The 68,624-nt window shown below is 38.2% G+C and overlaps 3 protein-coding genes and 1 pseudogene across 6 annotated transcripts; all 4 read left to right on the top strand.

Moving 5' to 3' along the window:
* Positions 1–8,856: 8,856 nt before the first annotated feature.
* On the top strand, positions 8,857–14,313 carry LOC107816265 (geranylgeranyl transferase type-2 subunit beta 1). 4 transcript variants are annotated; one of them, XM_016641965.2, is made up of 10 exons: positions 8,857–9,003; positions 9,835–9,889; positions 10,779–10,929; positions 11,130–11,246; positions 11,518–11,584; positions 11,729–11,877; positions 12,644–12,777; positions 12,858–12,956; positions 13,069–13,144; positions 13,800–14,313. In XM_016641965.2, exons 2-10 carry the CDS (start codon positions 9,836–9,838, stop codon positions 13,892–13,894), a joined length of 942 nt encoding a protein of 313 aa, XP_016497451.1. In that variant the 5' UTR covers positions 8,857–9,003; position 9,835; the 3' UTR covers positions 13,895–14,313. The 4 variants fall into 4 exon arrangements, with proteins under 4 accessions (XP_016497451.1, XP_016497453.1, XP_075112630.1 ...); XM_016641967.2 differs by having other exon boundaries at positions 11,514–11,584; XM_075256529.1 differs by lacking the exons at positions 8,857–9,003; positions 9,835–9,889 and adding an exon at positions 10,079–10,213.
* Positions 14,314–19,598: 5,285 nt separating this feature from the next.
* LOC107816264 (uncharacterized) lies at positions 19,599–21,146 on the top strand. Its single transcript, XM_075256506.1, has 3 exons — positions 19,599–20,063; positions 20,742–20,768; positions 20,899–21,146. The coding sequence occupies exons 1-3, from the start codon at positions 19,691–19,693 to the stop codon at positions 21,018–21,020; spliced, it is 522 nt and encodes a 173-aa protein (XP_075112607.1). The 5' UTR covers positions 19,599–19,690; the 3' UTR covers positions 21,021–21,146.
* Positions 21,147–21,522: 376 nt separating this feature from the next.
* LOC107816263 (premnaspirodiene oxygenase-like) lies at positions 21,523–23,672 on the top strand. The gene is made up of 2 exons (XM_016641962.2): positions 21,523–22,929; positions 23,058–23,672. Exons 1-2 carry the CDS (start codon positions 21,973–21,975, stop codon positions 23,670–23,672), a joined length of 1,572 nt encoding a protein of 523 aa, XP_016497448.2. The 5' UTR covers positions 21,523–21,972.
* Positions 23,673–31,500: 7,828 nt separating this feature from the next.
* On the top strand, positions 31,501–65,955 carry LOC142182292 (premnaspirodiene oxygenase-like; annotated as a pseudogene).
* The last annotated feature ends 2,669 nt before the right edge of the window (positions 65,956–68,624 follow it).

Genomic DNA, 68,624 nt, shown 5'->3' with positions numbered 1-68,624 from the left:
ATCCTGGAAAGGAACATTGGGAAGCAGTCAAGTGGATACTCAGGTACCTGAGAGGTACCACGGGAGATTGTTTGTGCTTTGGAGGATCTGATCCAATCTTGAAGGGCTATACAGATGCTGATATGGCAGGTGACATTGACAACAGAAAATCCAGTACTGGATATTTGTTTACATTTTCAGGGGAGCTATATCATGGCAGTCTAAGTTGCAAAAGTGCGTTGCACTTTCAACAACTGAAGCAGAGTACATTGCTGCTACAGAAACTGGCAAGGAGATGATATGGCTCAAGCGATTCCTTCAAGAGCTTGGATTGCATCAGAAGGAGTATGTCGTCTATTGTGACAGTCAAAGTGCAATAGACCTTAGCAAGAACTCTATGTACCATGCAAGGACCAAACACATTGATGTGAGATATCATTGGATTCGAGAAATGGTAGATGATGAATCTCTAAAAGTCTTGAAGATTTCTACAAATGAGAATCCCGCAGATATGCTGACCAAGGTGGTACCAAGGAACAAGTTCGAGCTATGCAAAGAACTTGTCGGCATGCATTCAAACTAGAAGACAGTGCTACCTCCTCTGGATGAATGAGACTGGAGGGGAGATTGATGATGTCCATCTCATTGAAGAAGTATTAGGCATGTGCCTAATAAGAGTTTTCTTTGGTTTGGTAGCCAACCTTGTTGACTTGGTTTGGTTGGTAGCCAACCTTGTTGAATTTCTTTGGTTTGGTAGCCAACTTTGTTGAATTGTGAAAAATGTGTGTAAATTGTCAAATATTGTAGGCTTTAGAGGGTGAAGCTTTGGCTATAAAAGGAGAGCTTCAACTCTCATTTCTTCACACCAACAAAGAGAGAAAGAAAGAGTGAGGTTTCACAGACAAGGTATAAGAAAATAGTCTGTGAGGAAAATAGAGAGTGAGCGATATTGTAGTGAGGTGGGAATATCAAAAGAGGGTTATTTCTTTTGAGTGTTGTAGTGGTCTTTGGAGTATTTACCTCCGACCTACAAAGTGTAAAATTCCTTACTATAGTGATATCAGTTGCTCCTCTCGGGGTCGTGGTTTTTTTTCCCTTATTCAGAAGGGTTTTCCACGTAAAAATCTTGGTGTCATTGTTACTCTTTTATTCTTGTTAATTACCGTATCTCGGTGCTACATTATTATTCCGCTTTATTACCGTGAATATTATTTTGGTAAGGGGTTTATTCCCAACAGCTCATACTATGTAACCTTTCACGAATCCAGCTGCATCTTTTATTGATGGGATCCAGCGTGCCCGTCCTAGAAGTGTGTGAACAAGTCCGAACTCGCGTATTTTAAATTTGATACTATAGAAGTGTTTCGTTAGCTTCCTGTAGGTTAACGTGAGTATGAAATAGTATTCATTTAGGTCATACAAACCCACCAAATTCTATAGAAATTAAGGGAATTAACTAGATATTTTGTCCCAAAATGCTAAAGTACCTTCTATTTGGCGTCAAGTCTAACAGTAGTTCTGATAGTTCTGTCGTACGCAGCAAAAAAATTGAGCATTTTTGCCTTTTTTCTTTCAGGGGCTAAAGCATCCTAAAAAGGAATTTGTATTATACTGTATCAAAATCCCAATAAATCTAACTTCCTGCACTAAAATTCTTGTGCTTTTGAAGAAGCGGAATTTTTCCTCTTGGAAGTAGCTGAGAAAGGTGTAAAATACAAGGGTAATTAAATCAAACAGCTATCCTATCTTCTAGGTATTAATCTGAAAAGTTTTACTATCCACAATAAGTATTTTGCAGTTAGCTTTAGCAAAGGAACTGGTGGCTTTTCTTTAGCTGGTTGAGGATGCCATTCAAGAAGTACTTGACCTTTTTCAACAACTTCATGGATGTAAGGATACATGTTTATAACAGTCCTTAAATCGAAATCTTCATCAGTTTTGGAAGCATTTAACATGTTCTTACAGTTGGCAAGAAGTATAAGAATCGTAAGTTCCAACTAATTATAAGAAAAACGTTAACATTTTCTTACCAATTCAGTAAATGCAAAACTATTATAACTGGTAAGCGGCTCGATACCTGCCCATAGTCAGACACAATCAAGGAATTCCCTTGTGCAGCTATAAAAGCTAGATGAATATTGTACCTATTTTTCTCCTGAACAAGCTGGTTCTGTATTGCAAGAAGATAACTTTTGAAATAACATTCCCGTCGAGCAATGACTGATGAGTAATTTGGTGCTCACCAAAAAAAAGCATGTCTAAGGTCTAACTTAGGTGACGACAGATGAACATAGAAGTTTTTACTTGATATCACTTGAGCCATGAAATATAAAGAGAAAAGTTGTACTCAAAAACTTTTAAACTCATATCACAAAATTTAAATCTGGCAACGGTGAAGCATATGAATATTATTAATAATAGGAATATTTTACTCAAATTATACAGTTATAATCCATTAGAACGTAGGATAAAATAAAGAATTTGAAAGTAAGAGAAGGTGAGAAAATAAAAATAAAGAAGATATTGTTATGAAATAAAGACTATAAAGTAAAGACAAGTATAGAGAGAAACTGATATATTATTCGAATTCAAACTGATGTACATAATGAACTGAAATATCTTCTATTTATAGAAGAAAGGAAGCTGCTCTGTAAGCTGCTACTACAAACTGCTGTGTAAGCTGCTACTACAAGCTGCAGTGTAAGCTACTATAAGCTGCTGTGTAAGCTGCTACTACAAGCTGCTACAAGCTGCTGTGTAAGTTGCTGCTGTACCAGATATGGATAATCTTCTACTGAGAGCAATATTTATCCATAACGGAGTACTGAATGGATAAGCTTATTATACCCGGTATGGATAATCTTCTACCGGGGTAATGTTTATCCATAACTGGGTACTGAAAAGATAAGCTTATTATACCCGATATGGATAAACTTCTACTGGGGGTAATGTTTATCCATAACCGGGTACCGAAATGATAAGCTTCTTCAGGAAGCTTATTTCCAATATAGTACTAAATAGATAAACATATTTACGGTGGAGTCCCATATGGATAAGCTTCTTCAGGAAGCTTATTTACAACGGAGTACTAAATGAACATCCATAATATAATATATTTATAACACTCCCCCTTGGATGTTCATTAAAAGATAATGTGCATCATTAAAACCTTACTAGGAAAAACCACGTGGGAAAAAAAATCCCAGCGAAGGAAAAAGAGTACACATATTTAGTAAGACACATTGCTAGGTGCCTCATTAAAAACCTTATAAGGAAAACCCCATGGGAAAAACCTTAGTAAGGGAAAAAGAGTGCATCGCGTATTTTACTCCCCCTGATGAAAACCTTGTTTCAAATATTTGAGTCTCCGTATTCCAATCTTGTATACCATCTTCTCAAAAGTTGAAGTTGACAAAGATTCAGTGAATAAATCTGCTGGATTATTACTTGAACGGATTTGTTGCACATCAATGTCACCACTTTTCTGAAGATCGTGTGTGTAGAACAATTTTGGTGAAATGTGCTTCGTTCTATCTCCTTTTATAAATCCTCCCTTTAATAGTGCTATGCATGAAACATTGTCTCCGTATAATATTGTGGGTCTTTTATCACATTCCAACCCACATGTTTCTCGAATGAATCACTGATCTCAATCATATGCATTCCCTGCTTGCCGGTTTGAAATCGAACTTTATGGGTATCGGATAAATAACCTGCATTACCAATATGATCTGCACCACTTTTGTTAGCATTAGCAAGATAAATAAGTGCACCATCTACACCGAGATAGAGTATTTCAGGACCAAGGAGTTCCTCGTCCTCTTCTGGAGGTCGGAACAAATCCTTATTTACTTCAAGTGATCGAACAACCATTGGTGTACTCAATGGGTGCGCTTTGTCCATGTAAAAGCGTTTTAAGACCCTTTCTGTATAGGCAGATTGATGGATAAAGATCTCATCTGCTAAATATTCAATTTGCAGACCAAGACAAAGTTTTGTCTTTCCAAGATCTTTCATCTCAAATTCTTTCTTAAGATATTCAATTGTCTTTTGAAGCTCTTCTGGAGTTCCAACAAGATTTATGTCATCAACATAAACAGCAAGTATAACAAATTCTGATGCCATTTTCTTTATAAAAATACATGGACAAATAACATCATTTATGTAACTTTCTTTCAGCAAATATTCACTAAGGCGATTATACCACATGCGCCCAGATTACTTTAAACCGTACAAAGATCTTTATAATTTGATCGAGTACATTTCTCAAGACTTTGAATTATATGCTTCGGGCATTTTCAATCCTTCAAGGATCTTCATATAGATTTAGCCAAATAAGTCATATAGGTTAAGACTTGTATCTAAATGGTACGACATCTTCAAGTGTCTGGACTGCTAGTCCGATCCTCACAATCGTTTACAATATTGTGCACTATATTGTATTAAATGTATCGTCGACGATCATTTTGTGCCAGTTCCGAAGCGACATAACTTGTGGAGATCTCATCACTTTCTTTATTTTCAGGTACCTGAACTTTTTCGGGAGTTTCATGAAATGTTATGTCGTGGGCTCTTCTAGAGCTTATTTCCTCCTCATTATGATCATTTCGATCATTAGCTCCTACTATTTTTCAAGGATTGTTACCTTTGGAACCGATTGGTCTACCACGCTTCATGCGTACAGTAAACTCTATCCTTCAGGGACTTTAATTTTAATAGGAGCATTTGCAGCTGAAATATGATATTTAATTTTGGATCAGCAAATGCTTCTGGCATTCGACTTGAATTATCTTCTAAGTGAGGATCATGATAATTCGATTCATATAACATATTTTTCAACTGTTTATTCCATCCTTCAAATGTTAGAAAAACTAACATATATCCTCAATCATCTTTGGGAAACTTATCTTTGTGTATTATGGTAGAGAAATTAATCACATACCACACAACAAAAGATAGTAAAAATATTTGGTTTCTGATCCTAATCCAATTGTGAAGGGAGAACTTATCATATATTGTTGATCTGATGCATACAAGTGCTGCTATATGCAATTTAGAAAATCTTAGACCAACACATGAAGTTTTGTTCTCATAAGCAATGGTTTAGACATTAATAGGAGGTACTCAATGCTAAACCAGCTTGGATATAAACCAGCATTATCAAGATGAACTGTCTTGATTTCATAATCTGAAAATTATGCTCTTAATCGAGAAAAGCAATTCCAAATGCCAAACTGCAGGTTGACAATAATTACACATGTAACCATCTCATATATGCACCTATAAGTGGTTCACATGATAGGTGAACGAGCCCATATTCACCTTTTATATATTTCAGAATCAAGGGTCTTAGTCCCAACTTTAGCTGGTATAATCATTCATTATGAGAACAAGCAACACATGAGAATTCCTGAAGAATCTTCTAGTTCTTTAGTATATGCTTATCTGAATTTTCAAATAGCTCATTTAAAAATGGCAAATGAAAACTTCAAGTTTATCATGTCATGTGCTATCTCTTAGTAAACTTCTGGTTTACTATGGCATAAACTTTTGCTTTAGTAAACTTCTGGTTTACTGTGATACATGATATAGTACAAATTAAAGAATAAGACAGGTAACTTCTCACATACATATTATTTTACCCCCTATGATTGTGGAAACATGAAGATTATCAATCTTCCAATCATTTGTAGTCTCAATATGATATCCATTTGTATTAGTAAACTTCAGGTTTACTACAACATATGTTTTGACCATAATCATATAATATGAATGACATATTTGTATATAAGCTCTTCGGGAGCCTTAATTTATTATCCACAATCTAATATTTATCTGGCACTACTGGTGTCATGTATTCTTTAGGCAAACATTTATCTCTTCAGGAGTTATTGATACATTTTGTACTATTAAATATTGCTCAGACACTGCCGGTGTCATGAGAGAAAATAACAATCGAATAAACAATGTAAAACAATTGTTTAAGCACACAAAAACTCTTCTTCCTAATATTTTTCCACTTCAGGAGGCAATTTCAACTGTGTTACTTCTTCAGGAGCAAATTTAAAATACGAAATATTGAGTATATATTCTCTCAATTATATTAACTCTTCTGGAGGTGAATTGTAATGTATTCACATCAAGAGCGCGTTCATATTTACCCGACTTATTAGTATTGTCACATTCACTTCAGGGAATGGATTAATATTATCAAAAGTTCTCATCCTTGAGGAAACCGAACATAATTATCTGAATGCGCATTAATCACATCAAATTGTGATGCCTCAACCTCTTTTAAAATATTTACTACTTCAGGAGCAAATCGAGGCGTGCATTTAATATAGAGAATATTTATGTAGCTTATCTTCAATTGTAACTATAGAAAGCCTAAATTATCACTTTTGGTGATCATAGACATATACCACTTCTGGTGGTTAACAAAATATAATTACAATGAGATATATGAAATATAACTACTTCTGGTGGTTGTATATTTCTTGCAAACTCTGCTAGAGTTTAAGTTGATCTAATAATATTATCCATATTCTTTAAAATGACATAAATAAGATATATTATAGTAAACATCATTATCAAATCATAATTTTTCTTTATGTACAACAATTACATAACCATACTATCTATTACAAATAACAAAAATTAAAATATTTACATTTCTACAGATTCACCACCGATTACATGACTTGTTTCTCCTTCTGGGAGTGCAAAGTAATCAGCTACATCCAAATGCATAAAGTCTAAATTATCTTCAGAAATTAAATTTGCTTCAGCATTTTTCTCTGTCTTCTTCAGGGAGGCTTGATAAAGCTCAACCAGGTGCTTTGGCGTACGACAAGTACGTGACCAGTGCCCTTTTCCTCCACATCTATAGCATGCATTTTCTACATTTGGCGCTTGCACCGCTTCATGCTTTTGTTCCTTCCTTTTCCACTGCTGGTGGTGAGGAGGCTTCTTTGGTGCATTATTATTACCATGATTGGGGTTTCTTCCCCGATCACGGCCATGATCACGACTGGGGCCACGACCTCTTCCACGTTTAGCTTGGTGGAAGTTCGTCTCATTCACTTCAGGGAATGGACATGAACCAATAGGTCGGCTTTCATGATTTTTCATTAATAGCCCATTATGTTGCTCTGCTATAAGAAGATGTGAGATAAGTTCAGAATACTTTTTAAATCCCATCTCTCGATATTGCTGCTGCAGGAGCATATTCGAGGCATGAAAAGTGGTGAAAGTTTTCTCCAACATATCATGATCAGCAATATTATCACCACATAACTTCAATTGGGAAATAATTCTGAACATAGCAGAATTATACTCATTGATAGATTTAAAATCTTGTAGCCTTAGATGAGTCCAATCATATCGTGCTTGTGGAAGAACGACCATCTTCAGGTGGTCATATCTATATTTCAAATTATTCCACAGTATGACTGGATCTTTAACAGTAAGATATTCCATTTTCAGGCCCTCATCAAGGTGATGACGTAGGAATATCATTGCTTTGGCACGATCTTGGTTTGATGCTTGATTTTTGTCTTTGATGGTGTCTGCCGGACCCATCGCATCAATATGAATTTCAGCATCAAGCACCCAAGACATGTAGCTTTTGCCCGATATATCCAGGGCTACAAATTCAAGTTTAGAAAGATTTGACATTATTTAGGAAAAGAAAGTTCTTACCTCAGATACTTTCAAAATATTTGCTCGAGATGGTAGAGCTTCGTGCTGATAACGTATTATGAAATAAAGACTATAAAGTAAAGACAAGTATAGAGAGAAACTGATATATTATTCGAATTCAAACTGATGTACATAATGAACTGAAATCTCTTCTATTTATACAAGAAAGGAAGCTGCTCTGTAAGCTGCTACTACAAGCTGCTGTGTAAGCTGCTACTACAAGCTGCTGTGTAAGCTGCTACACAAGCTGCAGTGTAAGCTACTATAAGTTGTTGTGTAAGCTGCTACTACAAGCTGCTGTGTAAGCTGCTGCTGTACCAGATATGGATAATCTTCTACTGAGAGCAATATTTATCCATAACAGAGTACTGAATGGAAAGCTTATTATACCCGATATGGATAATCTTCTACTGGGGGTAATGTTTATCCATAACTGGGTACTGAAAAGATAAGCTTATTATACTCGATATGGATAAACTTCTACTGGGGGTAATGTTTATCCATAACCGTGTACCGAAGTGATAAGCTTCTTTAGGAAGCTTATTTCCAATATAGTACTAAATAGATAAACATATTTACGGTGGAGTCCCATATGGATAAACTTTCAAAAAGCTTATTTACAACGGAGTACTAAATGAACATCCATAATATAATATATTTATAACAGATATTAATATATATCCTCATAGTGGCGCCGTAAGAGAAGATATTAATAAAAATAGAGAAGGTGTCCTAAATCCTCATAGTGGCGCTGTAACATTTCGAAATCGCCCTTCAGTGGGCAAGCAAGTACCTGAACCTCCTCAAAGTGTGGCTTATTAATATTAATATATAAAGGTATTTAATTTGGCAACTGAGAATATTTCTATTTCTAAAAAGCCAGCAATTCGTAAAAGGGGAAAGAAAAAAATTGATTTGTGAGCCAATAGCGTAGATTACCAATGTTAGAGTTCTGAATTAAAAAACGTGCAAACAATTATTTCAGTAGACGAAGAGATTTATAAGATTACGTGTTCTCATTTTCATTTTAAATAGATATAGATAAAAGTGTAAGTTCCACAAATGTGGTGCCAATTTAAATAACTCAAGAGATTATAGACCGAATGGGAAAACTGAAATTTTATGAAAACGACGTCGCATAAGATAGCAATATATATTATGACCAATAGTACGACGGCGTAACAGAAGGGCCCTTTCGTCGGTCAGTAACGATCTAATTCCCACTGAATTTCATCATCAAATTCCTTCACAGGATTCGTGCGCATTTTGCCAGAGGGAAAAGCCTTAAAATTGGAATCGTATTCCCAACTTATCTGATTTTAGGTAGCCAATATGTTGATTTTTTTTTTTTGAGTTATTAGCAGTTTATATAGCAAGGGATTGTATATTATTTATTCTCTCCTACCCTTGTCAACATTATTGATGCATTTTTTATTTTTTTGTGTGTGTGTGTGTTTAGTTTCGACTCTGTTTTCCCCTGTTCTTCTGTGGTTATTGTTTTGTAGAAGCGTGCATTTTTCTTTTTTCTGGTTGTGGGATGTGCTAGGAATATATTTGTTTGCATGGATTCCCCTCAGCCATGAATTCGTTGAACTGTATATGGAAATTTCTGAAACTAAAATGTGCAACTGACCTGTACGTAAGTGACTCAAAAAATAATAACTTCCTTTCATTAATTCACAAGCTCCAATAATTTATTGGTGAAAAAGACAGACAGAACACAAAAATGGAGAAATGGCAGGGAACTCTTTTCAGCTTAAATATGTGATAATTGAGAAAGTAGGTACCCGATGGAACGATGGACACTGTCGTCACAAAAAAGAATGTTCTATTGCTTAAAGATGAGATATTGTTTCATTAAACAGCTTAAACATGTTGATTCACACTATTTCTCGCTGACCAGGCTAGTTTTAATTGATCCTGGCTATGGCTCTCCTGCAGTTCCGTGGTGATTTTCCATGTTATTAACTTGGTTTAAAGATACTGTAAAAGATTGGTTTTAGCCGGGCTGTGTTACAAGTTTGAAAATAGGATATAAAACAAAAGCAGGACCTTGTATTAATAGAATCATATTTTTGATTAATAGAATCATATTTTTTATCTTCCACTTTGGCCTATTTTGATTATCTGAGTTCTGAGCCATGATAACTGCAGGATGGGGGAGCTGATGGTAGAAAAACATGTGAAGTTCATTTTAGCAGTTGAGAAGGTACTCATCTTGTTTCATATCTACTGATTTTCCTCTGCCTTTCGCCCAGTATTACTTTTCGTCCAATAGACTCTCTGGTTTGATATCTAGAAATCTGAGCTTAGGCTGTTGCGCCACCCTGATCCAATCTGTCACTCAGATACCTGTGTGCTCAAAGCAAATAACTAGGCTCCTACAATGTGTTTAATACTTCCAACAAGTTAAGAGATACTCTTGAAGCCAGGAAAGTACACTGGACGGTTGGAACAGAGTTGTGAAGGAGAAACAGAATGGGGCATTGGCATTAGTACTTCTCATGATACCAATTCTACTCTACTTGCTAAAGTACGATATATTCTTCTTGAGCATCCTAATATCATTCAGTTTAGAGTACTTCAGACAAGTATTATTTGAACTTCCAAAATTATGGTTTTCATATTTGGAAGGGTATTATAGCCAACCTTAAAGAAGTGGTACATGGTGTTGTTTGAACATAAGGAATGGCTCTGGAATTTCCCTTTTTCTCTGGTAGATGGGATGGTTTTGCAGTCTTTCAGATATGATTGACTGCGGGATTGATCCTTGAGATTTATCCCTTACTGTTAGTGACATCCTGGATACCTGAAAATGTGGGATGTTGCAATGATTTATAATTATTTGAATGAGATTATTTGGAATTGCACTTCTACTGTTTTGGTTTCATCTTTGATCAGACGGAAGAATCTCACTTTGTGCAAGTGCTCCTTATATCTCCTCCCACTATTCTCACGCATGTCAGATGATTCCTTCGTACATATCCTTTATGGAATTTAAGTACCTGATATGAGTTCCTTTCTTTTCCAACCCACCAAAGCACTTTTCTTGTCACTCTATCATTTGCTTTCTCTAATACGTGCCTATATACCTTCAGAGGAAAGATGATTTTGAATCTGTGGTGATGGAGCATCTAAGATTAAATGGGGCATACTGGGGATTGACAACTCTGGATATCATGGGCAAGCTTGCTGCTGTGGAGCAAGATGAAGTTATTTCATGGGTCATGCAGTGCCAACACGAATCTGGTTTGTAGCTTGCACTTTTTTCTTTCTTTCTCGCATTGAATTTTTGTCAGTGTTTCAATGTTGCAGCTATACTGTGCCCACTGCTTTTTTTAATGGATGTTGTTTTTGTCTTTTCTTTTCCCTTGAGAGGGAGTCACTTCATGTTCTGATCTACTTGATCTGTATGTATAGGTTCACTTCTATATTTGTATAATATGCAGGTGGATTTGGTGGTAATATTGGACATGATCCGCACGTGCTGTATACACTTAGTGCTATTCAAGTCTTGGCGTTATTTGATAAAATACATGTTCTTGACATTGATAAGGTGTCGAGTTGTATCCTACTTCATGTCTTCTGACATTTACGACTGTTTTGGAGGTTCCATGTACATATCTTTTCGATCTATGTATAACATCTATGAACTCATGAACTCTGCTGCAATGCTAGCATTTACTCATTTTCCCATTTTAACATCACAAAACAAAAAACGTGGTCAAACTAACATAAAGAGTACTCATCACAAAAGGTGGCATTCTCGACATTGGCAGTGTGAAGTACTATTAAGAAATTTGGGTGTCGCTGTGGTGAGCTTAACTTTTCAGCCAGATATTGCAGCCCTGCAAAACGAAGATGGATCCTTTTCTGGTGACATATGGGGTGAAGTCGATACACGGTAGCAGCTTCACTTTGTTTGCTGTTTTAAATTTAGGATCCGTTATTTGATTTCTAGTTTTTAAAGTTACTTATAAGGCCAAGGTTTAAGCCATATCTTCTTTTGAGAAATGAAAATATAATGACCTGAATATACTTTGCGTAGGTTCTCTTACATTGCGATCCTTTCACTCGCATTGATGCATCAGTTAGATAAGGTTGATGTTGGAAAAGCAGTGAAATATATTTTAAGTTGCAAGAATGTGGATGGTGGATTTGGATGCACACCAGGAGCAGAATCTCATGCTGGGCAAAGTATGTCACATATAGAAATCATGCAATTTATCATACTTACAGTGGCTTCTGAACTGAAAAGCAAGTGAGATCGTCTATTCTACTGTAAAGTCTAACTCTATTGATTTTGGAGTTGGAAAACATCCACACAGACCTTTTATTTGCATTTACTGCTACTAAAGGGATCCATTCCCTGATTGTTCTAATTAATTCCTAAGATATCAAAGCCGGACTGCTTATTATCCACTGGTCCTCGAAGATTTCTCTGTTGTCAGAAAAAAATATCAGTGCCCGACTATCAGTTTAACCTGAGTTCATGATCTGGACATCATTTTATCATCAACCAAGACAAGAAGCACCCTCATAAACCGGGATTACTTGGCAAGAACCAAAAGGATAAATGATAAGTTAAAAGATAATGCCATACTGATGTTGAGTAGTACTCCAAGTTGTCAGCAGCTTTGACATATTCACGAGGGGATGGATCAGTTTGTGGGGCCTAGTTTGATGAACAGCTAATGGACATAATCTGAGAATGCTTTGGAGAAAAATCCATCCTTCCTTTGATTTCTTCTTTGTCTCACATGAAAGGAACAGGTTTTGCAGAATGAATGTGTTCCTTTGCTATGACAGTAATGGCATATCTGTTAGTGAAAAGCAGCATCTCTTCATTGGTTTTCAACCTCTATATTCCACTTAGTTCCATATTTCCAGCAGTCTTCTTAACATTTTGAGTTGCCTATTGCTGCATTACCGTAACACAATTTTGACTATGTTACCATTGCAGTTTTCTGTTGCGTGGCAGCTCTCGCAATTACAGGGTCTCTACATCATGTTGATAAGGACCTCCTTGGTTGGTGGTTATGTGAAAGACAAGTCAAATCTGGAGGTCTAAATGGGCGCCCAGAGAAGCTTCCTGATGTTTGTCACTCTTGCTCATTGAAATTTCTATTGACAAGTCACTTTTGAATTTTATTATTATTCATGTCATTTCCTCTCAGGTCTGCTATTCTTGGTGGGTTCTTTCCAGCTTAATTATGATTGACAGGGTCCATTGGATTGACAAGGGGAAGCTTGTAAAGTTTATTCTGGACTGTCAGGTTACATCTCAATATAACAACTCCCTTTCACTTGAAGCTTGGGACTATATTTTTTGTTTTAGTTGTCCTACATTTTTTTTAAGCATGAGTTTTATTCCTTTCACGGATGTAGGATAAGGAGAATGGTGGAATTTCAGATAGGCCAGATGATGCAGTTGATGTCTTCCATACTTACTTTGGAGTTGCTGGTAAGGGGCCGTATTGTGAAATGGCTAATGTGTATTTTTCTCTGATGATACCATGGTTCATCATTCAAAGTATAGTAAGTTCACATCATGTTTTGGGATGTAATCTCAGAAGTCTTTGTTTAGAAGACCTGAAGCTGATCCACAATAACATAGAGTCATAGATCTTTTTTACTGATTACATCTGCATGCTAAACCTAGATGAGATCCAAGCTAATGAGGATGTTCATAAATCATAACCTGCTGGTAGAGGTTTGGTATCTGATATCTAGTTTTAAGTTGTGTTTTCTGTGAAAGAGATTGCAATGCGCCTTTTGCATCAAGGTGATTCTAGAAGGTCCAGATTTATGTAAAAAACAAAAATAGTAGTCGCACATAGGACTGTTGGAAGATCTATCATCTTAACTGTGTAGTGTCCTCCGGTGTAAGTTGCTGCATTCCCAGTTTTATCCTTGAACAACTTTTTCATACTGTAGAGACATTCCTACACCAGTGGCCTTGCTCAACTCTTGGCCTTTCTAATATGCTGTTTATTGAAGTGATAAAACTATGTCAAGTAATGAAAACTAGAAGCAAAGTTAGGGATGTTCCATGAGACTAGATTGACGTTTGCTGACCCAATTGTGCTTACTTAATCTTTGGTTTTTCTGTAATGCAGGGCTTTCACTTCTTGAATATCCAGGAATAAAACCTATAGATCCTGCTTATGCGTTGCCTGTTGATATTGTAAACCGAGTTATCCTTGGCAGATAATATCTGGTTTTGCTCCGTTCTAGCTTATAACTGCCTTTTCCACGCAGTTCTCTGATATGAGATTATCAAAAACAATTTCTCTTGAAAAAGTGGTTTGTGTTATTAATGCTGCAGATTTTCATCACAATGGCTGAGCTCTGATTTATATGCTGTAAGCTGAGTAGATTAATCTATTTTCCTGGTCCTTGTGCAAAACAATGGCTGATCTAATCTTTTGGGGAATAGCAACCATGTAGTAGTTGTACTGACTTGTACAGATATATGTCATTAGATGAAATGGGCGCTCTTGAAGTGTACTCTTTTGGTGATGGGAGTCTTTTACGTGCAAAATTGAATAATGTTAGATGAAAGAACCTGCACCTCTATGGCTTTGCTTTTGGCAATATAATACAATGACTGCATGTTTATTTTCTGTTTGGTAACCTCTGTTAATATGCTTGTAGTAAAGCATTTCTCATGATTATAGTTCTTTTCCAGATCCTGATAAATCATGCATTGCGTTAAAAGAAAGGTTATCTGATATTTTCCTCAATAACCATATTTTCTGTTTCAACAATGGGATAAGAATCTTCAACATGAGAGTGTAATTTGAACCTCATACTAATCCTCCTTTTGCCCAAGCTAAGTCATTCACTATAGACGCGTGAAACATGTTTCAATATCATTATCAACTTGAAGCCATAACTTGCTATTGACGCGTTTAGCTTATTCTTGAATTTTGCGCATGCATAGTTAGATTATTGTTGGCTTGTAGTGATTTTTTTGAGGCTTTACTTTCTATTCTAATTTGATATATTTTGTGCTATTTTCGAACAAGACTTTTGGGTTGGTGATTGCGACCTCTAGCTTTCCGAAGAGAGAGGAGCATCAGATTACTTTTCAAAATGCTGGCGAAAACTCAGATTGACTATCTCCTCCTCAGGAGGTGTGACAGAGGGTTGTGCAAGGATTGTAAGGTGATTTCGGGTAAAATACTCGCGAGGCAACATAGGCTCTTGGTGATGGACGTTGGTATTATGTTAGAGAGGATGAGAAGGCCTGCTCGAGGAAGACCGAAAATCAGATTGGAAGCTTTAACTAAGGATAAAGCCCAAGAGTTGGAAGGACAGTTATAGGCTATGGGAGCTTGGAGGAGCAGTGGTGACGCGAACACTATGTGGTCAGTGACAGCAAATTGTATAAGGGAGGCTGCGAGAGAGGTGTTAGGGGTCTCGACGGGGGTCTCTGGTGGGCACAAAGGAGACTGGTGGTGGAGTGAAGCGGTCCAAGGTAAAGTGGAAGCGAAGAAGGCGGCGTACCTGAAGTTAGTGGGGAGCATAGGTGAGGAGGAGAGGCGAGCGTGCATGGAGAGGTATAAGGCAGCTAGGAAGGAAGCTAAGATGGCGGTTGCGGAGGCTAAGACATTGGCTTATGGTCGTATATACGAGGAACTGGGGAAAAAGTGGGGAGAAGAAGTTATTCAGGCTGGCCAAATTGAGAGAGAGAAAGGCTCGAGATTTGGACCAAGTGAGATGCATCAAGGATGACGACGGTAGAGTATTGATGGAAGATGCCCAGATTAAGAGGAGATGTCAGACTTACTTTCATAAACTTCTGAATGAAGAAAGGGATCGAGATATTGTGCTAGGCGAATTGGAGCATTCCGAGAGTCATCGTGACTCTGGGTACTTCAGGCATATCAAGGTTAAGGAGGTCGTGGGAGCTATGTGTAAGATGAGTAGGGGCAGAGCGACTGGGTCAGACGAGATTCCGGTGAAATTTTGGAAGTGTGTGGGGAGAGCAAGTTTGGAGTGGTTGACTAGGTTGTTTAATGTTATTTTTAAGGCGAAGATGATGCCGGGTGAGTGGAGGTGGAATACGGTGGTCCCATTGTATAAGAACAAAGGTGATATCCAGAGTTATAACAATTATAGGGGTATCAAATTACTGAGTCATACCATGAAAGCGTGGCAGAGAGTGGTTAAAGCGAGGGTGAGGATGACAGTGTCTATATCCGACAACCAGTTTGGGTTCATGCCTGGTCGTTCTACTACATAAGCTATACATCTTATTAGGAGGTTGGTGGACCTGTACTGAGAGAGGAAGAACGATCTGCACATGGTGTTTATTGACCTAGAGAAAGCGTATGACAAGGTTCCTAGAGAAATTTTCTGGAGATGCTTGGAGGCAAAAGGGGTGTCGGTTCCCTACATTATGGCTATTAAGGATATGTATGATGGGGCTAAGATTCGGGTTAGGACAGTTGGAGGTGACTCTGACCATTTTTCGGTTGTAATGGGGTTACACCAAGGTTCTGCGCTCAGTCCGTTCTTATTCGCCCTGGTGATAGACGCGTTAACGCACCATATTCAAGGGGATGTGTCGTGGTGCATGCTATTCGTCGATGACATAGTTATGATTGATGAGTCGCGAGCCGGTGTTAACGGGAGGCTGGAGGTTTGGAGACAGGCTCTTGAGTCTAAGGGTTTCAAGCTGAGCAGGACGAAGACGGAATACCTGGAGTGTAAGTTCAGCGCTGAGCCGGGGGAAGTGGGCGTGGATGTGAGGCTTGAATCACATGCCATCTCAAGTAGAGGCAGCTTTAAGTACCTTGGGTTGGTTATCCATGGGGGAAGGGAGATCGACGCGGATGTCACACACCGTATTGGGGTAGGATGGATGAAGTGGATGTTAGCATCTGGAGTCCTATGTGACAAGAGAGTGCCACCGATACTCAAAGGTAAGTTTTATAAAGCAGTAGTTAGACCGACCATGATGTATGGGGCAGAGTGTTGGCCTGTTAAGAACTCACATATCCCGAAGATGAAAGTAGCAGAAATGAGGATGTTGAGGTGGATGTGCGGGCACACTAGGATGAATAAGATTAAGAATGATGATATTCGGGAGAAGGTGTACGTGGCTCCTATTGATGACAAGATGCGGGAAGCGAGGCTCAGATGGTTCGGGCATGTTCAGAGGAGAAACCCAGATGCCCCGGTAAGGAGGTGTGAGCGGCTGGTTGTGGAGGGCACGAGAAGAGGTAGAGGGCGATCTAAGAAGTATTGGGGAGAGGTGATCAGACAGGATATGACGAGGCTTCAGATTTCCGAGGACATGACACTTGATAGGAAAATGTGGAGGTTTAGCATTAGGGTCGTAAGTTAGGAGGTAGTTGAGTCTTGCCTTACTTCGTACCTCTATGAGACTAGTCTGGTGGGATTTTTGTCTAAGATAACTATTGGCAATATTGTGTCTTACTATTACACTTTTCAATGCATGACATATTAATGTTGTTCCTATTTTTCCTATGATTTATGTGGTGATACTAATATTCTCTCCCTTTTATTTTTCTGTTTTCTTGAGCCGAGGGTCTTTCGGAAACAACCTCTCTACTTCTTCGGGGTAGGGGTAAAGTCTGCGTACTCACTACCCTCCTCAGACCCCACTAGTGGGATTTTACTGGGTGGTTGTTGTTGTTGTTGTAACCTTAATTATTAAATGTATTTCTACTGCCATTGAGAGGAAGGAGGCATGTAAAAATTTGCAAATGCCGCAAGGTAGTAGGGAAAGTCATCCTTTGAGTGAGTGTTTCAAGTAAAGTAACTTTCTGTCCATTGCATTTGTGTTGGTTTACAGACCAAAATCAATAAATACATGATATTGCATTTGTGTTAGTTAAAAAGGGGGCGAGACACTACTGAAAGGGGAAACAAATTCTATAAAGGAATGGTCACAGGCTAATCATCGATGAAACGGATTCGATGCTCCTTGCATCTTTTGTAGCAAGTGATGGGAACATACCACCCAGGGTGTGGTGAGATGGATAGGATCCCTTCGTTTTTAATCAGAGGTTTCGTGTTTAAGCTTGAGAATGATATTTTTTTTGGAAGAGAATTTTTCCCTTAATGAGCATTACGCGACGCAAATCTAAATTAGTCGCGGCCACACCTCACGGGACACATTGTCAAGAAAAGTCAAATGACCAATGAACATGAATAGATGGCAACTACCGCCTTTAGAATCAACAATGAGAAGCCTAACACCTTCTTCTATGAACCATAACGACAACTTCTATTTACTTGTCTCTTATACTTTGAATTTCACATTAAATATAGGAAGTCATACTAGTTCAAATTTATGGTTTTTGATATGCCAGACTCGATTATAGCATGAAAAAGCAGGGTCTCCCCTCCTCCAAAAGTATTCTTTTGCCACATTTGATAATCAATAAAGGGAAAATTTCACATAAGAACAATTTGGCTCCTTACTTTTTAATTTTATAGTCCATATTTCAATTTACAAATTAACTAGCCCAAAAATAATAGGCTAATATTCAATATTCATCTCCGATAAGTTCTCAAAATTACTATTTAATTTTTAAAAAAGATTCCTCAAGCTTTTAAATTAACTTTCGAATCAGTAATTGTGACTCAAATATTAGTTTAACAAACCAAATCCATTTGGGTGGTGAAAATTAAATTTTTAACAAGCTTAAATATATGTGTCTAAATTCCAAATTTGATTTTATGATAAATTTGGAGTGAGTGTTATTTAAACCTGTTAGAAATAGTATAAGGAGATTGTATGTAAAATTTGAATTCATTTAATGGAGATTTGGACTGGTTTTGAACAAGAATTACAACTGAAAATCGTGGAAGAAGTTCGTCTACAAACGCTTGTATAAAGGTGTATAAAGTGTATAATAGTGCATAAGTGATGTTTATACACTCATATACACTATTATACAAGATTATACATAATTACACAAAAAACTGACTTCGTCTTCTTTCTTGCGTCTTTTCTGAAATGTAACTCAAATCTTGCTCAAATCTACTCCGAATCACTTCAAATTTAAATTTTGAACTCCTTTTGATATTTTCAATCAATTGGAACAACATCCAATCCAAACAACTAACAAACTAAAAAACCCATTTTCAAAAGCAAAGCTTTGAATGGTCTTCAATGGTGGACTTTTACTCTTCAATTTTCTTACATTGCAACCAGGTGATACAAGAGGAGAAACAAAAAATATACGGCCCTTTGAAGCATATGTAGAAGATGTGAGAAAAAGAGAGAGTGAAGGTAATGGTTGTGAGAACACAAATTTAACTCCACAGCTTTTAGAAGCAATGATTGTAAGAACAAAAAAATTGAATTTGCTAGCGCTTTCAAAATATATCCAATATGGGCTAGGTCGGGTAAAACTTAAAAACATGGGTCATTTTTTGTTATGGGGTGAAGTCATGTGTATTTTCTTATAATTCTTTCATCAATAAATGTGGTTCGTTCTGACATGAATTGAGCTTTAATGAAGCAACGAGTATTCATATAGCCAACTCTAACTAGTTTGGAAATGAGATATAATTATTGCAATAAATCTGGTTCATTTGAGTTAACAAGAAAAAAAGTCTGGTCGCGCCTTATTATGCGGCGGCAATGGAAGTTCTAAACCCTTCGTAGCCAATAAATTGAAGTCAAAAAATAGCAATTCCAAATCGAGAATTAGCTAAATTTTAGGTACATAACTTTAGTAATATAATGACTTGGTCACTACTAATAACGAAAATTAGGGAATATTCTAGACACTTGGTTAAACGAAGAATAGATTCAAAAATAGCAAGTAGTTAAACAAATAAGTACTTTTGAATTGAATTATTAAGATTTTGTAACTGCCTGAAAATACGGTTCCTAAATAAAATAGCAGTTACATTCATTCCCCTATATATATTCACTTAATGCCTTCTTCATCATCACAAATTCATAACAGAAAATAATTATTAGGCATTTTCCTTCTGAATTTGAGAGATCAAAGAACCCATGGCTTATTCCAAATCAATTATTCCTTCCTCTTTTATTGTAATTTTTTCATGGGTTTTTGTGGGTTTATCCCATGGTATTGAACTTGATAAAAATTTATTAGGAGCATTATTTGCTGATAATGGTGGTATTTTAGATATGCCATGTGTTCAAAAATTGATGCCATGTCAAGTTGCTTTGACATCACATTCCAAAAATCCACCAGCAACTTGTTGTGTGCCATTGAAGGAAATTATTACGAGTGATGCGCAATGTCTTTGTACTGTATTTGATAATGCTGATTTAATGAAGAGTTTTAATGTTACCAAAGATGAAGCTTTGAGTTTTGCAAAAGCTTGTGGTGCTAAACCTGATCTTTCCCTTTGCAAAAATGGTACGTAACAACTTTATTTCTGAATCGAGTTTTGTATGGATGCATGCTTTTTTCTTTTCTTTTTACCTTAGTGAATGCTGACATAGTTGACGGAATCTTGGAGCGACGATAAAATTGCCTTCATGTGACCTTTTCGAGCCGTCGAAGGAGCGACGATAAAATTGTCTCCATGTGACCTATAGGCTACGGTTTCAAGCCGTAGAAACAGTCACTAATGCTTGTATTATGGTAGACTGTCTACATCACATCTATTTGGATGTGACCCTTTCCTAGACACTGCGTGAATACGGGATGCTTTGTGCACCGGATGAATGCTTTTGTAGAATATATATATAATTTGAACATAATGGAGAGAGTGGTTTTTAATAATGTAGTAAAACACTATGGATGAATGATCTATTGTTAATCAAATAGATTTTGATGCCTGATCTTGTTAAATCAATGTCCAGTAATATAATGAGAGTATAAGTACTTTTTCCGCTAATTTGCTAAATTTATTTTATATAGTCATTATTGAATCTCATTTTTGATTTAAGTAATTCTTTTCTTTTAGATATTTGATCTTTAAAACAATTATTCATTGCATAGGAGACACTAACTTCATTGATCATGACTAACATTGTTTTGCACTATTAATTTTTCTGGCAACTAATTAACCTGAGTTTTATCTCCATTCAGCCCCATCTGCTCCTTCAGCCTCGAACAGTAAGTATTCCCAACGTTTTCCCTCTCCGTTTCATTTGTACCAAATACACCGACTATTTATGATTCTTATCAGCTACTTTCAATCAGTTAAATTACACGGCCTCTAATAAGTGAACATATGTATTTTCAGATTCGTCTTCGAGTAACAAGACTGCAAGTCCACCAGCAGCAAATGCAGCTAGTGTGACTTCCAAATTTGGAGGGTTTGTTGCCGTTGCATCGTTTATGAGTTTAGTAATGTCAGCATTTTAAGGATGGAGCACAACACACTGTTCTGGAATTGAAAGGCTGATTTGCTTATTGGGAAAGCCAGTGCCTCAGAATCATTTACATAACCTAAAAAATTTCCAATTTATAATGACTGATTTGTGTGATGTTTAGTAGTCGTGTTTGGATTTGGTTTTTTTATGATTGATAACAATACATTCATTCAAATCTATTATATTTAAGTTTAGGCATAACATTCCCTTTGAGCTAACGTTATCTACTTGCAAATTTGTTGTGAAAGTGGGATAATGTGATTCTCAAATAACACCAAAAAAAGGGCAGCCTGTTGCATTAAGCTTCCGCTATGGCAAGGTCCGTAGAAGGGCCGAACCACAAGGGTTTATTGTATGCAGCATTACCCTGCATTTTTGCAAGAGGCTGTTTCCACCGCTCGAACCCGTAACCTCCTGGTCACATCGCAACAACTTTACCAGTTACCAAGATTCCCCTTCAAATAACACCAAATAAAAGTCAAAATTGCGGTGTTAAATTCACTGCACACCATTCTTGAACCTACTATATTCGTCAGTCAATCTACAGACCTTCTAACTTGCTAAAAATAGAACAAGACCAACTAAAATCAAAACATAGTACTATTGAATATCAATCTACAGCCCCTCCAACCTGCTAAAAATAGAACAAGACCAATTAAAAACAATACTTACTACTACTTAGTAACAAAGTTGATGACTATGATGGCAGAAAATTCATGGCAAACCAATCTTGACAGTTGAAAGTATCTATAAATCATAACACTCAGTCCCTCTCTTGCCACCTTTCACGTGGCTCGCTTACATCAATTTTGTCACCAATTTTGGAAATTAATGAGTGACTATTTTCTTATCAGTTCCACATAATATTGGAGGCTTCCAAAAAAAAAATGAGAAAAAGTATACTAGCTTTCCTCATCAAGCATTCCCTTATATAAACATGAAGCATGTATCTCCATAATATAATATACGATCCTTTCCTATCTGAAATGGAGGCAAAACATTTATCTTCCATCTTCATTTCAGTCTTGATATTCGTATCCTTCATCTTTCGTTTAGTTCAGATATGGAAGGCATCAAAAACCTTTAACAAAATATTGCCTCCAGGGCCATGGAGTCCACCTTTGATTGGGAACTTGCACCTATTTATGAATGGCCGCCTTCCAGTACATCATACTCTCAGAAGTCTATCGCGAAGATACGGGCCAATCTTTCACTTACGTCTTGGAGAAATATCGATCATTGTTGTATCTTCACCTGAGATGGCAAAAGAAATTATGAAAACTCAAGACCTTCGCTTTGCTACTAGGCCTGAATTTATGGCCGGAGATATTATTTTCTACAACTACACAGACATTATAACTTGTCCATATGGTGATCACTGGAGAAATATGCGCAAAGTGTGCATCGTGGAACTTCTTAGCGCAAAGATGGTCAAGTCATTTAATTCAATTCGACAAGCACAGATGTCAAGTCTCATTTCATCCGTTAACTCCATGCCTGATGACTCATTGATTAACTTATCAGACAAAATGTTTTGGTTTACAAGTTCAGTAACTTGTAGGTCAGCTTTCGGGAAAGTGATTCATGATCAAGATAAGTTGATAATGTTGGTGAAGGACATATCATCATTAGCTGCAGGATTTGACTTGGCTGATATGTTCCCTTCCCGAAAATGGCTTCACAAGATTACTGGATTGAAGTCCAAAATGTTGAAGGTTCACAAAAAGGTAGATGCAATTTTGGAGAATATCCTTAATGAGCATCAGGAAAGTCGAGCTAACGGAAAGAAGAGCAATGGTGAGACTGGAGGTGAAGATTTGATCGATGTTCTACTTCGAGTCATGGAGAGTGGCGAATTGGGAACTCCAATCACAAATGAGAATATCAAAAGTGTTATTTTTGTAAGTCTAATACCATATGAGATATTTCATTTTGTTTTCTTTTTTCATTTTATTATTTATAGTATTTAAACATTGAAGTTAATATTTATGCTAGAGTACAATATTGAAACGTTAGCCTTTACATGCAGGACATGTTCTTAGCAGGAGCTGAAACCTCAGCTACAACAATTATTTGGGCTATGGCTGAAATGATAAGAAATCCAAGTGTTATGGCTAAAGCACAACTTGAAGTTAGAGAAGTCCTAAAAGGAAAGAGAACATTTGAGGATATTGATCTAGAAGAGTTGAAGTATCTAAACCTAGTGATTAAAGAAACATTAAGGTTGCACCCTCCTGTTCCTCTATTAATCCCAAGGGAATGCAGAGAAGAAACAAAAATTGACAAATATATAATACCCATCAAAACTAGAGTTCTGGTGAATGTATGGGCAATTGGAAGAGAATCTACAAATTGGCATAATCCGGAAAGTTTTATACCTGAGAGATTTGAGAATAATTCTATTGATTTCAGAGGAAACCACTTTGAATTTATTCCGTTTGGTGCAGGAAGAAGAATGTGTCCGGGACTGTTATTTGGTTTAGTTAATGTCGGACATCCTTTAGCTCAACTGCTTTATCACTTCGACTGGAAGACTCCTCATGGAATTGCTCCAGACAATTTAAATATGACCGAAACAATTGGGGTAGCTGGCGGAAGAAAGGATGATCTTTGTTTAATTGCTACTCCTTTTGGTCTCTCTTAACAACAGATATAGACATAAGAACTCTGTTAGAAAAAATTGCAAATTTCACCTATTACGACCTGTTATCATCCAGTGATGAATAAGAAGATAATGGTTTTTATTTTAAAGTAACTTGTTTATCCATCTTTTAGTGGTATATCCATATTATGTTACATGTGAGCGGCAAAAAATGGCAAATATGTCAAAATTTAAACTTTTCGCAATAATACTTCTTTCAGGTTTTTCTTTTCTCATTGCATCTATGAGATCTATAAATCACAAAACTACGTTGACATATTTATTATTTGTGGTCCCAGAATGTTAGGCATTTTAGTAGATTTCAGATTCTTCTCATTCTTTATCTACTTTTTTCAAATTGTTTTGCTATAATTATTATCCACAAATCAGCCATTCCTGTAGGTTCTTTCAACTACATTAGATCATCTTTCTAATTGGTTTAATTTATTTCTCGGGGCAAGGGTCTAGGGTTATTACCTTTCTATTGAAAAATCAAATGCGGATGGCCAGTGGCCCAAAGAAACGAAAGAATCGTATCATTTTCCTGAGCAACCGAAACTGCTAATAGAACAATACATGTACACATGAATAGGGCGGATATAAGGGGAACTTAGAGCTTCACGTGAACCAAGTAGCTTTTTCTAGACCCAGTATATATATTAAGAAATTCACCAAATATCAGTATATATATTTGATCATGAACCCAGTTATTATTGTATATTAACTTGAAATTGTTATAGGAACCCGTAAACTCAAAATTTTGGGTTCGCCTCTGCACATGAATTAAATCTACTCATGGACCCACCAAACTATTCACTTTTTGAGTTCCCATTCATCTTAATTAAACTATGAATTCTATATTAAAAATAATCAAGAAAAGTTCATCCTACCAGAAACAAGAATATAACCACCCAGTACTATTATAATTACTGTTTTGAAGTGGGCAAAAAACCTTCTTCTTCTATAACCAAAGTTGAGCAGAGAAAACCTAAATCAAAAGCACATGCAAAAACTACTGAAATTCAGAGATTAGGAAAACATAATCAAAAACCCAATTTGATCTTTCAACAGATTAGGAAGGAGAGGACGAAGAGCTACAAAGTACTTTACCAAGGTGAATCTCGCAAAATCGCACCGATAAATTACTTTAAAACAACGAAAATTCTAGTGAAGTACTCATATATGTTCGTAGTAGTACAAAAGACAATGGTAGATTAGAAGGAGTAAGAGATCTTGCCATTTCATCAGGAGAGAGAAAGTTTTCTTCTCTGAACCCTAAATCGCCAAAATGGAGGAAAGAGCGCGAGAAAGAAAGTTTTGTAACAAGAGAGAAAAATAGAGAGGGAAAGGCGATTACGTGATTAGCATTGTGTCATAAAATAAAAGTAAGGAAGTAAAATGTAAATAAGAAAGAGATAGAAAGAATGGAGAAGTGTTTTCTTTTTTTACTTTGGTGTATTTTTTTATTGCAATTATATGACCTTTTTATAGGCATAAAAAGTAAAGATGATGGACATAAAGTAGGAAATTTAATCTTTAAGTTATTCACAACATGAACATCTAATGTAGTATCCAAAGTAGTATCTAATGTACAAATTATTCATAACACTCCCCCTTGGATGTCCATGTAAGATAATGTGGCTCATTAAAAACTTACAAAAAAATATTGGGATGCACATAGTTATTTATAATATGCATTGCTTGCTGCCTCATTAAAAACCTTACCAGGAAAACTTAGTGGGACAAAACCTTGGTTAAGGAAAAGAGTGCAGTGTGTAGTTACTCCCCCGATGAAAAATCACTTAATGTCTCGAAGACGACGCATTCCAATCTTATATATCAGCTTTTCAAATATTGAGGTTGGTAACGCCTTAGTGAACAAATCAGCCAAATTATCACTTGAACGAACTTGTTGTACATCTATTTCACCATTCTTCTAAAGATCATGAGTGAAAAAGAATTTCGGTGAAATGTGTTTTGTTCTATCTCCTTTGATATATCCTCCTTTCAATTGAGTTATGCATGCAGCATTGTCTTTATACAATATTGTTGGAATATTCTCTTTCGAAGAAAGACCACATGTTTGCTGAATGTGTTGAGTTATAGATCTTAACCAAATGCATTCTCGACTTGCTTCGTGAATGGCTATTATCTCTGCATGATTTGAAGAAGTAACAACCATAGTTTGTTTTGTCGAACGCCGTGATATGGATGTACCTCCACTTGTAAATAAATAGCCTGTTTGAGATCGACCTTTGTGTGGATCAGACAAATATCCTGCATTTGCATAACCAATCAATGATGGCTTGGATTCATTTGAATAAAATAAACCCATATCAATGATCCCTTGGAAGTATCTAAAGATATGTTTAATACCATTCCAGTGTCTTTGTATTGGCGAAGTACTAAATCTTGCCAATAAGCTTACTGAGAAAGCTATATCTGGTCGGGAATTATTGGCAAGATACATTAATGCCCCAATTGCACTAAGATATGGTACTTCGGCACCAAGAAGCTCTTCATCATTTTCATGAGGTCGGAATGGATCTTTCTTTATATCAAGTGATCTCACAACCATCGGGGTACTCAATGGATATACTTTATCCATATAGAATCGCTTTAAAATCTTTTCGGTGTATGTTGATTGATGGACAAATATTCCATCTTTCATATACTCAATTTGTAGACCAAGATAAAATTTTGTTTTTCCACGATCTTTCATTTCAAATTCTTTTGTCAAACAGTCTACTATTTTTGGAAGCTCCCCAGGAGTTCCAATAATATTTAAATCATCAACATACACGGCGATTATAACAAATTCAGATCCAGACCTTTTTATAAAGACACAAGGACAAATTGGATCATTCTTGTACCCTTCTTTCAACAGGTATTCACTCAGGCGATTGTACCACATACGACCTGATTGTTTCAATCCGTATAAAGATTTCTGAAGCTTTATTGAACAAGTTTCTCGAAAACTTTTATATGCTTCTGGCACTTTAAATCCCTCAGGTACTTTCATAAAAATTTCGTTGTCTAATGATCCATACAAATAGGCTGTAACAATATCCATTAGATGCATATCAAATTTTTCTTGCACAACCATATTTATGAGATACCTGAAGGTGATAGCACCCACTACAGGAGAATATGTCTCCATATAATCAATTCCAGGCCTTTGGGAAAACCCTTGTGCCACAAGTCGCGCTTTATATATAACGACTTCATTTTTATCATTTCGTTTTCGCACAAAAACCCATTTATACCCTACTGGCTTTATGCCTTCAGGTGTTCGAACTATGGGTCCGAAGACTTCACGTTTTTCAAGTGAAGTTAACTCTGTCTGGATAGCGTCTTTCCATTTTGGCCAATCATTTCTCTGTCTACATTCATTGACAGATTTTGGTTCAAGATCCTCATCTTGTTGCATTATTTCAACAACAACATTATAAGCAAAAATGTTATCGATAACAATATTATTTCGGTTCCATCTTTTCCCGGTTGAGACATAACTTATTGATATCTCTTCATTTTTATTATTTTCAGGTACCTGGACCTCTCCTAAGGTCTTATCATTTGTTACGTCTTGGGCTCTTCTTGAGCCACTACCTCTGTGTTATGTTCATTTTGATCACTTGCTCCTTTTCTTTTTTGAGGATTTTTATCTTTAGAACCGATTGGTCTACCATGTTTCAAGCATGGCTTAGACTCATTTGCTTTAATTAATTGTCCTGCCGAGATATCAACTCGAATTGGAGCATTAGCAGCTAGAATATGTGACTTAGTCACCCTTGGTAGGTCAGTGAATGCATCTGACAATTGATTTGCAATATTTTGTAAATGAATAATCTTTTGAACCTCTTGGTCACATTGATTTGTTCGAGGATCTAAATGAAACAGTGATAATGCATTCCAATCTATCTTCTTTTTCAGTTGCTTATTTTCTCCCTCTAATGTTGGATATACTGATTCATCAAAATGGCAATCAGAAAATCTTGCCGTAAATAAATCTCCAGTCATCGGCTCTAGATATTTTATAATAGAAGGAGATTCATATCCAACATATATCCCCAACCTTCTTTGAGGACCCATCTTTGTGCATTGTGGTGGAGCAATTGGAACATATATCGCACAACCAAAAATTCTAAGATGGGAAATATTTGGCTCCTGACCAAAAGCCAATTGCAATGGGGAGACTTTATGATAACTTGTGGGCCTTATCCGCACAAGTGTTGTTGCGTACAAAATAGCATGACCCCATACTGAAATGAGAAGTTTTGTTCTCATAAGCACTGGTCTAGCAATTAATTGGAGGCGTTTGATCAATGATTCTGCTAGTCCATTTTGTGTATGAACATGAGCAACCGGATGCTCAATTGTTATCCCAGTTGAAATACAAATATCATTAAAGGCTTGGGATATAAACTCACCAGCATTATCAAGACGAATTGTCTTAATTGCATAATCTGGAAATTGTGCTCTTAGCTTTATTATTTGAGCCAACAATCTCGCAAATGCCATATTGCGAGTTGATAGTAAGCACACATGTGACCATCTTGTAGATGCATCTACCAAAACCATATAATATTTGAATGGTCCACATGGAGGGTGAATGAGCCCACATATATCACCATGTATATGTTCCGGAAATACAGGGAATTCCATCCTAACTATAATTGTTGATGGTCTAATAATTAATTTTCCTTGAGAACATGCAACACAAGAGAATTCCTTAAATTAAAGAATCTTCTGATTCTTCATTGCATGTCCATGTGAATTCTCAATTATTTTACGCATCATATTAGAACCAGGATGGCCCAACCGGTCATGCCAAATAATAAAATTATCTTGATTAGTAAACTTCTCGTTTACTATGGCATGTGTTTCAATCCTGCTAATACTTGTGTAGTATAAGCCGGAGGAAAGAGCAGGTAACATTTCAAGCACATATTTCTTACCGGACATTATTGTAGTAATATAAAGATATTCAATCTTTTCATCATTTGTAGTCTCAATATGATAGCCATTTTGGCGAATATCTTTGAAACTTAATAAGTTTCTTTGAGATTTACTACACTATAGTGCTTCATCAATAGCCAAATTTGTTCCTCCTGATAGTAATAAATTGGCTCTTCCAGAACCTTCAATTAATCTTGTACTACCGGATATTGTATTAACATTCGCTTCTTTCATTACCAAATAAGAGAAATATCTCTTATCTTTTAAAATAGTGTGTGTTGTAGTACTATCCAGAAGACATATATCATCTTTATTAATCTTGAGTCCAACTGAAGACTGGGGAATTTTCATATTCTTCATAAAAAAACAAAAAATACATCATAAGAAATATGAAAGACAAACAAAAAAAATATATTAAGAAATACATTAGGAATATAGAAACTAACAACACATGATGCATTGGGAAAATACACTCAAGAAAAATAAACTAGCTGCAAACATAAAAATAACAACTTTTATAGCTTCATTCCTCAGTAAGATGATTAGTTCTCCGGTCAATATCCTCAAAGAAGTCTCCAACTTCTAAATAAGTAATATTTGTTAGGCCTTCAAAATCATCATCTTTATATGCAAGATATGCCTTAGAATCATATTTATTTGAGGGACCTGCTTCATCATCATTATTTTGAAAGGTCAAGTGTGCCTCTACATTATTTTTTTTCTTGAGGGAGACTTGATAAAGTTTGACAAAATGTTCTGACGTACGACAAATACGTGCTCAATGACCTATCATACCACATCGGTGACACATACTAGCTTTACCTTTTGAATGATTAATTTGAGAACCCTTATTGTTCTCCAATTTATTTCCACCATAATGACGATAATTGTTTCACCCCTGCCACGTCCACGTTTACGACCATGTCCACGACCACGGTAATTATTTTGTTTTCTTTCAAACTTATCATATGTTGCTACATCATTCACTTCCGGAAATGGAGCTGACCCGGTGGGACGAGCTTCATGATTTTTCATTAATAGAGTATTATTCTGCTCAGCCACAAGTAGGCATGTGATTAACTCAGAATATTTCTTAAAACCTTTTTCATGGTATTGTTGTTGTAGCACCACATTTGAAGCGTGAAAAGTAGAAAATATTTTTTCCAATAAGTCCTCATCTGTGATAGTGTCTCCACATAATTTTAATAGAGAACTTACTTTAAAGATAGCAGAATTATACTCACTTACGGTTTTAAAGTCTTGCAACCTTAAATGTATCCACTCATACCGAGCTTTTGGTAATACCGTAAGTTTTAGGTGGTCATATCGATCCTTCAAATTAATCCATAATTCAAGTGGATCTTTTACGGTTAAATATTCAGTTTTTAACCCTTCATGTAGATGATGACGAAGGAAAATCATGGTCTTCGCTTTATCCTGATTTGATGCTTCATTTCCTTGTATAATAGTATTTCCAAGACCTTTAACGTCAAGGTGAATTTCAGGATCAATAACTCATGATAAATAGTTCATTCCGGTGATGTCAAGTGCCACAAATTCAAGTTTTGATAAATTTGTCATAGTGAAAACTATTATAAAAGATGAATAAGTTAGAGAAATAATTATAATAATAAACAATTAATGAAAACAAAACGATTAAGGTAAAAGAAATGAAAATAGAGCTATATCATGTTAACAATCTACTATTTCATTTTATTCTTGCCATAAAGTAGAAATTACATACTTGTTTCATTTCACTTTATATTATTGATATATATGTGTTAATAGAATTGAACGTGACTAACATTATTTATATGTTCCAATAAATATAAAGTAATTAAAAAATTATTGCTTGTCAATTCATTTCTCACAGTTCTTCAAAATGCCTTAAAGATATGTTTTGATCCAGGGAGTCCATGACATTAGTGCATAGCTAGTTTGATGACTTTGAGGTCCTCTAAGAGTTGAGCACGGGAGGAAATAGTTATTTAATCACTGCAATGTACTTAAACTATTTAAGATGCCCAAGCGCACAAGTAATCTGCAAACAGTGAGCATATGATATGTACTGCCATAAATAAGATGATTATAATGATACATACCTTAATAAAATATGGCTCAACTTAGCGGGAGTTAAGAATAAAATTAGAGCTTCGTGCTGATAACGTGTAATAAAATAAAAGTAATGAAGTAAAATGTAAATAAGAAGAGATAGAAAGAAGGGAGAAGTGTTTTCTTCTTTCACTTTGGTGTATTTTTCCATTGCAATTACATGGCCTTTTATAGGCATAAAAAGTAAAGATGATGGACATAAAATAGGAAATTTAATCTTTAAGTTATTCACAATATGACATTCAATGTAGTATCTAAAGTAGTATCCAATGTACAAACTATTCATAACAAGTACTATTTTTTCATTTAGACACATCAAGCCCAAAGTATATTATTAGATACATTTTTCACTGGCTTAAAAATAACTCACGCGTGCTTGTGAGCGGCCCTTACGTGGAATTAGCTAATTAAATCATGCCATCTCATTTCATTATCCATATTTCAAAAAAAATCCAATTAAACAAAGAAACGAGAAAATGAGAAGCTGTTCGATTAAGCCACATCAACCTCTTAATTTGTATTTTCACGCGTTCAAACATGGTACTACAATTTAAGCTATCAGCCATATCAATAAAATGTGTGATTAATACACTTTAGATTTACTATAGATGTTCAACTGAAATAAGATATATACTTGAAATGTCTAAATAAAAAATCGCGATAACTTTTAGGTATCTTGAATGTATTCAGCCAACAATTATGGAAGGTTAACCCCGCAATTAAATCTCCACAAATAGATTGTAGGGATTAGGGAAAGACAATGCCTCAAGTATGTGCCTCAATCATTTCACTGTTCTAGTTTATATCACCTAAAAGAATTCCAATTTTTAATGTCGTGTATATGATGATGCGTTTTGTTTTGTTTTTATTTGACCCAATTCTGATAAACAAATTAGAGATTTTTACACGATAGGGCTCTTATAAAATAGTATTTATATTACTGTTACCATATTTGAATTATTTTCCCAATAATAGCAAATTTTATTACACAAGTAACATATTTGAATAAAATACTAGTATTCAGTACTAATCTATGTATATCGGGTAAAAATTGCACGAGGCGGTTTATTTGGTCGCCCCCATTTAACCTATACCTATATTTTTAAAATTATTTAATCTATACCCTAATTTTTACAACTTCAGGCGCCTCTTTCTTCCTGCTACTTGTGTTTCCTTTCTTCCTCCTTTCTTTTCCTCTTCTTCTTTTCTCTCTCAAACACATGAGACTCTGTGTAAGTATTATTGATTGAATATGAAATACACAGTGATTTAGCACTAAGGTATGAATTTTATGTTAAGTACATATGAAATTTCATTCCCCCTAAATAGAATTAAAGATGGTTCTTCTTAATGCTGAATTTCCTGATAATTCCATTATAGCATCTGGATCTTAATGACAACCTATCATTGCTATTTTAGAACTTCGGCTCTAAGAATGCTGAAGTTCAGCAAATATAAGCAAAAACTTCAACTCCTAGAATGCTGAAGTTCAGCAAATACAAAACAAACTTCAGCCCTGAAGTTAATTACAAACATAACAAAGCTTCAACTAAAATATGCTGAAGTTCAGCAAATACAGAACAAAACTTCAGCTAAAACATGCTGAAGCTCAGCAAATAGAGAACAAAACTTCAGCTACTAGAATGATTAAGTTCAGTAATTACAAACAAAAACTTCAGCTAAAACATGCTGAAGTTCAGCAAATATGAGAACAAAACTTTAGCTATTAGAATGATTAAGTTCAGCAATTACAAATAAAAACTTCAGTCAACACTTGGTTCATCAATTTTTGCTACTTCAGGCTCGTCTACTAGAATGTTGAAGTTTGCGTGATTGCCTTTGCTACTTCAGGCTCGTATGCCTGAAGTTACTCGAAAAGTGGGTACGTTTGTAATTTTTTTTGTAAAGCTTATATAAGTTAAAACGTGATCCAGAAAGCGGGTATAGATGCAAATGCCTCGTATATCAGCTAGGAAAAATAAACATTGAATCTTGTCGACTATTTGTGTAACAAATCCTATACATCAAATTCCTACAATTAATAACTATTACTAAAATATGGGGTCCTCAAAAATTGGGGGCCCAAAGGACTTGCCTTAGTGGCTTGTGCATCAAAGCCGGCCCTGCCTCCTAGGCCATGGAGTCTACCTTTAATCGAGAACTTGCACCAATTAATGAATGGTCGCCTTCCAATACATCATACTCTTAGAAGTCTATCGGGAAGATATGGACCGATCTTTCACTTACGTCTTGGAGAAATATCGATCATTGTTGTATCTTCACTTGAGATGGCAAACGAAATTATGAAAGCTCAAGAGTCAAGACCTTAACTTTGCTACTAGGCCTGAATTTATGTCTGGAGATATTATTTTCTATAAATACACAGACATTGGAACCTGTCCATATGGTGAATACTGGAGAAATATGCGCAAAGTGTGCGTCCTGGAACTTCTTAGTGCAAATACGGTCAAGTCATTTAATTCAATTCGACAGGAAGAGATGTCAAGTCTCATTTACTCGATTAATTCGACTCCTGATGACTCATTAATCAACTTATCAGACAAAATATTTTGGTTTACAAGTTCGGTAACTTGTAGGTCGGGAAAGTGATCCATGATCAAGATAAGTTGATAATGTTGGAGAAAGATGTAGCATTATTAGTTTGTGGATTTCACTTGGCTGATATGTTCCCTTTCCGAAAATGGCTTCATGAGATCAGTGGATTTAAGTCCAAAATGTTGAAGGTTCATACAAAGATAGATGTAATTTTGGAGAATTTCATTAATGAGCATTGAAAAACTCAAATAATTGGGAAGAAGGGCAATGGTGAGTCTGGAGGTGAAGATTTGATCGATGTTCTACTATGAGTCATAGAGAGCGGGCAATTGGGAACTCCAATCACAAATTAGAATATCAAAGGTGTTATTTTTGTAAGTCTAATGTCATATGAGATATTTCTTTCTTTCTTCTTTTCATTTTATTATTTATAGTAGTATTTAAACACTGAAGTTAAAATTTATGCTAGAGTATAATATTGAAACGTTAGAAATTGTATATATCTTAATAGTTTTCTTTACATGCAGGACATGTTCTTAGCAGGAGGTGAAACCTCATCTACAACAATTATTTGGGCATTGTGTCACGTCCTTAGTCTTAAACTAAGCGCACGTGCGGCATTTGGCAACTCGCTCACGATCTTGCACAACTTGCTCATGTTATTGCTATGCCAAGTCAGCCTTACTACACTCAAGATCGCTAAGAGAATGTTAGAACACAAGAGAATTGTTAAAGAAAGCTTTGTATTAGAGAGAACTTGATTGTCTTGCTTGGTTGATGAATTACAAATGAATGCCCCCTATTTATACTAACCACCTAGGGTGTGACGACCCAGCCGGTCGTCTTAAGAATTAACGCCTTGATCCCCTATTAACTGCTTTTCCCAAGTTTATTTCTGCTAATGTGAATTGTCGGGATGTTCGGTTTTGAATTTCGGTGAGTTTCGGGACACTTAGTCCCTAAATGAGAGTTTAAGTGTTGGAAAGCTGACCGTAGTCAGAACAGTGTGAAGATGACATCGGAATGAAAATCTGATGGTTTCGTTAGCTTCGTTGGGCGATTTCGGGGTTAGGAGCATGTTCGAATTGTGTTTTGGAGGTCAGTAGCTAATTTAGGTTTGAAATGCCGAAGGTCGAATTTTTGAAGTTTCCGGTTCGATAGTGAAATTTTGATCCGAGGGTCGGAATGGAATTCCGAGAGTTGCAGTAGTTTCGTTATGTCATTTGGGATGTATGTACAAAATTTTAGGTCATTCGGACCTGTTTTGGTTGGGTTTTTGATCGAAAACGGAATTCGGAAGATTTTTTAAAACTTAGACTTGAATCCGATGTGTTTTGGCTGTTTTGATGTTGTTTGAAGTGTTTTGATGATCTGAACAAGTTTGAATAAGGTTTTAGGATATGTTGATGCCCTTGGTTGAGGTCCCGAGGGCCTCGGGATGAATTCGGATGGTTAACGGAGAAAATTTTGGAGTTGAAGTTGTGCAGCAGCTGGCCTTCTGGAATTTTTGCATCTGCGGTTTGGGGACCGCAGATGCGGGGCCGCAGAAGCGAAAATTGGCCATCTCTCCAGGAATCGCAGATGATGTATATTTTTCGTAGAAGCGGTACCGCACCTGCGGGTAAAGGGTCGCAGATGCGGAATCTGGCCTTAAGTGGGAAGTCGCATATGCGACATTTATTCCACAGAAGCGGGACCGCAGATGTGGAAACTGCTGGCATTATTTTAAAAAGGGGTTCCGCGACTTGGGAGTTTATTTCCACCATTTCTAATCATTTTTGAAGCTTTTGATAGTGATTTTTGAGTAAAATAAAGGGGAATCGCTTGGAGGTAACATCCTTGACTTCATAACTCGTTTTTATGTGATTAAAGACCTAATTAGTGGTGAAAAATTTGAGAAAAATGGGTAATTAGGGCTTGAGTTTAAGAGGTCTTTAAAAGAGGATTTGAAGGGTCATTTGGACTCTGATTTCAGTGTTCTTGTTATGTATAGACTCGTGAGAGTACGTTGTTTCTGGAAATTCAAATTTCACCCGATTCCGAGACATGGGCCTGAGGGGCGTTTTGGTTATTTTACATAATTTCGTGTATTAGCTTAGACTTTAATTGTAGAATCAGTTACTTGAGGTGTTATTTACAATATGCAATTGAGTTGAATAGATTTGGGCCATTTAGAGCCGGATACTCGTGGCAAAAGTGTGGTTTCGAGTTTATTTTGAGCCGGTTCGAGGTAAGTGGCTTGTCTAACCTTGTGTGGAGGACCTTCCCCTTAGGATATGATATTTAATAGTTGAAATGCCTTGTATGTGAGGTGACGAGCGTGTACTTGAGCTAATTGTTGAAAATCCGGTTTTACTTTAAGTATTTAAACTAAGTTCCTTTCTTATCTGTTTTTATTCTACTTGTAAACTTTACCTGTGTTAGTTTAGAAAAAGCATGCTTAGTTGACTTAATTGCCTATTTGCTTAAACTGCCTTAATTGCATTACGTGAAGCATGTTAGACTAGAATTAACTGTTTACTTGTTACAAACTTAGTATTTATTTTGATATTCTTGAGCTGTTGCTGTGTGTTTTAATTTGGGACTACGGAACGGCATCCCGGGAGATCCCCTGCATGTATTTATGATCTGGACTGAGGTGCGGGATACCAAGAGATCCCTGGCACGGGTGTTGAGGATACCAAGAGATCCTTAGTGTATTTATTGAGGATACCAAGAGATCCCTAGTGTACATATTGAGGATACCAAGAGATCCTCGGTTATTATCCTTGCTGTGAGCGGTGTTTTCCTTGTGTTATGCCTTTATTTCTGTTTTCGTTATTGTACTTTTATCATACTGTATAGATTCTTACTATAGATTCTCATTTATACTGTTTATCTTATCCTATCATGTTTATTATTATTTACCTCAGTAGGGACCTGACCTTCCTCGTCACTACACGAACGAGGTTAGGCTTGGCACTTACTGAGTACCGATGTGGTGTACTCATGCCCCTTTTTGCGCATGTTTTCATGTGCAGATCCAGGTACCTCTACCCAGGCTTATCACTCTTGAGGCAGGGAGATCTTTCGGAGACTTTGAGGTACATCTGCCGCGTCCGCAGACCAAGGAGTCTCTATCTTTATTCTATCCTGTAGTGTTAGCCTTTCTATTTTACTGTTGATGTAGACAGTCTGATGATTAGAGCACTTTATTGTATTTCTTCTAGCTTGTGTTCCTGTGAGTTTTCGGGTTTTGAGATAGTGTTGTAGAAGTTTGAGATGTCGTGATGTATACGCCGAGCGACTTTCTATATATTGCTTCCCTTTTTGGTTATTCTTGGTTTTCCTTTATTTATATTTCCGCAAGTTTCAATTTTATTTCTGCACTTGTTAGGCTTACCTAGTCATAGAGACTAGGTGACGTCACGACAGTTCACAGAGGGAGAACTGGGGTCGTGACATAGGGGCTAGTATATAAATAATAATTGTTCTACAAGTCCTTTCGTATTTACAAATAAGTCCTTCTCTAGAATATTCTACATAGCTAGAATCTTCCAAGGACTTTCTTGACAATTCTATAGGGTTCTAGGGTCTTCCTAGGAAACCTCTATATTTCTCTAGAATCTTCCTACTATAGCCGTCAGAGGTCGGGGTAGAGGCCGAGGACGTACCCGTAGTGCAGCTAGAGCACCTGCGCGAGCTGCCGCCGAGGTACCACCAGCAGATCCAGCTGGAGTCTAGGAGCCTGATACACCTATTGCTACTACTACTCCAGCCCTTCAGGAGACTCTGGCACAGTTCATGAGCATGTACACCACTTTGGCTCAGGTAGGGTTGTTTTCCCTTGCTGTAACTACATACTAGGCAGGGGAATGAGCACAGACTCCCGTCTCCCGTACTCCTGAGCAGCGAGTGCATGTTGAGCAGGCCTTTGAGATTATTTATGTACCGCCTGCAGTGCCAGTTCATCCTGAGGGCATGGCAGCGGCTTATGAGCAGGGGCAGTTGAGGCTTGATAGGTTCAAGAGGTACAAGCCCCCTGAGTTCAGTGGTCTAGCATCGGAGGATGTTCTGGGATTTCTTGATGAGTGTTACCGCATTCTCTGTACTATGGGTATTTCAGGATCGAGCGGGGTTTCTTTCACTACTTTCTAGCTTCGAAGAGCCGCCTATGATTGGTGGCGCACCTATGAGTTAGATAGTCCAGATGAGTCTGCTTCACTGACTTGGGCTCAGTTTTCGGATTTGTTCTTGAGAGAGTATGTTCCTCAGAGCCTCAAGGATGCACAAATCATAGAGTTTGAGCATTTGCGCCAGGGTTCTATGACTGTTTCAGAGTATGTTGTCTGTTACACCAGTTTGGCTAGGCATGCACCAGCCTTGGTTGCTATTGTTCGCGAGAGGGTTTGCCGGTTTATTGAGGGGCTTATTCCCAGCATCAGGTCTAGCATGGCTCGTGAGTTGGATATGGATATTTCTTATCAGCAGGTGGTGAACATTGCTAGGAGGATTGAGAGTATGCATGTTAGGGAGAAGGAGGAGAGGGAGGCCAAGAAGTCTCGAGAGTCGGGCCATTTCTCAGGTGCCCGTGACCCAGCTTCAGGTCGTCATGGTAGGGGTTATATGAGTCGCCCCATTCATTCAGCTCTTCCAGCAGCCAGTAGTGCTCCAGCTCCTCCTAGGCCTCAGGAGCCTTATTATGCACCTCCGATTTCTAGCACACCTATTGCGCGGGGTGCTTTCAGAGGTCAGTCTAGCAGACCTGGCCCGAGCCAGTCACAATTACCATGTCCTCCCAGAGCTTGTTTTGAGGGATTACCCTAAACTTGGGAGGAGTGCACCCCCCACAGACTTCTCAGCCACAGCGTGCCCCGCAGAGTTCTCAAGCTATGGTTACAACTCCATTTGCTACCCCACCTGCTCAACCAGCTAGAGGTGGAGGTCGGGGAGGTAGAGGTCGCCCTCGAGGGGGAGGCCAAGCTAGATACTATGCCATTCCTGCCCGTACCGAGGCTGTTGCCTCCGATTCTGTCACTGGTTTGTGTTATGCCTTTATTTCTGTTTCCGTTATTGTACTCTTATCATACTATATAGATCCTTACTGTAGATTCTCATTTATACTGTTTATCTTATCCTGTCATGTTTATTATTATTTACCTCAGTAGGTCCTTGACCTTCCTTGTCACTACCCGATCGAGGTTAGGCTTGGCACTTACTGAGTACCGTTGTGGTGTACTCATGGCCCTTTCTGCGCATGTTTTTCATGTGCAGATCCAGGTACCTATACCCAGGCTTATCACACTTGAGGCAGGGATATCTTTCGGAGACTTCGAGGTACATTTGTCGCGTCCGTAGACCAAGGAGTCTCTATCTTTATTCTATCATGTAGTGTTAGCCTTTCTATCTTACTATTGATGTAGACATTCTGGAGATTAGAGCACTTTACTGTATTTCTTCTAGCTTGTGTTCCCATAAGTTTTCGGGTTTTGGGATAGTGTTATAGAAGTTTGAGATGTCGTGACGTATACGCCGAGCGACTTTCTATATATTGCTTCCCTTTTTGGTTATTCATGGTTTTCCTTTATTTATATTTCTGCAAGTTTCAATTTTATTTCCGCACTTGTTAGGCTTACCTAGTCATAGAGACTAGGTGACGTCACGACAGTTCACAGAGGGAGAACTGGGGTCGTGACATAGGGGCTAGTATATAAATAATAATTGTTCTACAAGTCCTTTCGTATTTACAAATAAGTCCTTCTCTAGAATATTCTACATAGCTAGAATCTTCCAAGGACTTTCTTGACAATTCTATAGGGTTCTAGGGTCTTCCTAGGAAACCTCTATATTTCTCTAGAATCTTCCTACTATAGCCGTCAGAGGTCGGGGTAGAGGCCGAGGACGTACCCGTAGTGCAGCTAGAGCACCTGGAACTAGTCCCTAACTTATGTAACCATTCCATATGGCAAAAATATATGCCAAGTGGCACCTATGTTTCATGATGGTGTGGCGGTTCATGACACTCTCTCCCACCCAATTTTGTGCCGCCCTTGGCACAAAGCATCGACACATATGTGCGCACCTTGCCTTGGCGTCGCCAGAGATCTTTGTCCACTAGCCATGATGCCCTATGAAGCGGTTCTCCTTCCGATTTCACAAGGTACTGGCTACCTTTCTTTTTACGCCGTTTGTACTTTGGACAGCTAGCCATGATGGCCTCCATCCTCCGCCTATCGGATGCCCCTCATTGCTCTTGACCTGAATCTTCCCATGACTCACCAAGTCTAGCAGCTTCTCAAGAATCGAGTCCATGCTTCCACTCCCTATTTTGCTGCCCTCCGTGGTCCAACCTTACTGGCAAACTTGAACCCTCTGCTTGGTGCATTGTCTGAGTCCAATAGCATGCCATCACTTTATAACTCGCCATCCTCTTCAACTATGTCCGTCCAACTTTTCTTGCTGCCACCATGCTCCATTTGCATGGTGCCAAGATAGGCTTTAGAATCCCCTACTTTCGGCTTAGATTCCAACCGCATACCTCAAATACAGGCGGTTTCCCCTGTGTCATCCTTATGTGCTTAAGCAAAGTTCCCTATCATTGCTGCAAGCTTCCCCAACTCGGAGCATTCACTTGCCCAATGTGATCCTTCACAGAAGTAGCACCCTCCTTTAGGCACGTACTCCCTACCATTTTTCAACCCCTTGTCGTTTCTCTTAGACCCATGTCCGTTGTGGGATGGCCCCTTGCCATTACCCTTGTATACCTCGGCTATGCATTTCTCGTTGTCCTTATCATGATCTCCCTCATCCCTCTTGGCGTTGCCTTCTTTGGACTTGGCAGGCTCCATATTGAAGTCAATAAGTGACTAGGCCACTCCGATTGACCCGTTCACATTAGCTATTTGATGTCTTCTTAACTTATGTTTTGCCCAATTTTGCAACCTATCCATGAAGTAGAAGAGGAAATCTTCCTCGGACAATGATGAGATTTGCAGCATTAAGGTAGTGAACTCGCGTACATACTCCTGAATTATGGCCTCTCTCGGAGCTCCCTTAGCTTCCGCCAGTCTGTCACCTCGCGTGCAGCCCGTGCACCACCATACTGCTTTCGCTTAGGGACCTTCGTGTTGATCCCTTCTGCAAGTACCAAGCCCTTCCGGCCATGGTTCCCTACAAAACTTCCTTCTAGCAATCTCTTGTATTCTTTCTAAATTCCTTAGTCATAACCTTTGCTCTGATACCACATTGTCACGTCCTTAGTCTTAAACTAAGCGCACGTGCGGCACTTGGCAACTCGCTCACGATCTTGCATAGCTTGCTCACGTTCTTGCTATGCCAAGTTAGCCTTACTACACTCAAGATCGCCAAGAGAATGTTAGAACACAAGAGAATTGTTAAAAGAAGTTTTGTATTAGAGAGAACTTGATTGTCTTGCTTGGTTGATGAATTACAAATGAATGCCCCCTATTTATACTAATCACCTAGGGGCTAGTATGTAAATAATAATTGTTCTACAAGTCCTTCCGTATTTACAAATAAGTCCTTCTCTAGAATATTCTACATAGCTAGAATCTTCTAAGGACTTTTCTAACAATTCTATAGGGTGGGTCTTCCTAAGGAAACTCTATATTTCTCTAGAACCTTACTACAAGTGCATAAATATCTAGAACATTTCCAAGGAAATTCTCCATAGTTCTAGAATATTCCACCAAGATCTAGTCCTTAACTTATGTTACCATTCCATATGGCAAAAATATATGCCAAGTGGCACCTATGTTGCATGATGGTGTGGCAGGTCATGACAGTTGGCTGAAATGATAATAAATCCAAGTGTTATGGCTAAAGCATAACTTAAAGTTAGAGAAGTCCTAAAAGGAAAGAGAACATTTGAGTATTCTGATCTAGAAGAGTTGAAGTATCTAAAATTAGTAATTAAAGAAACATTAAGATTGCACCCTACTACACCTCTATTACTCCTAAGGGAATGCAGAGAAGAAACAAAAATTGACAAATAAACAATGTCACACCTCCTTTTTCCGCCCCCGCGTGGGTACAAGGGAATTTTTCCAATTAAAGGACAATCGAAAACGGGATTGGTTTATTTATTTCAGAGTCGCCACTTGGGAGATTTAGGGTGTCCCAAGTCACCAATTTTAATCCCGAATCGAGGAAAAGAATGACTCCATATTACAGTCTACGTACCAGAAATCCGGATAAGGAATTCTGTTAACCCAGGAGAAGGTGTTAGGCATTCCCGAATTCCGTAGTTCTAGCACGGTCGCTCAACTGTTATATTCGGCTTGATTATCTGATTTTATACATATATGAACTTATGTGCAAATTTTAACTTTTGACCTCTTTTATAATAATAATTATTATTTTTTAAAGGAATTGCAATGTTGTGAAAATGTATCCCGAACCGCGTTACAATCAATGTACCCGTGGTTGTCGACACACTTTGACTCCGTTGAGATTTGGATTTGGGTCACATCAATGTGCACCCGAGTTTAAGGAAATTAAATTATTAAAGGCGCGCCTAAAGCGACTAGCGTATCATTTACTTTGGGTGGGGCCGTAGAATTTTATTAAACGATCCATCCCGAAGTCTAAGCAATTTTAAGGCAAATATTTATTGAGGGCCCCACAATTTTGTATTTTTTATTTGGCGAGGCTCATCTCATTCTTATTTTTTTAAAAAGAATTGGCAACGTCATGGACACGCATCTCGAACCACGTCACAATCAATGTACCCGTGATTAGAGACACATTTCGACTCCGTTGAGATTTGGATTTGGGTCACATAAATGTGCACCCGAGTTTAAGAAGGTAAGGTTTATTAAGGCGCGTCCTAAAGAGACTAACGTATTGTTATTTTACGAAGAGGCCGTGAAGGTTCATTAAACGGCCAAGTCCAAAGTCTAGTCAATGGTTATGTATTTTATTGAAGGCCCCGGCGATGTGTGATTTATTTAGCGAGGCTCGTCTCATTTATATTTTTTAAAAGAGAACTACATTCCGCTATACTTATTTAAAGAGTTAATTCAAGATTACTTAAAACATATTGCAAGCCATGTTATATGTAATGCACTCGTGGTTCACGACAAGTTCTATTTAACCTCGTTCCAAATTGGAGTCGGGTCACATGAAATGCACTCCCGGTTCCTTTAATCTAATTACATATAAACACCAACGTTGCCACAAATCACTAATTGGACGCTATTTTTTTAAACTATCATTCTCTTTCTTCTTAATCTAGCTTAATGAAATATAAGCTAGTAATCTAACAATAAATGGCAAACATCTGACAATCAGTGATAAACGAAATATAAAGTTAACAACAGAACATAACATTAACAATCAGTGATAAACTAACATGACGATATAAACTTGAAAATATGACAAGTATATTACTACTACTCAAATTTACCGAGACAAGACGTGAAAGCAAAGGACATACCGAGCCGTAACATGAATACTCACGTTTAACAGCAACGTTGAGTTTCAACATCTCGAACTCGCAAAAAATGGACAGCAACAACCTCGACGGAACTCATAACACGAACGACAACCTCAAGAATGGTTTCATGGCCGCCTAGTTGGTCATTTCTGGGGGTTTTGAGACGAGGAGAGGCTGGCTTAGGTGGTCATTTGGCTTGAGGAAGGGGCAGCTATGGAGGGTCGTTTGGCCAGTGGTCGACGAAGGAGAAGAAATGTGGCCACAGCTGCTCGACAAAGCAGCCACAGCTGCTCGGCAAAGCAGCAACAGCTGCTGCCCGACTGGCAACGCAACAGTAGAGTCGACGGGCTGAATGAAGAAGAAAGTGATGACAATAGTTATGGCGTTTGGACGTAGGGTCGACAGGCAGTGACGACGCTGCTACTGGTTGCTGGGAATATGAGGGGTCGTTGGCGACAAAGGCGAAGACACGCAGCAACAACTGCTCGAAAACGCAGCAACGACTGTTTGGCACGCAGCAATAGCTGCTCGTTGGACTGAAAATGGTGAAACTGCTGGTTTTTGTTCGGGCTGTGCGTGGGGCTGACGAACAGGGCAGTGACAACGAGGGGGAGGGCTGCTAACGGGCCTGTTTGGTGGTGGTTTGGACAGTGGTCGACGATGGTGATGGTGGTTTCACAATGGGAGGGTGATGGGGAAGGTGACAGACTGGTTGCGATGGAGTTTGGGAGGAGACGGGGTGGTCGTTTGGTGATGTTGTTTATGGTGGTTTTGGTGGTGGAAGGGTCTGTTTGGTGTAGGGTCGTTTGGAGGTGGTCGTTTGCTGGACTGATTGAGCAGCCACGCTCGAAGGGCAGCGACGATGTGGGGGAGTGGGGTTATGGTCGCTGGGTTTGATTCATTGCTGGGGAGCAAGGGGTCGTTTGGGTGGTGTTTATGGCGTCAGGGGAGTGGGGGCTGGTGGTTTTTGGAGTAGGGTTTGTTAGGGTTTTTCTTAGGTTTTGCTTTTGGAGGAGATGATGAATAGTGCTCCTCCTCCAAAAAAATTTCAAAGTCTGTCCGTTTTTTCCTTTGCCTTCCCGTGTATTTTTGTACCCTTTGCCAAAAAATGGACCCCACGTGTGTAGGGGTCCAAGATTTGTGTCCCCCATGCGCGGTGGGGTTCCCCGTGTACGGTGTTCCGTCCGTGTTCCCCACGCGTGTCCCCCATGTGTGGTGGACTCGGATTCTTATGGGCTAGGTCCGAAAATTAGGCCAAAAACCGGGTAGTTTGAACCCGAATATTATTCTTTTGCCCGGATTCGAGAATAAGAACACGACGTTGTTTAACTAATCCTATGTAAGCAAAATAACTACCAAAAATAAGACTAATATTTAAAACAAAACTATATCTTTTTTTTTAAATATTTTTTCAAGATTAAAATAGCTACAAAATATTAATAAAACTATTTTTTTTGTAATTTTCGTTTTTATATAAAGATAAAATATAAAGCAATATTTTTTGTATTTTTTCAAAATTAAAATGACTACAAAACATTAATAGAACTATATTTTTTGGAAATTTTTGAAATTATGTAAAGTACAAGATAAGGTACTATTTTTTGTATTTTTCAAGTTTATGAGAAATACATAAACTAAAAATTTATATATATATTTTTTGTAATTTTTCTTTTTTGCAATGAAATAAAGTAAAGTAGTCCAAATAGCTATATTAGACCCAATTTCAAATATTCACGCTAAAAATATGAAAATTCTCGGGGAGGGTCAAAAATCACGTGTCTACAGCTGCCCCTCTTTGACTGGAAACACGAAGAGTTTTCCGACAAAGAACGACTAGACATGTTTTTGACCCGACCATTACTTGGACGGACTACACTAAGGAAAAGAAGGGAATGTGACCGAGCCCTTGTATCTGAGCTGCCTACATATCCGTGGTTATACAGGAATCAGGCCACGTGTAGTTCGGAAATGAGAGAGATGGTAAAGTGTACCGAGGTGAAGAGCCGATCGAGGTGCCGTTCCGTTGAGGTTCCGGTCCGCGGTCCTGTCATTACATCAAAGATGAAAACTGAAAAAGACTAACTAAGCCTATCAGCTACTAGTTACAAGGATTCCTATCTTTAAGTCTTCTGAAACTTGGTCTTGAGTCTTGAATGGTGCTTCATACAGACTTTGGATTTGAACCTTGACACTTGCTAGTTGTAGGTGCTAGTTCTTGAGCAGACCACATCTGTTCTCCACTTCCGTACTTTGGATTCATTTTTTCTTTTTTTTTCTTCTTCTTTCTTTTTTTGTTTTGTTTTTTGTTTTTGTGACTAGCTTTTGCTGACTATCTCAGACTGTTGACTCGCATTCTTGAGGCGAGCTTCTTGTTGTTTCTAACTTGGATTGAATGCTGGGGATTTTTGTTGTAGTCTTCTGCCTTCCAATGGGTTACGACTTGACCTTGAACGATGTTCCTCTGTTCTACAGGCGGACCCCTAACTTCTTCAATCTTCGACGTATAACAACCTCCGCTCTACAGGCAGGCTCCTGACAACCAAAACAAACAACACAACTGAAATTTCCTAACCCAGTTTGCACTGGGAAGGTTTGTGAGTTGTTAGCAAAATCGTAACTCACTGATACTACTGATGCAGTGCTGAGAGTGAACTAAAGACTAGACTAGGATGTGCATCTCCTACGAGTAAAATCTCAATTTAGGAAGTGAGTCTCCTAAAATAAAATATAACCTGAAAAGCCAAGCTGGGAAGTGCGTCTCCTATTGGTACGACATGGAATGTATTCCCTTGTTATACAGGTGGGCGCCTGGCTTCAACACTTGAAATGAAAAGACTGAAATGTATTCCTCTCGTTATACAGGTGGGAGCCTAGCTTTAGGAAAATTAAACATTGATAATCTAAAAAGCTAAAAATGGCTCTTTTTTTTGATCCTAGGAGAAAATTTATCGGACTAGGTCTTGTTTTTTATTATCTTAGGAGAAAGAATCATTAGACTAAGATTTTGATCCTAGGAGAAGGTTCGTCAGACTAGGTCTCTATCTTAGGAGAAAAATTCATCAGACTAAGATTTTGATCCTAGGAGAAGGTTCATTAGACTAGGTCTCTATCTTAGGAGAAAAATTCGTCAGACTAAGATTTTGATCCTAGGAGAAGGTTCATCAGACTAGGTCTTTTTTTTGTATCTTTTTGTATATACTTTTTATTCTTTTTTTTTTGCTTTTTTTTTGCATACAACTTAAGAGGAAATGCATCTCCTATGGGTAAAATAAACTTAGGAGGAAATGCGTCTCCTATGGGTGAAACTAAAACCAACTTAGGAGGAAATGCATCTCCTATGGGTAAAAACAAACTTAGGAGGAAATGCGTCTCCTATGGGTGAAACTAAAACAAACTTAGGAGGAAATGCATCTCCTATGGGTAAAAACTAAACTTAGGAGGAAATGCATCTCCTATGGGTAAAACTCTAATGATTTCAAACTAGGAAATGCGTCTCCTATTAATGAAATCTTCGCTTAGGAAGTGCGTCTCCTATGCGTGAACCATTTCCTTCTTCCTGAATTATTTACTTACCTGTGTTGTCTTCCCTCGAAACTGCTAGGGGATTATTTTGATGGGGATGACTTTCCTTTTCTTCTTTTTTTCATTATTATCTTTTTATTCTTTTTTTTTGTTTTTATTATTATTATTTTATTCTTTGTTTTGTTTTTGCATAGCTTCTTCCTTCGAAGACTACCTCCCTTGAGAGTCATTTTGCCTTTCCCCGAAAGGAACCGCTGAGGATACCGACTTTCCAACCTTGTGTTGGACTCCTCGAAACTGCTAGGGATAACACTGTTGGGGGATTATTTACTTACCCGTTGGGGGGTAACATGTTATCAGCTGGGGATAACGCTGTTGAGGATAACACTGCCGGGGGATTTTGATTCCTTCAGAACTAGTGCTTCACTCTTCGGAAGGCCGTTGGGAATGATGTTGGCCTCTTGCTTTTTCTGAGCTCAAGTTTCATCCCTTTGCTGGGGAACAACTTCCTCCATTGAAACTTATTATGTTGGGGGCAACACTGGTTCTAAGACCACTTCCCTCGAGACTGGCGTTATCTTTTATTCTTCCCCGAATGGGTACCTGACTTCCAGAAAATTTTCTAAATGGAAGGAAAATTTTCTGCCCCAGTTTGATAATATCCCTGTGCATGCATTTCTGGCATCAATGCCATCTCTTCTACCTGCTTCAAATCAAACAAAATTTGTTAGTTTAAAACGCGGTGGTTGGTTGTGATGGAGTTCCCTTTCTCCTTCCTTGCTCTGTTCTCCACAACTTGTTGGGAATGATATTATTTGCTGGGGATAATCCCTTTCTGCTGGGGATATCCCTCTTCTTTTGTGACATAGCTCAGAAACTGGCATTTCCCCGACCTTTTAGTCTAGTATGAATTTCCCAAATCATGCTCATTGCTCTCCTTGATTTGCCCACGGGCTTCGGCCTTGAGGTTTATAACCTTTGATTTTGGCAAGGGTATCCCTCTTGACACTTGTCAATCTTTTGTCAATTCCCTTTTGCTGGGGATATCTTTTTTGACACTGGCCTCGCGCTTGTTCCTTGCTGACTATACCACTTGGATGTACTAGTCAGATCTCATCTTGCATATTTGGAAAGCTGATGGCATATTTTGAAGTCAATTCATACTTGTTCTGACCAAACAGACTCTATTGGGGATTTTTCTATGAAAGGAAAAAGATAAAGGGGGACAGAATAAAAAGACAAAGGAAAAAGATGACTCTTTAACAAAAGAAACTATAAATAAAAACCTATCAAATACAGATACCGACTCTAATGGTCATGACATGCACATGTGGCCTATCCTCTACCGCAAATCATCTTTCAAGATCCTCAATTGGCAATTCCCCATCTGATTCTCAATCTTATTCGACTTGTAGTGCCCGAAGGGTTTTCACTATCAAGTCTCTCTCATTTTTGGTTTTTCTCTCAGTTTTCATCGCCTTATGGTGCCCGTGAAGGTTTTCACCGATAAGACTCTCTCATTTGTATCACTTCCCAGTTGGGGATTTGGAGTGTCGCCGGTATGACTCTTTCTGCTGGAGGTTAGAGTCATTTCTGCTGTGGAACAGAATATTATGTTCGCCGGTAAGACTCTTCATTTGTCTGACTTGACATCTTTTGAAGACTGATCAGAAGGTCTTTCTTTGGACCGTAATGTGGGTTTTCGATAGGGCTAGAAAACAAAAAAGGGTATTAAAGGCTCAAAAAAAAAAATTCATCGATTTTGGGTCATTTATTACAACCTTCGGAACTAGATTTATTTACAACGAACTCAACCTCTGCCCAGTTTCTTGCTTGGGGATATCTTAATTGATTGATTTTTTTTTTCAAAACTATGACCGAGCCGTTAAGCGCCTACGTATCCTCTTTGAGGAATCAGGTCAAACGTAGTTCCCAATTCCTCTTTTTCATCTTTCTTTTTTTCTTTGTTATCATTTTCTTTTCTTTTTTTTCTCTTTTTTTCGTTTTGTTGTTTTCTTTCTTTCTCTTTTTTTCTCGTTGCTACTGATTCCGAACGAGGGGTATGAAAGAAAAATAAATAAGGCTCAAAAGGGATAACGAAGGATAAAGTGTTTAGGTAGCAGAACAAAATGCCTTCGTCATTCCAGTCTTCAAAACATGCCAAGTGCAAACAACACAATTTAAATTCGTAGCCTCTTCTGATGGTGCTGGACTTAACAATTATATTCAACATCTGTTTGTTCATTTGTCACTTCTAAAGCACCGTTGAGCGACACTCTCATTCTCATTATTATGAACGACCCTCATGCCAATTTGGCGAATCTTTGCTTTTAACGGTTTTCTTTGTGTTTAACTTGCCCTAGTTCCACATGACTCGAGCTCTGAATAATCTCAAACCGTACTTATTTCCTTTAAATGCTTTGATCGCCTTTCCGAGGTTTTATGATTAACTTTTAAGATTAGGCCCAAACTGTGTGCGCATGTCATGTCACTAGAATCGGCGCTGAACAAAAATGATAGAAGGACTAAACAAAAAGATGACTGGAAATAATAAAAGACCGGCTTTTGTATTAGATTACCGGTGAAATGGTTTGAAAAAACAAAACAAACCGAAATAAAATCCTAAACAACCTGGACAAAACTTGAACAAACCGCTATGACGAAAAATGGAAAGATAAGAAGGTTTGACACAGGACAAAATCCGAATTACAATCCTAATAATCCGAACAACAGAAATGACAACAAAATAATCCACCAAATGCCTCTTTCTGTTATCAGGCCTGATCCCCGCAGAGTGTGTATCATGGGATACCAGTAAAGGATTCTGGGTGTCATTGTCCGGCTTACCACAAACCAACCACCTTAACTTTATTTGCGAAACAAACAGGTTAGAATGGACTCAGTCGGTCCTCATTATTAACAACATTTTTTTTCTTCTTTCTTTTTTCTTTCTTTTTTTCGATTTTTCTTTCTCTTTTTTTTTTTATGTTATGGTCGAATCTTATGGATATTGCCTACGTATCATGACCGCGCATGAATCAGACCTTGCGTAGTTCGTGCAATAAAGATAAACATTAATAGACATTTTTTTTCGATTTTCATATCAAACAAAACTGGGTTTCAAAGGTTTGAAGATGACCTACAAACTCGAAAATCAAACAACCCACATATTCTAATAAAAATATTTACAAACTCCAAAAGCAAATGGCCAGCTTCCTTTCTCCGTTTAGCAAATGCAACCGAACGGTTATTTTTGCAAACGTAGCCCCCTCCAAATTTCACATGAATTTGAGGCCGGGGAGGATTATTTTATGACACTTGACAAACTTGTCCGTTCTTTTACGAAAATAGCCTTTCGACAACTGAAAGATACTCTAAGGCTATTTCGGCAAGAACAGTTTAAGACGCGACCGAAGCTGGCTCGACTTATTTTTTGACTAAAAATTCAAACGGTGTTCACCTAACCGCGGACTCTTTGTTTTTTTTTTCAAATTACAATGAAAATGTGGTGTTGCAAACACGGCCCTTCAGCGCCTCGGGGACGAAGATTTATAAGGCTGTGTGGGTCAACTAGACCAAAAATCCTAAACATGACCCAAAAGGTGGCAGTTTATGCAAAGTCAGCCTTCCGGATAACCTTTCGGGAACATTCGGCTATTTATGACAAAACAACATCACCTGACTTATTTATGACTCTTTTTATCGTTTTTCGAATCAGAAAAGTCAATATTGCAAACACGGCCTTTCAACGTCTCGGGGACGAAGATTTTTAAGGCTGTGTGGGTCAACTGGACCAAATCTTAAAAATGACCCGAAGGTGGCTGTTTATGCAAAGTCAGCCTTCCGGCGTCCCTTTCGGGAACATTCGGCTATTTATGACAAAACAGCATCACCTGACTTCTTTATTAAAATTTGACATATATATTTTTTGTTATTTATTTGTTTTTGGTTATTTTAGCAAAATGGTAGGGTTGGACCCGATGAGGGTTGCCTACGTATCTCACATCCGGTGAGAATCAAACCCGCGTAGTTCGAGCAAATAAACTATTTTTGAGAAGACCCTTTTCCATTTTCTATTTTTTTATAACAAACAAACAAACTATTATTTTTCGTTCATAACAAACAAACAAACTAACGTAAAACATAAAACATTCCTTCTTCTTTTTTTCAGAATTTCGACAGAGTTTCGATACTATTTGGACATTGGTTTTTTTTTTTCTAAAAATAAGTAGCTATATCTCTACACTGTTATTTTCTCCTCTTTCACGATTTTTTTTAATTTGTGGAAAATGATGACAACATACAAAATCTTTTGAATTTTCATGTTTTTTTTATATGTATTTTTATTTTTTATATTTATTGTATTTTTTCAAAAATGTGGCATGGGGGACATAGGGAATTCCAAGACTTCTTGGATTCCACAAATGTTCCCCATGTGCTTTTTCCAAAAATGAAGCGTGGGGGACATAGGGAATTCCAAGACTTCTTGGATTCCGCAAATTGTGCCCATGTGCTTTTCCCAAAAATGAAGCATGGGGACATAGAGGATTCCAAGACTTCTTAGATTACAAAATAAAACATTTTCCTTTTTTTTCAAAATTCCGGCAGAGTTTCGCCAGTAATTGGTCATTGATTTTTTTTATTTCTAATATAATCAATTAACTCCCTAACTGATATTTCTCTTTCTTGTTTTTTTCAATTTTCTAACATTCCCGAGATTCAAAAACCGGTCAACATGCAAGTTCGAAACAAATATATGTACAGAGCAAGTAGGATGCATCAGAATGGTCTTTTCATTTCAGGTTGCTAGTCCTAGACGGACCCAACCCCTGTGTTGAGTCCCCTAAGTCAAATGCAACGTGATGCAAATAAGCGTTCCTACTAGGGATCCGGCATGAGGTTTCGTTATACTAGGTTTATAACCTGGGTATATGTTCTAGACTGTGTACCCGAGCGGACAACTCGAGTCGAGGAGGGGGCAACTTACCGGGAACCAAAAGGCCATCCGGCTTCGTAACTTATCCGTCCTCTTTCTTATTTCAGGTATTGACACTAACAGAATAGGGAGCCTCGACCAGCGAGCTTCTCCCCGGAGGTAAGAAGAGAAAGGTTTCGGCACAGTTTATATACAGTTCAGATAATATCAAAGCGGTAAAAGCAGCATTTAGCACATTAGGCTCAAATATGTAAAAATCAGATAAAACCAAATATAATAATTTATCTAAGCTCGAATTCTAACCCTGAACTAGTGGTTCTGGAGTTTGTCCCCAGCAGAGTCGCCAGAGCTGTCACACCTCCTTTTTCCGCCCCCGCGTGGGTACAAGGGAGTTTTTCCAATTAAAGGACAATCGAAAACGGGATTGGTTTATTTATTTCAGAGTCGCCACTTGGGAGATTTAGGGTGTCCCAAGTCACCAATTTTAATCCCGAATCGAGGAAAAGAATGACTCCATATTACAGTCTGCGTACCAGAAATCCGGATAAGGAATTTTGTTAACCCGGGAGAAGGTGTTAGGCATTCCCGAATTCCGTGGTTCTAGCACGGTCGCTCAACTGTTATATTCGGCTTGATTATCTGATTTTATACATATATGAACTTATGTGCAAATTTTAACTTTTGACCGCTTTCATAATTATTATTATTATTTTTTACAAGAAATTGCAACGTTGTGAAAATGTATCTCGAACCGCGTTACAATCAATGTACCCGTGGTCGTCGACACACTTTGACTCCGTTGAGATTTGGATTTGGGTCACATCAATGTGCACCCGAGTTTAAGGAAATTAAATTATTAAAGGCGCGCCTAAAGCGACTAGCGTATCATTTACTTTGGGTAGGGCCATGGAATTTTACTAAACGATCCATCCCGAAGTCTAAGCAATTTTAAGGCAAATATTTATTGAGGGCCCCGCAATTTTGTATTTTTTATTTGGCGAGGCTCATCTCATTCTTATTTTTTTAAAAAGAATTGGCAACGTCATGGACACGCATCTCGAACCACGTCACAATCAATGTACCCGTGATTAGAGACACATTTCGACTCCGTTGAGATTTGGATTTGGGTCACATAAATGTGCACCCGAGTTTAAGAAGGTAAGGTTTATTAAGGCGCGTACTAAAGAGACTAACGTATTGTTATTTTAGGAAGAGGCCGTGAAGGTTCATTAAATGGCCAAGTCCAAAGTCTAGTCAATTGTTATGTATTTTATTGAGGGCCCCGGCGATGTGTGATTTATTTAGCGAGGCTCGTCTCATTTATATTTTTTAAAAGAGAACTACATTCCGCTATACTTATTTAAAGAGTTAATTCAAGATTACTTAAAACATATTGCAAGCCATGCTATATGTAATGCACTCGTGGTTCACGACAAGTTCTATTTAACCTCGTTCCAAATTGGAGCCGGGTCACATGAAATGCACTCCCGGTTCCTTTAATCTAATTACATATAAACACCAACGTTGCCACAAATCACTAATTGGACGCTATTTTTTTAAACTATCATTCTCTTTCTTCTTAATCTAGCTTAATGAAATATAAGCTAGTAATCTAACAATAAATGGCAAACATCTGACAATCAGTGATAAACAAAATATAAAATTAACAACAGAACATAACATTAACAATCAATGATAAACTAACATGACGATATAAACTTGAAAATATGACAAGTATATTACTACTACTCAAATTTACCGAGACAAGACGTGAAAGCAAAGGACATACCGAGCCGTAACATGAATACTCACGTTTAACAGCAACGTTGAGTTTCAACATCTCGAACTCGCAAAAAATGGACAGCAACAACCTCGACGGAACTCATAACACGAACGGCAACCTCAAGAATGGTTTCATGGCTGCCTAGTTGGTCATTTCTGGGGGTTTTGAGACGAGGAGAGGCTGGCTTAGGTGGTCGTTTGGCTTGAGGAAGGGGCAGCTATGGAGGGTCGTTTGGCCAGTGGTCGACGAAGGAGAAGAAATGTGGCCACAGCTGCTCGGCAAAGCAGCAACAGCTGCTGCCCGACTGGCAACACAACAGTAGAGTCGACAGGCTGAATGACGAAGAAAGTGATGACAATGGTTATGGCGTTTGGACGTAGGGTCGACAGGAAGTGACGACGCTGCTACTGGTTGCTGGGAATACGAGGGGTCGTTGGCGACGAAGGCGAAGACACGCAGCAACAGCTACTCGGAAATGCAGCAACGACTGTTTGGCACGCAGCAATAGCTGCTCGTTGGACTGAAAATGGTGAAACTGCTGGTTTTTGTTCGGGCTGTGCGTGGGGCTGACGAACTGGGCAGTGACAACGAGGGGGAGGGCTGCTAACGGGCCTGTTTGGTGGTGGTTTGGACAGTGGTCGATGATGGTGATGGTGGTTTCACAATGGGAGGGTGATGGGGAAGGTGACGGACTGGTTGCGATGGAGTTTGGGAGGAGACGGGGTGGTCGTTTGGTGGTGTTGTTTATGGTGGTTTTGGTGGTGGAAGGGTCTGTTTGGTGTAGGGTCGTTTGGAGGTGGTCGTTTGCTGGACTGCTTGAGCAGCCATGCTCGAAGGGCAGCGACGACGTGGGGGAGTGGGGTTATGGTCGCTGGGTTTGATTCATTGCTGGGGAGCGCGGGGTCGTTTGGGCGGTGTCGATGGAGGTGGTGTTTATGGCGTCGGGGAGTGGGGGCTGGTGGTTTTTGGAGTAGGGTTTGTTAGGGTTTTTCTTAGGTTTTGCTTTTGGAGGAGATGATGAATAGTGCTCCTCCTCCAAAAAAATTTCAAAGTCTGTCCGTTTTTTCCTTTGCCTTCCCGTGTATTTTTGTACCCTTTGCCAAAAAATAGACCCCACGTGTGTAGGGGTCCAAGATTTGTGTCCCCCATGCGCGGTGGGGTTCCCCGTGTACGGTGTTCCGTCCGTGTTCCCCACGCGTATCCCCCATGTGTGGTGGACTCGGATTATTATGGGCTAGGTCCGAAAATTAAGCCTAAAAACCGGGTAGTTTGAACCCGAATATTATTCTTTTGCCCGGATCCGAGAATAAGAACACGACGTTGCTTAACTAATCCTATGTAAGCAAAATAACTACCAAAAATAAGACTAATATTTAAAACAAAACTATATCTTTTTTTTTAAATATTTTTTCAAGATTAAAATAGCTACAAAATATTAATAAAACTATTTTTTTTGTAATTTTCGTTTTTATATAAAGATAAAATATAAAGCAATATTTTTTGTATTTTTTCAAAATTAAAATGACTACAAAACATTAATAGAACTATATTTTTTGGAAATTTTTGAAATTATGTAAAGTACAAGATAAGGTACTATTTTTTGTATTTTTCAAGTTTATGAGAAATACATAAACTAAAAATTTATATATATATTTTTTGTAATTTTTCTTTTTTGCAATGAAATAAAGTAAAGTAGTCCAAATAGCTATATTAAAGTAAAATAGTTAAAATAGCTATATTAGACCCAATTTCAAATATTCACGCTAAAAATATGAAAATTCTCGGGGAGGGTCAAAAATCACGTGTCTACAGCTGCCCCTCTTTGACTGGAAACACGAAGAGTTTTCCGACAAAGAACGACTAGACATGTTTTTGACCCGACCATTACTTGGACGGACTACACTAAGGAAAAGAAGGGAATGTGATCGAGCCCTGGTATTTGAGCTGCCTACATATCCTTGGTTATACAGGAATCAGGCCACGTGTAGTTCGGAAATGAGAGAGATGGTAAAGTGTACCGAGGTGAAGAGCCGATCGAGGTGCCGTTCCGTTGAGGTTCCGGTCCGCGGTCTTGTCATTACATCAAAGATGAAAACTGAAAAAGACTAACTAAGTCTATCAGCTACTAGTTACAAGGATTCCTATCTTTAAGTCTTCTGAAACTTGGTCTTGAGTCTTGAATGGTGCTTCATACAGACTTTGGATTTGAACCTTGACACTTGCTAGTTGTAGGTGCTAGTTCTTGAGCAGACCACATCTGTTCTCCACTTCCGTACTTTGGATTCATTTTTTTTTTCTTCTTCTTTCTTTTTTTGTTTTTTTTGTTTTTGTGACTAGCTTTTGCTGACTATCTCAGACTGTTGACTCGCATTCTTGAGGCGAGCTTCTTGTTGTTTCTAACTTGGATTGAATGCTGGGGATTTTTGTTGTAGCCTTCTGCCTTCCAATGGGTTACGGCTTGACCTTGAACGATGTTCCTCTGTTCTACAGGCGGACCCCTAACTTCTTCAATCTTCGACGTATAACAACCTCCGCTCTACAGGCAGGCTCCTGACAACCAAAACAAACAACACAACTGAAATTTCCTAACCCAGTTTGCACTGGGAAGGTTTGTGAGTTGTTAGCAAAATCGTAACCCACCGATACTACTGATGCAGTGCTGAGAGTGAACTAAAGACTAGACTAGGATGTGCATCTCCTACGAGTAAAATCTCAATTTAGGAAGTGAGTCTCCTAAAATAAAATATAACCTGAAAAGTCAAGCTGGGAAGTGCGTCTCCTATTGGTACGACATGGAATGTATTCCCTTGTTATACAGGTGGGCGCCTGGCTTCAACACTTGAAATGAAAAGACTGAAATGTATTCCTCTCGTTATACAGGTGGGCGTCTGGCTTTAGGAAAATTAAACATTGATAATCTAAAAAGCTAAAAATGACTTCTTCTTTTTTTGATCCTAGGAGAAAATTCATCGGACTAGGTCTTGTTTTTTATTATCTTAGGAGAAAGATTCATCAGACTAAGATTTTGATCCTAGGAGAATGTTCGTCAAACTAGGTCTCTATCTTAGGAGAAAAATTCATCAGACTAAGATTTTGATCCTAGGAGAAGGTTCATCAGACTAGGTCTTTTTTTGGTATCTTAGGAGAAAGATTCATCAGACTAAGATTTGGATCCTAGGAGAAGGTTCATCAGACTAGGTCTCTATCTTAGTAGAAAAATTCGTCAGACTAAGATTTCGATCCTAGGAGAAGGTTCATCAGACTAGGTCTTTTTTTTGGTATCTTAGGAGAAAGATTCATCAGACTAAGATTTTGATCCTAGGAGAAGATTCATCAGACTAGGTCTCTATCTTAGAAGAAAAATTCGTCAGACTAAGATTTTGATCCTAGGAGAAGGTTCATCAGACTAGGTTTTTTTTTGGTATCTTAGGAGAAAGATTCATCAGACTAAGATTTTGATCCTAGGAGAAGGTTCATCAGACTAGGTCTCTATCTTAGGAGAAAAATTCGTCAGACTAAGATTTTGATCCTAGGAGAAGGTTCATCAGACTAGGTCTTTTTTTTGTATCTTTTTGTATATACTTTTTATTCTTTTTTTTTTGCATACAACTTAAGAGGAAATGCATCTCCTATGGGTAAAATAAACTTAGGAGGAAATGCGTCTCCTATGGGTGAAACTAAAACAAACTTAGGAGGAAATGCATCTCCTATGGGTGAAACTAAAACTAACTTAGGAAGAAATGCATCTCCTATGGGTAAAAACAAACTTAGGAGGAAATGCGTCTCCTATGGGTGAAACTAAAACAAACTTAGGAGGAAATGCATCTCCTATGGGTAAAAACTAAACTTAGGAGGAAATGCATCTCCTATGGGTAAAACTCTAATGATTTCAAACTAGGAAGTGCGTCTCCTATTAATGAAATCTTCGCTTAGGAAGTGCGTCTCCTATGCGTGAACCATTTCCTTCTTCCTGAATTATTTACTTACCTGTGTTGTCTTCCCTCGAAACTGCTGGGGGATTATTTTGATGGGGATGACTTTCCTTTTCTTCTTTTTTTCATTATTATCTTTTTATTCTTTTTTTTTGTTTTTGCATAGCCTCTTTATTCTTTGTTTTGTTTTTGCATAGCTTCTTCCTTCGAAGACTACCTCCCTTGAGAGTCATTTTGCCTTTCCCCGAAAGGAACCGCTGAGGATACCGACTTTCCAACCTTGTGTTGGACTCCTCAAAACTGCTAGGGATAACACTGTTGGGGGATTATTTACTTACCCGTTGGGGGGTAACATGTTATCAGCTGGGGATAACGCTGTTGAGGATAACACTGCCGGGGGATTTTGATTCCTTCAGAACTAGTGCTTCACTCTTCGGAAGGCCGTTGGGAATGATGTTGGCCTCTTGCTTTTTCTGAGCTCAAGTTTCATCCCTTTGCTGGGGAACAACTTCCTCCATTGAAACTTATTATGTTGGGGGCAACACTGGTTCTAAGACCACTTCCCTCGAGACTGGCGTTATCTTTTATTCTTCCCCGAATGGGTACCTGACTTCCAGAAAATTTTCTAAATGGAAGGAAAATTTTCTGCCCCAGTTTGATAATATCCCTGTGCATGCATTTCTGGCACTAATACCATCTCTTCTACCTGCTTCAAATCAAACAAAATTTGTTAGTTTAAAACGCGGTGGTTGGTTGTGATGGAGTTCCCTTTCTCCTTCCTTGCTCTGTACTCCACAACTTGTTGGGGATGATATTATTTGCTAGGGATAATCCCTTTCTGCTGGGGATATCCCTCTTCTTTTGTGACATAGCTCGGAAACTGGCATTTCCCCGACCTTTTAGTCTAGTATGAATTTTCCAAATCATGCTCATTGCTCTCCTTGATTTGCCCACGGGCTTCGGCCTTGAGGTTTATAACCTTTGATTTTGGCAAGGGTATCCCTCTTGATACTTGTCAATCTTTTTGTCAATTCCTTTTTGCTGGGGATATCTTTTTTGACACTGGCCTCGCACTTGTTCCTTGCTGACTATACCACTTGGATGTACTAGTCAGATCTCATCTTGCATATTTGGAAAGCTGATGGCATATTTTGAAGTCAATTCACACTTGTTCTGACCAAACAGACTCTATTGGGGATTTTTCTATGAAAGGAAAAAGATAAAAGGGGACAGAATAAAAAGACAAAGGAAAAAGATGACTCTTTAACAAAAGAAACTATAAATAAAAACCTATCAAATGCAGATACCGACTCTAATGGTCATGACATGCACATGTGGCCTATCCTCTACTGCCAATCATCCTTCAAGATCCTCAATTGGCAATTCCCCATCTGATTCTCAATCTTATTCGACTTGTAGTGCCCGAAGGGTTTTCACTATCAAGTCTCTCTCATTTTTGGTTTTTCTCTCAACTTTCATCGCCTTATGGTGCCCGTGAAGGTTTTCACCGATAAGACTCTCTCATTTGTATCACTTCCCAGCTGGGGATTTGGAGTGTCGCCGGTATGACTCTTTCTGCTGGAGGTTAGAGTCATTTCTGCTGTGGAACAGAATGTTATGTTCGCCGGTAAGACTCTTCATTTGTCTGACTTGGCATCTTTTGAAGACTGATCAGAAGGTCTTTCTTTGGACCGTAATGTGGGTTTTGGATAGGGCTAGAAAACAAAAAAGGGTATTAAAGGCTCAAAAAAAAATTCATCGATTTTGGGTCATTAATTACAACCTTCGGAACTAGATTTATTTACAACGAACGCAACCTCTGCCCCAGTTTCTTGCTTGGGGATATCTTAATTGATTGATTTTTTTTTTCAAAACTATGACCGAGCCGTTAAGCGCCTACGTATCCTCTTTGAGGAATCAGGTCAAACGTAGTTCCCAATTCCTTTTTCATCTTTCTTTTTTTCTTTGTTATCATTTTCTTTTCTTTTTTTTTTCTCTTTTTTTTCGTTTTGTTGTTTTCTTTCTTTCTCTTTTTGTTCGTTGCTATTGATTCCGAACGAGGGGTATGAAAGAAAAATAAATAAGGCTCAAAAGGGGTAACGAAGGATAAAGTGTTTAGGTAGCAGAACAAAATACCTTCGTCATTCCAGTCTTCAAAACATGCCAAGTGCAAACAACACAATTTAAATTCGTAGCCTCTTCTGATGGTGCTGGACTTAACAATTATATTCAACATCTGTTTGTTCATTTGTCACTTCTAAAGCACCGTTGAGCGACACTCTCATTCTCATTATTATGAACGACCCTCATGCCAATTTGGCGAATCTTTGCTTTTAACGGTTTTCTTTGTGTTTAACTTGCCCTAGTTCCACATGACTCGAGCTCTGAATAATCTCAAACCGTACTTATTTCCTTTAAATGCTTTGATCGCCTTTCCGAGGTTTTATGATTAACTTTTAAGATTAGGCCCAAACTGTGTGCGCATGTCATGTCACTAGAATCGGCGCTGAACAAAAATGATAGAAGGACTAAACAAAAAGATGACTGGAAATAATAAAAGACCGGCTTTTGTATTAGATTACCGGTGAAATGGTTTGAAAAAACAAAACAAACCGAAATAAAATCCTAAACAACCTGGACAAAACTTGAACAAACCGCTATGACGAAAAATGGAAAGATAAGAAGGTTTGACACAGGACAAAATCCGAATTACAATCCTAATAATCCGAACAACAGAAATGACAACAAAATAAGCCACCAAATTCCTCTTTCTTGTTAACCAAGGAACGGAGCGTCCTCCCACTTTATCAAAACTGGCATCTTAGCCACTGAGCTTTGCATCAGTATTGTCAAGACCATTGCCAGCTTCAATATCATCAACCTCCGTCAACAAGTTCCCAAATAGGATTTGAGTGCTTCTGTTATCAGGCCTGATCCCCGCAGAGTGTGTATCATGGGATACCAGTAAAGGATTCTGGGTGTCATTGTCCGGCTTACCACAAACCAACCACCTTAACTTTATTTGCGAAACAAACAGGTTAGAATGGACTCAGTCGGTCCTCATTATTAACAACATTTTTTTTCTTCTTTTTTTCTTTCTTTTTTTCGATTTTTCTTTCTCTTTTTTTTTTTATGTTATGGTCGAATCTTATGGTGATTGCCTACGTATCATGACCGCGCATGAATCAGACTTTGCGTAGTTCGTGCAATAAAGATAAACATTAATAGACATTTTTTTTTCGATTTTCATATCAAACAAAACTGGGTTTCAAAGGTTTGAAGATGACCTACAAACTCGAAAATCAAACAACCCACATATTCTAATAAAAAGATTTACAAACTCCAAAAACAAATGGCCGGCTTCCTTTCTCCGTTTGGCAAATGCAACCGAACGGTTATTTTTGCAAACGTAACCCCCTCCAAATTTCACATGAATTTGAGGCCGGGGAGGATTATTTTATGACACTTGACAAACTTGTCCGTTCTTTTACGAAAATAGCCTTTCGACAACTGAAAGATACTCTAAGGCTATTTCGGCAAGAACAGTTTAAGATGCGACCGAAGCTGGCTCGACTTATTTTTTGACCAAAAATTCAAACGGTATTCACCTAACCGCGGACTCTTTGTTTTTTTTTTCAAATTACAATGAAAACGTGGTGTTGCAAGTACGACCCTTCAGCGCCTCGGGGACGAAGATTTATAAGGCTGTGTGGGTCAACTAGACCAAAAATCCTAAACATGACCCAAAAGGTGGTTGTTTATGCAAAGTCAGCCTTCCGGCGTCCCTTTCGGGAACATTCGGCTATTTATGACAAAACAGCATCACCTGACTTATTTATGACTCTTTTTATCGTTTTTCGAATCAGAAAAGTCAATATTGCAAACACGGCCTTTCAACGTCTTGGGGACGAAGATTTTTAAGGCTGTGTGGGTCAACTGGACCAAATCTTAAAAATGACCCGAAGGTGGCTGTTTATGCAAAGTCAGCCTTCCGGCGTCCCTTTCGGGAACATTCGGCTATTTATGACAAAACATCATCACCTGACTTCTTTATTAAAATTTGACATATATATTTTTTATTATTTATTTGTTTTTGGTTATTTTAGCAAAATGGTGGGGTTGGACCCGATGAGGGTTGCCTACGTATCTCACATCCGGTGAGAATCAAACCCGCGTAGTTCGGGCAAATAAACTATTTTTGAGAAGACCCTTTTCCATTTTCTATTTTTTTTCATAACAAACAAACAAACTATTATTTTTCGTTCATAACAAACAAACAAACTAACGTAAAACATAAAACATTCCTTCTTTTTTTTTTCTAGAATTTCGGCAGAGTTTCGATATTACTTGGACATTGGTTTTTTTTTCTAAAAATAAGTAGCTATATCTCTACACTGTTATTTTGTCCTCTTTTCACGATTTTTTTTTAATTTGTGGAAAATGATGACAACATACAAAATCTTTTGAATTTTCATGTTTTTTATATATATATTTATTTTTTATATTTATTATTATTTTTCAAAAATGTGGCATGGGGGACATAGGGAATTCCAAGACTTCTTGGATTCCACAAATGTTCCCCATGTGCTTTTTCCCAAAAATGAAGCGTGGAGGACATAGGGAATTCCAAGACTTCTTGGATTCCGCAAATGGTCCCCATGTGCTTTTCCCAAAAATGAAGCATGGGGGACATAGAGGATTCCAAGACTTCTAGGATTCCACAAATGTTCCCCCATGTGCTTTTCCCAAAAAATGAAGCGCGGGGGACATGTGGAATACCAAGGCTTCTTGAATTCCACAATGTTCCCCATGTGCTTAATTAACATAATAGCATGCTTATGTAAAAAATCGTGCAACTTTCTTATTTAACGTGATCAGCATGATAAGGAGTGTCATTTGTCCTCAACTATCATTGGTCCGCCGAATGACCCATTCACCCTTGAATAAATACAACATGTAGCACATAGGATGCCAAAAGATGGTCCATTATTTTCAAGTTGCTTGTCCTAGACGGACCCAACCCCTGTGTTGAGTCCCCTAAGTCAAATGCAACGTGATGCAAATAAGCGTTCCTACTAGGGATCCGGCATGAGGTTTCGTTATACTAGGTTTATAACCTGGGTATATGTTCTAGACTGTGTACCCGAGCGGACAACTCGAGTCGAGGAGGGGGCAACTTACCGGGAACCAAAAGGCCATCCGGCTTCGTAACTTATCCGTCCTCTTTCTTATTTCAGGTATTGACACTAACAGAATAGGGAGCCTCGACCAGCGAGCTTCTCCCCGGAGGTAAGAAGAGAAAGGTTTCGGCACAGTTTATATACAGTTCAGATAATATCAAAGCGGTAAAAGCAGCATTTAGCACATTAGGCTCAAATATGTAAAAATCAGATAAAACCAAATATAACAATTTATCTAAGCTCGAATTCTAACCCTGAACCAGTGGTTCTGGAGTTTGTCCCCAGCAGAGTCGCCAGAGCTGTCACACCTCCTTTTTCCGCCCCCGCGTGGGTACAAGAGAGTTTTTCCAATTAAAGGACAATCGAAAACGGGATTGGTTTATTTATTTCAGAGTCGCCACTTGGGAGATTTAGGGTGTCCCAAGTCACCAATTTTAATCCCGAATCGAGGAAAAGAATGACTCCATATTACAGTCTGCGTACCAGAAATCCGGATAAGGAATTTTGTTAACCCGGGAGAAGGTGTTAGGCATTCCCGAATTCCGTGGTTCTAGCACGGTCGCTCAACTGTTATATTCGGCTTGATTATCTGATTTTATACATATATGAACTTATGTGCAAATTTTAACTTTTGACCGCTTTCATAATTATTATTATTATTTTTTACAAGAAATTGCAACGTTGTGAAAATGTATCTCGAACCGCGTTACAATCAATGTACCCGTGGTCGTCGACACACTTTGACTCCGTTGAGATTTGGATTTGGGTCACATCAATGTGCACCCGAGTTTAAGGAAATTAAATTATTAAAGGCGCGCCTAAAGTGACTAGCGTATCATTTACTTTGGGTAGGGCCGTAGACTTTTACTAAACGATCCATCCCGAAGTCTAAGCAATTTTAAGGCAAATATTTATTGAGGGCCCCGCAATTTTGTATTTTTTATTTGGCGAGGCTCATCTCATTCTTATTTTTTTAAAAAGAATTGGCAACGTCATGGCCACGCATCTCGAACCATGTCACAATCAATGTACCCGTGATTAGAGACACATTTCGACTCCGTTGAGATTTGGATTTGGGTCACATAAATGTGCATCCGAGTTTAAGAAGGTAAGGTTTATTAAGGCGCGTCCTAAAGAGACTAACGTATTGTTATTTTAGGAAGAGGCCGTGAAGGTTCATTAAACGGCCAAGTCCAAAGTCTAGTCAATGGTTATGTATTTTATTGAGGGCCCCGGCGATGTGTGATTTATTTAGCGAGGCTCGTCTCATTTATATTTTTTAAAAGAGAACTACATTCCGCTATACTTATTTAAAGAGTTAATTCAAGATTACTTAAAACATATTGCAAGCCATGTTATATGTAATGCACTCGTGGTTCACGACAAGTTCTATTTAACCTCGTTCCAAATTGGAGCCGGGTCACATGAAATGCACTCCCGGTTCCTTTAATCTAATTACATATAAACACCAACGTTGCCACAAATCACTAATTGGACGCTATTTTTTTAAACTATCATTCTCTTTCTTCTTAATCTAGCTTAATGAAATATAAGCTAGTAATCTAACAATAAATGGCAAACATCTGACAATCAGTGATAAACAAAATATAAAATTAACAACAGAACATAACATTAACAATCAGTGATAAACTAACATGACGATATAAACTTTAAAATATGACAAGTATATTACTACTACTCAAATTTACCGAGACAAGACGTGAAAGCAAAGGACATACCGAGCCGTAACATGAATACTCACGTTTAACAGCAACGTTGAGTTTCAACATCTCGAACTCGCAAAAAATGGACAGCAACAACCTCGACGGAACTCATAACACGAACGACAACCTCAAGAATGGTTTCATGGTTGCCTAGTTGGTCATTTCTGGGGGTTTTGAGACGAGGAGAGGCTGGCTTAGGTGGTCGTTTGGATTGAGGAAGGGGCAGCTATGGAGGGTCGTTTGGCCAGTGGTCGACGAAGGAGAAGAAATGTGGCCACAGCTACTCGGCAAAGCAGCAACAGCTGCTGCCCGACTGGCAACGCAACAGTAGAGTCGACGGGCTGAATGTCTAAGAAAGTGATGACAATGGTTATGGCGTTTGGACGTAGGGTCGACAGGCAGTGACGACGCTGCTACTGGTTGCTGGGAATACGAGGGGTCGTTGGCGACGAAGGCGAAGACACGCAGCAACAGCTGCTCGGAAACGCAGCAACGACTGTTTGGCACGCAACAATAGCTGCTCGTTGGACTGAAAATGGTGAAACTGCTGGTTTTTGTTCGGGCTGTGCGTGGGGCTGACGAACTGGGCAGTGACAACGAGGGGGAGGGCTGCTAACGGGCCTGTTTGGTGGTGGTTTGGATAGTGGTCGACGATGGTGATGGTGGTTTCATGATGCGAGGGTGATGGGGATGGTGACGGACTGGTTGCGATGGAGTTTGGGAGGAGACGGGGTGGTCGTTTGGTGGTGTTGTTTATGGTGGTTTTGGTGGTGGAAGGGTCTGTTTGGTGTAGGGTCGTTTGGAGGTGGTCATTTGCTGGACTGCTTGAGCAGCCACGCTCGAAGGGCAGCGACGACGTGGGGGAGTGGGGTTATGGTCGCTGGGTTTGATTCATTTCTGGGGAGCGAGGGGTCGTTTGGGCGGTGTCGATGGAGGTGGTGTTTATGGCTTCGGGGGAGTGGGGGCTGGTGGTTTTTGGAGTAGGGTTTGTTAGGGTTTTTCTTAGGTTTTGCTTTTGGAGGAGATGATGAATAGTGCTCCTCCTCCAAAAAAATTTCAAAGTCTGTCCGTTTTTTCATTTGCCTTCCCGTGTATTTTTGTACCCTTTGCCAAAAAATGGACCCCACGTGTGTAGGGTCCAAGATTTGTGTCCCCCGTGCGTGGTAGGGTTCCCCGTGTACGGTGTTCCGTCCGTGTTCCCCGCGCGTGTCCCCCATGTGTGGTGGACTCGGATTATTATGGGCTGGGTCCGAAAATTAGGCCTAAAAACCGGGTAGTTTGAACCCGAATATTATTCTTTTGCCCGGATCCGAGAATAAGAACACGACGTTGCTTAACTAATCCTATGTAAGCAAAATAACTACCAAAAATAAGACTAATATTTAAAACAAAACTATATCTTTTTTTTCAATATTTTTTCAAGATTAAAATAGCTACAAAATATTAATAAAACTATTTTTTTGTAATTTTCGTTTTTATATAAAGATAAAATATAAAGTAATATTTTTTGTATTTTTCAAAATTAAAATGACTACAAAACATTAATAGAACTATATTTTTTGGTAATTTTCGAAATTATGTAAAGTACAAGATAATGTACTATTTTTTTTGTATTTTTCAAGTTTATGAGAAATACATAAACTAAAAATTTATATATATATTTTTTGTAATTTTTCTTTTTTGCAATGAAATAAAGTAAAGTAGTCCAAATAGCTATATTAGACTCAATTTCAAATATTCACCCTAAAAATATGAAAATTCTCGGGGAGGGTCAAAAATCACGTGTCTACACACAATACCTATCAAAACTAGAGTCCTAGTAAATGCTTCGGCCATTGGAAGAGATACTAGATATTGGCATAATTCAGAAAGTTTTATACCTGAGAGATTTGAGAATAATTTTATTGATTTCAAAGGAAATCACTTTGAATTTATTCCGTTTGGTGCAGGACGAAGAATGTATCCAGGATTATTATTCGGTTTAGTTAATGTAGGACATCCTTTAGCTCAATTGCTTTATCACTTTGACTGGAAGACTCCACCAGGAATAACTCCAGAAAATTTCGACATGACTGAAACAAATGGAGTAAATTCCGGAAGAAATGATGATCTTTGTTTAATTGCTACTCCATTTGATCTCTCTTAACAATAAAAATAGACTTAAGAACATTGTTTGGAGTGTGCACATTTCACTGGTTACTATCTGTGTATTAGGCAGTGATGAATAAGAAGATACTGAGTTTTTATTTTACAATAACTCGTTTATTTGTACATGGTGTATCTATTTTCATGTTTCATGTAAGCGGTAAATAAAGTGACCTATTATGTCAAAAGATTAATCTTTCCAAAATACTAGAGATTCTTCATAAAGTGAAGTGGTTATCAATGAGTATAAGAAAGATATTATAGAACCTTTTTTTTTCTTTTTCACCGAGTATTAGGAGTTAGAAAAGTTGCTTTAAATCCTCAAACAACAAAGAGTAATTTTTTACTGTATCGTTGAGCAAGGGAGAAAATTTACTTGATTACACATTTATTCGGCTTAATTAATTGAATTAGTAATCAATTTCAGATTGAAGAGCAAAGCACACCATTTCGGCTGATAGCTGACTCTTTAGTCTTCATACGTATATTAGTACTTGTATTTTCTTTTAAATAAAGGTGGGGCGTAATGGCTTCTGGGCCACTTTAACTTACACCGGATTTTATAGGAACTTTTGATTTTTCCATTTTAGTACCCCAACTCGATAAACACACTTATAATAAACCCCTCCCTCATAGCGTGTATCTCAATTGCCTGACATAAATACAACGTCATATATTAAGACCATTTATTGTTTGACATTTGTAATACCTGGGTCCCATCTTTTTTAAAATTAATTTACCAAATTTTTAATTTTTGTTCTCTTTCCTTTCTTTTCACCATAGCTCCTCCAAAAATTTCTCTTGCCTAGCTACTATTTCCAATGGTAAAAATTCAAATATGATCAATTCTTATCGTAGTACATATCTTAATCAAACCTCAATCTAGAAATTAGTCCAAACAAACCATCAGCCCACTCCTGAAAGAAACTCATCCGGTGACAATAAACACTACTCTATCTCAAATGCAACATGTTTCTATTATGAATAGTGACCTAATGGACACTACTCCCACCCCACTAAAAGACACGTCACCACCACCGCCCACCTTCAAAAATCAACAAACCCTTCGCCCATGCAATAGCCCAAATAACCTAAGCCCAGACCCTTACACATTAGGCAATTATGAACCTTATTTTTCCATTACACAACCCCAACCCACCATTCTCTCTTAGTACCCAACACTGCTATACATGAATCCATCCAATACTCAAGCCCACGTGACAAGCCCACTCAAATAAACCTAGAGTCTCACAAACCTCCATCACCGCTCCAATCAACGAATCCTTTAATAAATAATTTTGATCCTCCATTATTACAACACAATTTCCACACTATCACGACCCTAAAACCGACCCGATCGTGATGGCACCTATCGTGAAACTAGGTCTGCCGACACAACTCTCGAATTAACCATTTATCAATAAAAATTATTTTTAAGCCTTTAATTAATCAAATATCTCAAAATGTAAGTCTAAATGAATAGTGCGAAATAAGTACACAAGCCGACATCCGGATGTCACAAGTCAGGAGCATCTACTAAGGTCTGAATATAACGAAGAGTCTAAAAATGTACTAAATGCAGTCTAAGAAAGACAAGAGGGAGAAAAGTAGTGCTGCGAACGTCGGGCACCAACTTTCCTAACTCCGATGACTCTGCCACTGAGCAATCAACACCCTCTACCAAGTTCAGAAACACCTAAATCTGTACACAAGGTGCAGGGAGTAATGTGAGTACGCCAACTCAGTATGTAATAAAAGTAAATGAAAGCTGAGCAGTAAGAAAATACGTAAACCACGTCATAACATTACAACAAATGTAGATCAATTCCAAAGCAGTACACAAATCATTTACTTCGTAAATCAAGCTCAGTTTCAGCAAATAAAATCTTTTTAAAACAACCTTCAAAAGTTTCAAACGAGTGATAAAACAATGAGTATAAATGATAGAAAATGTAAACAGCCCCTCGGGCAAAACATGTATCATAAACTGCCCCTCGGGCATAATATCAACAGAACCAGCCCCTCGGGCTACCTCACAATCATTCATAATCAGCCCCTCGGGCATAGCAGAAACCAAGAACCGCCCCTCAGGAAATAATATGAATCAACAATAGCCCTTCGGGCTACATCATATCACTCACACTGGGTACCCGCGCTCACTAGAGGTGTACAAACTCCGGGAGGGGCCCCTTACGGCCCAAGCGCAGTAACAAGTCATCTCGTGGCATAATCAAATAGACTTTCGACCTTATATCAAGCCACCTCATGGCGTAACAAATCAGGCCATCGGCCTCATAATCATGAATCAGTACAACACCGATACAGCACGCAACCCGATCCCACAGTATCCTCACAACACAGGCCCTCAGACTCACTCAGTCAAAAGCCTCTCAAGTCACTCGGGCAACATTAAAACATGATGCTCAGCCCAAAATAGTATTTAAAATGTTAAAACAGAGTGGATATGACTGAGTTATGAAAACAATAGAATACAACATGACTGAATACAAATATGAAGTCAAAATAGTAAGGAATAGTAGTAAAAATCCCCTAAGGGTTCAAAACAGTTGGCATGAAGCCCAAATATGGCATTCAGTCCAAAGCATGGTAATAATTTCCAAAACACAATGATATCAAACAGTTTTCAATCAAATACGCGACTTAACAGTC

The sequence above is a fragment of the Nicotiana tabacum genome, chromosome 6, assembly GCF_000715075.1.
Source record: "Nicotiana tabacum cultivar K326 chromosome 6, ASM71507v2, whole genome shotgun sequence".
Lineage (NCBI taxonomy): Eukaryota > Viridiplantae > Streptophyta > Magnoliopsida > Solanales > Solanaceae > Nicotiana > Nicotiana tabacum.
This window is presented reverse-complemented; position numbering and strand designations above follow the sequence as displayed.

Coding starts and splice junctions, on each gene's coding strand:
- LOC107816265 (XM_016641965.2), top strand. CDS start 9,836: ATGGGGGAGCTGATGGTAGAAAAACATGTGAAGTTCATTTTAGCAGTT. Junction 10,930..11,129: donor GCAGTGCCAACACGAATCTG/GTTTGTAGCTTG, acceptor TATAATATGCAG/GTGGATTTGGTGGTAATATT. Junction 11,878..12,643: donor AGAATCTCATGCTGGGCAAA/GTATGTCACATA, acceptor TTACCATTGCAG/TTTTCTGTTGCGTGGCAGCT.
- LOC107816264 (XM_075256506.1), top strand. CDS start 19,691: ATGGCTTATTCCAAATCAATTATTCCTTCCTCTTTTATTGTAATTTTT. Junction 20,064..20,741: donor TCTTTCCCTTTGCAAAAATG/GTACGTAACAAC, acceptor ATCTCCATTCAG/CCCCATCTGCTCCTTCAGCC. Junction 20,769..20,898: donor TGCTCCTTCAGCCTCGAACA/GTAAGTATTCCC, acceptor ATGTATTTTCAG/ATTCGTCTTCGAGTAACAAG.
- LOC107816263 (XM_016641962.2), top strand. CDS start 21,973: ATGTATCTCCATAATATAATATACGATCCTTTCCTATCTGAAATGGAG. Junction 22,930..23,057: donor ATATCAAAAGTGTTATTTTT/GTAAGTCTAATA, acceptor CTTTACATGCAG/GACATGTTCTTAGCAGGAGC.